Source organism: Bradysia coprophila (assembly GCF_014529535.1).
Source record: "Bradysia coprophila strain Holo2 chromosome X unlocalized genomic scaffold, BU_Bcop_v1 contig_173, whole genome shotgun sequence".
Taxonomy (NCBI): domain Eukaryota; kingdom Metazoa; phylum Arthropoda; class Insecta; order Diptera; family Sciaridae; genus Bradysia; species Bradysia coprophila.
In genome coordinates this window covers 5,129,487-5,201,575 of record NW_023503302.1, presented here as the reverse complement: position 1 = coordinate 5,201,575, position 72,089 = coordinate 5,129,487, and the positions used below count along the sequence as shown (strand labels likewise).

Genomic DNA, 72,089 nt, shown 5'->3' with positions numbered 1-72,089 from the left:
ACTGACAATGGAGTTACCACTTGGTTTTCCCTCTTACACTCCCAATTCTTATTTCTAAGAAAGCTCTGGGTCGCTACTCGGTATGCAGTAGACTTACATACTAGCAACAATCACCGTCGCTTGACCAAGTGATCGGACTAACTACACGGCAGCGGGGAGATAAACCGACCACCTGAGCTGTTTCATTGCTCGGAAAATATTGAGGTATAACACAATGCAATGTGACACAATATAATATCACAAAGAGAAATCAATTATCTGTTCGTTTGAATCTCACCTGTTATAACTTTTGCAATTACCTGTCTTATGAAACTCATATTAATCTCACTACTGTCCATACCGTTTGTTCCGTTCACATTACATCCTTGGATTTCCATAAGATGACCATCAACATCCTCATATTTGTGGACCATCAACATCCTCATATTTGTGGACCTCCAACTGACACTCATTTCCTCGAACGTGCTGCTTAGCTCATGCAGGGGTGATGAAATTGCTTCTTTATGAGTCCTAATTCTACATTCCACAATCATTCTTTTATTCGTCCTACTCGTCGAAATAGAGTTCTCCAGGAAGTCATCAGTTCAATGTGGAGTTAGCATTAAATTAGATGCGTATACACATTCATATCTTTTACTGAGTGAACGAAGATTCAGAAAGCAGGTGACGCAAGTGAAGACTAGAAACCTTAAAAATTCAAAAATGACTATTAAACAGGTCAGGCTAGATTTTTAAAAAAAGTAGTTCAGATCAGAAACAGGTTTCAGGGTCACGTTAAATCAGGTTTTTCGAAATCAATTAAAAGACCCTATGAGCCTACAAGCCTCATAATTTGCATAAGTAAATTGATTTCTCATTTCTCTGGTTGACACCCGAGAGAAATACGAATTTATTACGAATCGCAAATGGATTTTTCAATTAAATTTAAATGATTCAGCTTGCATTCGTCTCTGTGCATTTGGAATGTAATAGCAGAAATATAATGGATGTAAGCTATCTGATTACTGACTTTCAGATTAAGTTTGAAACAGAAAAGGGGTTTCTTAAAAAAAAAACGAAACAAACAAACAACAACAAACTAATAAGCAAATCCAATTAGTCTAAAAACATCTCTTTATATTCATCGTCTAACGTTTTGTAACCTTGTTCAAATAGCACGCAACAAAGTTCTGATTTTTTTTGTCATACAATAGGAAACACCTAAACCTTCAGTCATAAGCTCTCAACGAATAATTACACATTTAGCCATAATAGCGGATAGCATTCAAAATGAAAAAGCGAGAACCATTAAATAAAACACCAAATTAAATTATTTTCAGTTAAAATAGCCTATTTCGGTTAGCTTGTAATTTCATTTTCCGCACCCCTGTGTATAGTATTTTCTATAAAGAGCCGAGGTAAATAACATGAATATATAAACAACAAGAGTAGGAAAAACCTCTGCTTTCCATCCATACACAAAAAGCATTTTTAATGGTTTTCGTTTCCACCATCTTTTAGAGAATTGTTTTACTTTAGCCTTGGCTTTTGTAACTGTGCACCGTTTTATGTGTGTGATGGCGGGGAGGGAGGCAAATTGGGTAAATATAGAGACATTTTCGGAGAGATAAACGGAAAACACAGTAAATGTGGTTTCGAAAATGTTGTGCCAGTCGACGGTGTACTTTATATATACAATATTCAGACCTTCTGGCGTTACATCCTGTTGGCCGGTTACAACCATAATGTACCCTCATTTTTAGCGTTCATTAAGTGATTGTGGATATTGGAGTCGAGCCATTTCACCTTTCCACCAGGCACGAAACCAGAGAACACGCAAAATATTTATGATTTAAACGATCTGAAAATGATTTAAATTTCAGTAGATTTAATTACAAAAGCTCTGCTACGTACATATTATAAATATATATTGACATGCCAATGCAGCTGTGCAACACATATTGCACGTAAATTGTTTCATTTTTCTCCGTAATTTCGTAATTTGTTGAATAATGGGAATGGGAATTTCATTTATTTGACTATTTAGTCTATTAAATCGAATCAAATTTATCAATTAAAAATTTTTCAAATAATTTATGGATGAATCGATTGAAGCAATAAGCTTTCAATCAATTTTAAAATTTGATTTATGGTGAGCTTAACGAGGCCATACAATATTATCAACGATTTAACATAAATTCAATGTAGGAAAAGAGGTGTGTTTATTTCGTTGGGCATTAAATAGGTCTAGACTTCACACACAAAAATGGAACATTTGCGGTGCAATGCACATGAAGGAAGTTCGTTTTAGGAGAGCTTAAACATTTAGAATCGACTATTCATCTGTTATCGTAATCGACGTCAAGAAAAAGCGATGTCAAAGAATTTTCACGATTCATGACGCCATACGCTAAATAAAATAATAAATCTCTTAATTCGGGACCGAATGAGGTATTTTGCAAGAAAAACTAGTCGTGAGCGTATAGGGCACAGCATGTAAAATCCATTACAAAACTCAGCATGAAAATAAAAAGTCACGTTTTCGTATGATTGTTGATCCGAGACAAAGCCGAGCTAAACTAGATTTTTCAACTTTTTATCTACTTCATCAATTGGCACTTGAGGCACAATGAATATAAATGTCACCTTGGAGGAATAAACGATTTTAAAAGCGGATTCTAACGCACCCATTTTCATATTCTTTTGACAAAAAATAATAAATAATAAATTAGTGCGTTCAATATAAATCGACAGATTTTGAAGAATCGGCCACACCTTGTATGTACATTCATTGCTGTACAGAGCGTCACTTTTCCATTAAAAAAATTAATGATGATTTCAACTAAACAAACAAAATTTGTTTTCAAGTTGACACAATATGTAATGAGTGCGTTTAACAAATTTGATGTGACCCGCCCTCGTGAGTGTCTTAGCCTGTTCTTTCAGAACTTTGCATTTTCCCAAAGCACCTTAATGTCATTACAAAATTACCATTAAGGCTATTGGTTATTGGTATCAAAATACTACTTTATTTGACGTGGTAAAAGTTCTATTACCCTGCTAGGTGCTTTGAGTTTCCAAATATTTTTGACGTATCTTTGCTAAATGGTGTTGCGAGCTTGCACTTCAAGTGCCAATTACTTATAACTATTACATCGAACGCAGCACAATCAGACACTTATCAGACAGATTATGTTTCGCATGTTGTAATGATGCCACTGCGGTCTAGTTTTATTGGTTTTCTGTTCTGTTCATCATTTAAAGCATCTATAATGGAACACTGGGCCATTGTAGATGCTTTAAATGATGAAACTTCGATTTTAGAGTTTTCCTCCCATCAACTATTCAATATTATGCACCAACGGTCTAGTCATGACTCGCGTCTTTTCGCTGCTAAAGTCCAAAGGGTCTGCAAATATTACGACCAATCAACAAGAGACGAAACACGTCAATGAGTTGTTCCTCAATCAAAATCAAAAACAGTTCCAAAATTGACGTGGCATCTCTATAAAGTTGCTGGGATTTCGCTTCAAAATTAAAAAGTTTAAATTGACAAAATAATTGGATTTTGAAACATGGGGGAACCAGATTTTGTTTCGTGCTCCATCAAAATTTAAAAAAAATCAGATCGTAGAAGTTTTGCGAACTCATTTGATTTGTCAAAACATGGTGTAGACAAAAAAGTCGGGCGGAAACGTTTAATTTGTTGATTTGTTTTCACTTTTAAATACTGAAAAACATCAAATGTAGAGTTAGCTTTACAATGGCAGAGGTTTTAGCTACCATTTACGAATTTTTCACGCTTTGAAGGGGAGGAAGGGGGCACGAAAGCGTACGTATTTTCTTGCGTTGAGCGTTAGTAATTAGTGAATGGCCTCTCACATTTCCTTAACCTTAAGCATATTAACAGTTTTACTACCTGATCTATTACTTCAGTTGATCGAAGATTTCAAGACATTCATTTCAGAAATCTTTTACTTTATTTGTTTTGAAAATGCCTTTTGTAAGACCTAATAAGACCAAATTACAGTGAACGACATCTCAAATGTCTCACTGTCATTTTTTTCAGAGAATGTCATTGTGAATTTGCAATGACACAATAAAATTCTCAGAAAAATTTGACAGTGAGACATTTGAGATGTCGTTCACTGTAGTCAGATATTGTCGTTTATTCCCTTGACTGAAAGTCAGGGTCTTACACCAGAAAATACCGAAAAATGTGGGTAACAAAAAGGTTCACTGTGATTGAAAATGTATGAAATGGTATGAAAAACGTTAAATGTGGGTAACAAAAAATCGTTGAGGGCACGATAACTTGAGTAATTTTTAACCAATTTGGATGATTCTTTTTGTTAAATACGTGGAATTAAAATCCCGAGGCTAAGTTCGAAGATGGGCTGTGTAGGAATAAGGTTCTGGAAGCTATCCGAGAAAAACGGGATTTTATACTGTTGATCATAGCCTCAATTAAAAAAGATTACTTTGATGAAATTTGATTTTGTTTGGTAGTGTTCGTAAATCATATAAGTCTGTTTTCGACGTGCATGAAACTAGTAGGAAGAATAATTTCATCATTCGATGCCCATCTTCTAACTTGTAAACATCTCTTCCTAACAACTTGACTATCAAATTTGATAGTTGACTAAAAACTTGATAGTTGACTAACAAATTTGATAGTTGACTAACAAATTTGATAGTTGACTAACAAATTTGATAGTTGACTAACAAATTTGATAGTTGACTAACAAATTTGATAGTTGACTAACAAATTTGATAGTTGACTATCTTTGATAGTTGACTAACAAATTTGATAGTTGACTAACAAATTTGATAGTTGACTAACAACTTGATAGTTGACTATCAAATTTGATAGTTGACTAACAAATTTGATAGTTGACTAACAAATTTGATAGTTGACTAACAAATTTGATAGTTGACTAACAACTTGATAGTTGACTATCAAATTTGATAGTTGACTAAAAACTTGATAGTTGACTAACAAATTTGATAGTTGACTAACAAATTTGATAGTTGACTAACAAATTTGATAGTTGACTAACAAATTTGATAGTTGACTAACAAATTTGATAGTTGACTAACAAATTTGATAGTTGACTAACAAATTTGATAGTTGACTAACAAATTTGATAGTTGACTAACAAATTTGATAGTTGACTAACAAATTTGATAGTTGACTAACAAATTTGATAGTTGACTATCTTTGATAGTTGACTAACAAATTTGATAGTTGACTAACAAATTTGATAGTTGACTAACAACTTGATAGTTGACTATCAAATTTGATAGTTGACTAACAACTTGATAGTTGACTATCAAATTTGATAGTTGACTAACAACTTGATAGTTGACTATCAAATTTGATAGTTGACTAACAACTTGATAGTTGACTATCAAATTTGACAGTTGACTAACAAATTTGATAGTTGACTAACAAATTTGATAGTTGACTAACAACTTGATAGTTGACTAACAAATTTGATAGTTGACTAACAACTTGATAGTTGACTATCAAATTTGATAGTTGACTAACAACTTGATAGTTGACTATCAAATTTGATAGTTGACTAACGACTTGATAGTTGACTATCAAGTTGTCTGTCATTTATCAAGTAGGTAGTTTTTTACTCCCTTTACAACCACATCTTACGCCAGCAAAATGCCTGTTATTAAATTAGCACACTTTGATTAAAAAGTGTAAGAAATTTTAATAAAAAAGTTAAATTTTTGCAGGGAATATAAGATGAATTATCTCAACTAATTTTTGAAGATTTTTTTTAAATACATGGCATTAAATGAATATTGTAAAAATTTTACGAGTGTGAAGTTTGCGTAATTCACACGAGTCGTGACATTTTATTCACGATTGAAGGTTTTGTGAATGGGAAATCGAGGGATTATTTTTTCTCGGTCTACCAATAAATTTCTCTTTTTACAAATATTTTTAATCCCTTTACCATTTTAGAGTGGTACCAATTTACCGAAAATATTGGTAAACTGAGTTATTTTTAACGATGAACCAAAATCTAATTAAGTTCATTAATTATCATGTCACCATGTGAAGGTATATTAAGTACCGGGGAACTTCCTTTTTTTACGCAAAATTGTAAGAGAAGAACATCTATCGCACTTTTTTGTTTTGTGAAAAAGTCCTCGTTCCACATTCACAAAACAAACTTCGCATCTACTCTGATGTAAAAAAAAATGCAATCAAACAGAATAATAGACAGCTCATACGAGTGGGAAGTTTACGGCCAGAACGAAGCGAGGGTCGTAATCTACACGAGTCATATTTTATTTATGATTTGAGGTTGATGCTCAAAAAGTGGTCAAAAATAATTCCACCTTACCCTCGATGGTTTCCAAGAAAAGAAAATTTGTCAAAGTTTACTGTCATTTGCCTGGAGTCATTAATATAGTAAATATATTATGTATTAAATGTGACAAGTTTTCATGAATACGTCGAAAATACATTTAGAAAAGTGTCAGTCAAGGGACCTGACCCCCCCAAAAGGTGGGACCTAGTTATTGCTTATTATTTTTATTATTATTATTTATTGTTGTCAATAGCAGATGACAGTCGTCTGTAACAGGTTTAGTTGTCTTGTTCCCTTGACTGAAAGTCAGGGTCCTACACCAGCAAATACCGATGAAAAATGTGGGTAACAAAAAGGTTCACTGTGATTGAAAATGTATGAAATGCTATGAAAAACGTTAAATGTGGGTAACAGTTTTTCGTTGAGGGCACGATAACTTGAGTAATTCTCAACCAATTTGGATGATTCTTTTTTTTAAATACGTGGAATTAAAATCCCGAGGCTAGGTTCGAAGACGGGCTATGTAGGACTAAGGATCTGAAAGCTATCCGAGAAAAAACGGGATTTTATACTGTTGCTCATAGCCTTAATTAAAAAAGATTACTTTGATGAAATTTGATTTTGTTTGATAGTGTGGGTAAATCATATAAGTTTGTTTTCGATGTACATGAAACTAGTAGGAAGAAAAATTTTATCATTCGATGCCCATCTTTTTAGTATGTTAGGTCACTGTTTGTAAATATTTGTTTAGGCAAGTGTGAGGTTTGCGGAACGAGCCGAAGGCGAGTGGAGTAATCACACGTGCCTAAACAAACATTTACAAGCAGTGACGTAACTCATTATACATGTTTGTGGACGGTTAGTGCATTTTCCCTGTCACAAGCAGTGATGTAAAGTGCACTTTACCGTGCATAAGCATGTCAAACGTGTAAACATGTCATGCTAGTGAACTACTAACATCTTGATAGTTGACTATCAAATTTGATAGTTGACTAACAACTTGATAGTTGACTATGAAAATTGATATTTGACCAACAACTTGATAGTTGACTGCGAGGTTGACTATCAAATTTGATAGTTGACTAACCACTTGATAGTTGACTATCAAATTCGATAGTCAACTATCAAATTTAATAGTTGACTATCAAATTTGATAGTTGACTATCAAGTTGTTTGTCATTTATCAAGTAGGTAGTTTTTTACTCCCTTAACAACCACATCTTACGTCAGCAAAATGTCTGTTAGCAAATGAGCACACTTTGATTAAAAAGTGTAAGAAATTTTAATAAGAAAGTTAAATTTTTGCAGGCAATATAAGATGAATTATCTCAACTAATTTCTGAAGATTTTTTTTAAATATATGGAATTAAATGAATCAAAGGGAATATTGTAAAAATCTTACAAGTGTGAAGTTTGCGGCCAGAGCGAAGCGAGGGCTGTAATTTACACGAGTCGTGATATTTTATTCACGATTGAAGGTTTTGTGAATGTGAAATTTTTTCGAGGGATTATTGTTTCTCAGTCTATCAATAAATTTCTCCTTTTACAAATAATTTAAATCCCTTTACCATCATAGAGACGAAATTGGTACCAATTTACCGAAAATATTGGTAAACTGAGTTATTTTTAACGATGAACCAAAAGCTAATAAAGTTCATTTATTACCATGTGAAGGTATATTAAGTACCAGTGGACTTCTTTTTTTATACAAAAGTGTAAGAGACGAACATCTATCGCATTTTTTTAATTTATCAAAAAGTCTTCCGTCCACATTCAAAAAAAACATACTTCGCATCTACTCTGATCTAACAGAAAGGCAATCATACAGAATAATAGACAGACAGGTCATACGAGTGGGAAGTCACAAACGAGCCAAATTTTATTTATGATTTGAGGTTGATTGAAAATCTTGAAAATTGAAAATTTGTAAGAAAATTAAGAACTCAAAAAGTGGTCAAAAATCATTCCTCGATGGTTTCCAAAAAAAAATTGTCAAATTTTACTGTCATTTGCGTGGAGTCATTAATATAGTAAAAATATATATATTAAATGTGACAAGGTTTTATGAATACATCAAAAATGCATTTAGAAAAGTGTCAGTCAAGGGACCTGACCCGCCCAAAAGGTGGGATATAGTTTAATTTTGTAACTGACAATAACGTGTAACGTTTCATTTTAACTATTTATTTAATTTATCTATTTATTTAAGTCATTTCTCAAAATTTTTAAATTCTAATTAATTTATTTGATAGAACTAAATTATTTTTGTTCAACGAAACATAGAAAATTATTTTGCACTGAAGATGACGCAAATATATCGTTGAAACGTCTGCTAAGACTGTATTTTATTTACAACAACTGATCCCGACCATAGCATATTTCAATAATTAATTTATGAACAAGGATTAAAAAAATCACGAAAAATAAAATTAATTGTCTTGATTGTCCTGATCTTGTCCTTACTGTTCTTCAAAATCAAATTAATTTCGTTAAGTTAGTTTCGTCAGTATCACATACCCTTTGTTGTGTGGATACGGTGCTTCAAATACATTGTGTAACAAGCTAGAACAAATGAACCTGATACGGTGGATGAAGGAAGAAAAAAAACTTGCGGTAAGTGTTCGACCGAAGTTTTCGTTTCTTGTGAATTTATGTCAGATATTACATTCTTTTGCTTATTTATGTTGATTTGTCGTTCACATTTCCAAAATCCCATAACTCACATTTGTATACAGTACGTACTCTGTCCTCCAGCATCGTATTTTTCTATTCTATTTTTGTCGGTAACTCTCTGGTGCATTTCAACCAAACTTTTCTTTTGGCTTCGCTCATTTTTTCTTTCAAATGATTTATATCATTTGTTAGTTTCTCTGAAAAAATTTAAAACATCATGATTGATAGAACACACACCTGCTCTGTGGAGGGCCTACATTTTGAGTCCCCAATGCCCCCCTCATGGAAGTTTTTAAGAGGTTGAAATCTTACGTTGTAAGTTTCACAGGAAGAAGTAAACGTACTCGCTTCCAAATTATTATTGTTATGATGTAGGGAAAGTTTGTAAATGCGATCAAAATAATTTAGAAAACAATTGAGCAGCAGTTTAGGAAAGAGAGTCGCAGCATCAGTCAGTCGCAGCATCAGTCTCCGGACAACGCACCAGTAGTCGGGCACACATTGTTCTATCATTCATAAAAAAACTTATCAATGAAAGCACAATAGGTGTCCCATTACTATACATCCAGAGAATGGTGCGCCATCACTAGATCCCTTTAAGATATAATTTGTCGTTTTGTTTCTGCATAGTCTGATACTATGTGCCAATACGCCACCGAGAGAAATTTTCGGTAATTTGCGCCGCTGACCGTAAAATTTGAGTTTCTGAAATTTGTTCTAATGTAGACAAGAAAAAAAACGAAAAGCAGGCTGCATGCTCATCAATTGAATTGGCCTTATTTAGCAAAATTCTACAATTCATCAACTTTTGTATATTAAATTAAATTAAAATATACGATTCCTTGGATACAGTATGTGCCTCTCTTATTGTTAACTTATTTAATTCCATTCGAGTTGCTGTAATTTTATGCCAATAGTAGATTTAACACACTGCAATTGAGTTACAAACAATTTTTTTTTATTTTTTATCGATGGAGAACCTAATTATAAGACACTTTGTCTCGTATCATATGCCAAAAAAAGTTAAAACTTTTTTTATAAATCATTTTGAAAGTCACTAAAAACACGAAAATTCGAATAGAAACACAGTATGTCATCAAAAATTTTTGTATTTCGATTCGAATTTTCGTGTTTTCAGTGACTTTCAAAATGATTTATAAAAAAAGTTTTAACTTTTTTTGGCATATGATACGAGACAAAGTGTCTTATAATTAGGTTCTCCATCGATAAAAAAAAAAAATGTTTGTAACTCAATTAGCTACTTGAAATTTATTATTATTTACCGGCGATATCTATATTGTTATCCATTTCGAGGCCCATTATAGAAAACACAATCACAAATACCAATATTTTATGTACATTGGGTAAAATATCACAGCAACACCACCGTTTCGATCGGTGTTTGTTCGTGGCTGCTGCTGCTTTTTTTGTTGATGTTGATGATGATGGCCCAACCTAACATGTAATTTGGTATAAAACGGCATGTTTCCTTTTATACCTTTTGTATATATCAACTTTATATCTTCAGAGAGATACATTATATCTATAACTGTAGTATTAATTTGTATCCGTAGTCGTATATATATGGATGGCATCAACTATTTATATATTTGTCTACTTACGTACATGTACTAGGGTGGGTCAAATAAAAAGAATTCTCGTGCTCATCCATTTTAAAATGTCTATTTGTATATAAAATGGAATGTCGTAGATATTCAAATTGTGTGATTTGTTTTGGTAACTTTAGCAAAATTTGGTCCAGCATAAAATTCAAACGGCTAAGCCTCTTGTTCTAAATATAATTTTATCTGATAGCCCTAACCTTCTGCTTTAAAACGGGATCCCACACGATATATTTCGTAACGAATTGTGAGCTGCAGAATTGTTTGTGTAATTTTTCTCGCTTTTTGGTGATTCTCACTCATCCACAAACGAAATTAAAACGTAATTTTGATCAAGAACTTCCTAGAATGCCAATCCTAATCTTTTTCTAGATTGTTGACCTTCGACTTTTCAACCATGTTGATCGAGAAACTAACTTATGTGACGACAACCTGGGAACAATTTCCGGCGAAAAACACTTTATTCTGACTCTGAATTTTGTTCTTCACTTCAATGTTTTGTCGATTTATGCTTAGAGAACCTATGAGCAGAGTCCAATTCTTATACAAAACGTTGCATTAAGAGATCTGATTATACTGAGAAAACGTACAGAACTGAAAAAAAAACGATAAAGCGCGTACAGTGTTGACAATCTCATGCAACACGATGACAATAACGAAATTTAGAAAATTCGAGATTTTTTTTTATTTGACCCACCCTAATTGTACACATCGATATAATGTATAGAAAAACAACCTTTTTTTCGGCTGAAAGAAAAATCATTCAGTGAAATTTTCGGCATAATTGAAATTGATATCATAATGGCTGTTTCTCAAAAATTAATACAAGTAGCAGCATTGTAAAGTAGGAGAGCTCTTCACACAGTGAGTGGTTGTGATATTACCTACGAAGAAGAAGCACGAAAAAAAAAACAATAATTGCTTTGCTCTGTTGGTAATGTTTAAGGGTTGGCACATTCGCATTCAAGATACGTTTATATAATGGTGAAACAAATTAAGAGTGCACGTTATGTGATACGCGAGAGCGATGTGTTGTTGAGTTGTTGAAAATATTTGCAACAATTTACTTATAAAAGGGCTGAAAAATTGTCGAATTATCTGCCGAATGAAATAGAATTTTTATCGCTGGCTGTGATCGCTCTGACATTTATATCGACGTGATTTTAAACATGAATGTATTCAAGTGTTAAATAGAACTAACCTGAAAATGAAAGTCAAGGTTAATAAACTGAAGAGCCCGACTTATGGTGCAAGTGAAATTATTCATTGAGTAGACGCAACAGTTGTAGCTTGAAATGTTATTTTATATGGAGTTTTTTTGTGCTTTCGAAATGTCTATATAATTCTTCGACTTTGCGGACGTGTACAATAGTTATTTGTTCACCGAGGGAAAATCAAATTTCCTACTGTTTCCCGTTGGCAACACAAATCTTGTAAAAGGAGTGGTTAAAAGTGAGGAATTTTTTATTTCTATATTTTCAAAGATTTCTTTGTCACGTACAGGAGACGTCAGGCCTGGACTCGCTATATGGGCCAATCGAACATATCCCGATGCGCCGTTCCTTTTTTGATTAAAATTCATTCATTGAGGCGTCAGTGATTCGAGTGGAATTTGTTCACTTTACTAAGATTAAGCGCACTTTAAGCAAAATGCCCAATGAGCGTTTTGATAGCTGGTCCGGGCCTGGAATACTTTCATAAAGTGCGTACTCAAAAATTAATTTATGCTGAATTTTTATCCGCTGTACGCAAGCGTGGGCTTCGGCAAACCTTCTAGTACAATTTTCCGACAACTCTTCTATTCCCCATAAAGCCTGTTCCTACTGAATGGTGAAGTCCTACACTGCAAATTAAATTATTTGACTTAATGTCCTATACACTACACACTGTTGGTAAAACCCCTACTTTCCCTGACGTTCCTGACGCGTAATTTAACCGATTATCTACCAAGAAGTAATAAAAATTGAAGCGATTTTATTTGTATCGTCAGCTTAATATATACCTTAACCCATAAAGATAACATATAACCTGGCAAATTAAATGTAAATATAAATTATCGCTTAATTGACAACACTAAACGAAATGTATAAACATTATGGTTGATGGAATCGACATTTATGGATGGATTGGATACGTATTAATTACTTCATGAAAATCTTTTTTATCTTTTTAGTCCTTGAAGACGCGTTCTGGGAACTATTAGGTTTAATGTGCCGTAGGTAAGAAAATAGGACACATATAGTGTCTTTTATTGAGAATTTATCTCGATAATATCGAGAGTTTCTATTTCAGTCGTAGAAGAAACAAGCCTTTTTGTAGCTTTATTTTATAAGAACTTGACAGACTCAGACTCTAAAATAATCTAAACATTTTTCTCAATGTGCATTTTCAGGTCATCACTTCAACATAATTGGAAAGGATGTAAGAAATTATCGAACAAGTTGAGAGGTTGTAGCAGTAGTGTGACTCTCATCGAAATTCTTGTCCCGCTGAGAGTTCTAATTATTTTTAGTCTATGTAACACTTCAAAGACATAAAACGATCTGGTCATAAAATTTCTTAAGCGTCACGAATTAGGACTCACGACTTAATAACACATCTTCCCTTACTTTGATCAAATAATTTTGTTTGTGATCATTTAACGTTTAACGTTTACTTCCAGAGTAACTACGCTCGTCAATCGTTGTGAAATCACATTTCAGTAATCAAAATCTGAGACAATGTTACAGTCGTACCTATCCATGTTCTTCATTTTGTTACCAACTGTTGTAACTGGACAAACAGAGGTTTGGAAATTTTCAACAAAATTATGCAAATTAATTTTCGTCAACCATTGCAATCAGGAAACATTCATAACTCAAATACGAGATTTGGTTGTTGGAGGCGGAGCGTCCTTTACAGAAGTTGCGTTATACAAGTTTCTAGAATCAGATAGTAAATGGACACTAGTGGCATCGAAGTAGAATAAATTGTTCAGCTGCTAGCTCCAATAATTATAAACCTTGCGATTCAGTGTTACAGATGTGAATGGCCGAATTGCCAATTTGGTCACAGATGCTCAGTTTCCAATTGGAGACTATAAACTCGTATTTCAAACTGGCAAGTACTACGGGAACAAGAATCAGTCAACGTTGTATCCATATCTGGACATTTTGTTTCAAAAATCAACGCCAGACCAAATCCTCATCGTGGTTAGCCTAAGTCCCTATGGATATTCAGCATACAAAGGAGTCAACGGAAAGAAATGAAATTGTTTTTGTAGTTTTGATGTATGTAAAATAAAAATACAAATTTTATTTCCCAAATCACAAAGGAAGTTAAGTTTAAGATCCCCTGTAAGTACTAATTGCATAAGGGCTTACAACCAATGGAACGTGAGATGCACTGCCGTCTTTGTTCTCGTAAGTAATTTGAGTTTGGGGAAAGAATGTCGATAATCCGTAAGAATGCTGATAGTAGTCACCGATTCCGAACCAGATGCGATAAACGCCAGGTGCGTAATCTTCTGCCGATAGAAATTGACTGATTCTTCCATTTGCGTCAGTAACCCTGGCATTATAATCGTAATAATAAATAAATAAATGACAAACTCTCTGAGAATATCTCGTCTCAAACTACACCTTAAACTACTGCTTTCGATACAATCAAAACGAAACTTACGCAGTAGCGAGAAGATTAAATTTCTCTTCGGCATTTGAGGAAATCGTCGGGACTTTCCTATAAAGTTTGCATGTCACATTTGGAGCATTCCCTCCTAAATTGGTGTCTAGTACGTGAACCGAAAGTGGTTTCAAGGGCGGAACCTTCGTGTAATAATTAAAAGTAAAAAAGAAAAATTTGAAAAACGTAGAAAACTGTTTGCAAATTGCAAATTATACCTGCCCTAACGCCATACGTATAAAGAAAATCGCGACGCATAGCACGGTTTTCAATAAAAAGTCACAAATCATTTTCTTTTTAAATGTTGAAACAAGAAGTTGTGTTTTCGTGGCAAATTCTGCTGTCGAATTATTGGAACTCGTAAGAAAAATTAATTCATTTGAAGAATGTGTTGATACAACGAATCACAACTCGTGAGTCGTGGCACTAAAATTTTTATTATCGCTGTGTACGTACGTTCATCGAGTACATTTAAAAGATGAGCGGGTCACTCGAACCTGGTTTAAAACTGATCCGATTTAATTTTACTGGCAGTAAACCTCACAGACAAAAATATGGGATTAGAATTTTTAGGTCCGAGGAGATTACTTTGAAAAAGTAATTTTTTGGGATTAGATTTTTAATCTTTGCCAGAAATTGAAAAAATGTAATTCCATCAGGGATTAAAAGTAGGTCTAAACAATAATATTGGGGATTGAATGATGATACTACTGCTTATTATTTTCCGTTTATAATTTGATTGTCTTGAAATCACACTTTTGAGTTAATTGAGTTGGAACACGATTTACGTGCAAGATACGGTTTTGTGAGAAAAACTAATTTGGTCTTAAAATGTTGCAATGGGACTAACGATGGATTATTCTGCCTTACGATACCAGGCGCAGAATAAAAATTTTAAGTCGGTTTGTAAAGACACTACCAGATTCAATAAATCATTAAATGTAAACATTACAAAGGTAGTATAGATATAGAGAAATTCTAGATCGAAATTGGCAGGAAGGCCAATTTTAGCCGCGAACTATCCCCATTACCACGAGAAACCAGACATTTTTCAATTTAAATGGTTAAATACTTATAAAAAATGATAAGAAAACTTCAGAAGAATATAAAAATGAAAATCATGAAAAAATATTGAGGTTTGAAGTGACGATCTTGTCATCTGGCAATTTGAATTTTAATCCCAATTTTAATCCCACGAGGAATTAGTTTCTTTGAAACAACGGTTCACAATAAGCCACGTTGGGCTTAAGAACGAATTTCAGCAGTGGTAAGATCGTAGACTGAAGTGCAGGAGGTCCCGGGTTCAAATCTCGTCAGGTAAATAAAAAAAAATTCTGTTTAATAAAAACATTTCTCATTCCAGATTCAAAAAAAAGTTTCTTCTCATATCAGACGTTTAGATAAAAACTGTAATATCACAATATCTGTAAAAATCGTTTTTTTTAATTTTTTTTTGTTCTGAAGTAAAAGTAGGAAGGGTTAGAATATTTTTTTTATTGCATTACAAATAACATTTAGATCAAATTAAAATGAGTAAACTAGTAAACAAGCGTCAAACGTCAGGGCCTAAAAGATTAAAATTTAATTCCTCTAGGGAGTACTTATTTGGGGATAAGTTCAAGTAATCCATGACGGGATTAAATTTAAATTCTAAAAAAGATTCGGTCGCGTACTGTTAATCCCAAAAAGATTTAGATCTAGGTCCATATTTTTATCTGTGCTGGTACACAATATACTATTTCAGCACTACAGTCAGAGGCAGTGAAATTTCAGCATGAATTTGCTTCAGATGTTTTTATACGTCTTTATATGCTAGTACCACCCGCGGTCGTGCAGAAGCTTCAATCGTATAAACAGTTTTGGTTGATCAGCTTAAACACAGCTGAAGCAAATTTCACTGCTTCTGACAGTGGTCCTGAAATAGTATCTTGTGCACCAAATTTTCAAATGTTGATATTAGGTGGAAAGTGTAGGCGTGTGCTTAAAAAAATTACATTGGCAAAGTCTAGTGAATCATAAATGAAATGAAAGTAAATGAAAGATAAAATACCGTGTATTCTCAATATTTTTGTTTCGGCTATCCGATTTGTTGATAAGAGCAACAATATTTCAGAAAAACAGAGGCGCAACGTGTCCAACGACCGATCTGTGAGATAGTCCCAAGTAGCATTCAACTGTTAAAATTCGGTTGTACAACCGTTATGTAACCGCGGTTATAAATAATTTGGAGATAACCCAAAATAACTTATTAGTTGTCGCAACGTTACTACAACGTTGTAGCAACGGTTGCACAACGGTTTTTGCCCAGTTGTGAAATTCTTTTAACGAATTGGTTGTGTGACGGTTATACAACGAATTGGTTAAAGTTGTGAAAGGGTTGCAAAACCGCCGTAGGACTTATAAGTCACATTTGAAATTTCAATATTGTCTCACTTTTAAGTTGTAGCACGGTTGTTCCACCGTTTGACAACTTTTTCGTTTATCATTATTTTCAGCTTCTAACTACATTTTCAAGAACACGTTTCTATCTGCGATAGGATATTCGTAGATCAATTATTTATATGCACAGAAAAGACGTTTGTATGCACTGCAATCGATTTTTTTAAATTAATTATTCCTTATTTGGTGTGTAAATAAAGTAAGACCTATTTTCTTCACAGTTTGATTTTGGTCAACAATTAGTCAGTCAGACGTTTTTCCAATTTTCCGGACATTGATAATGAAAGATTTCACTGCTATGACAGTTAAACAAAATTTTATCGATCTATTTCACTTTTATTGTAAGAAACTGTTGTCGATCCTAAATCCTAGCGGGATATTCCTAAAGAGACCTAACAAGACATAAGAATCCTAACTTCGACGACAGCGGCAGACAAGTTGTGAAATTGATCAATAAAATGCTGATTTACAAATTGGCATAAAGATACAAAATGACTATTCACAAAATACGATCAATTTTCATCACAATTTTCAAACTCACATTAATTCATTGTTTCACATTATGGCATCGTATTAAAATTGCATCACTAAAGCATTACTAAAGCACAACAAGTTTCTCACAGATTACATCTCCGACCGATCTTTTTTGCATGACATCTTGATTCCAACTGACGCGTCAGTTAGAATCAAGATGTCATAAATCAACAACTGAAAATGTATTGGTTCCATAATCGTTTTAAGACGAATTAGTTAAGTAGATTACTCCAAATTATTGGTTGCATAACAGTTAATTGACGAATAAGTTTTTGGCAAAAATTGTCGATTCACTTATTCGTTTCATAACGGTAGTACAACTAATTCGTTAAAAATTGAATGATAACGAATTAGTTGTTAAACGGTTATATAACGAATAAGTTATTGTGAACATAACGTTTTCGTTACATAACCGTTGGATAACGAAAAAGTTTGCAACGAATTAGTCAATTTTCCAACCGCGGTTATGAAATGCTACTTGGGGTGTGATAAGCATCTTACGTTCCACGATTAGAATTGAACTACAGTTGATAACAGAAAAATATTTTTCATAAAAAAAAATAAAAAGAACAAAAATTGAAATCGGAACCAAAATCATGTTGCAGACATTGGCAGATATTTTATTATTTGATTGTTTTTCGATCGAAGAAAACAAACTGGCTAAGCCTATAATTTTCGGTAAAACGATTTACTAAAAAATTAATATTTTACAATTTCTTCCATTGTCCAAATTTTCCATTTTAATTCCATTATATCCAAAACCATTAAAATATTTACCTCTTGTTATGTGTGTATTTGATTCTTCCATTATAATACCAATTTTTTTTTTTTTGTGAAAATAAAATTAGTCTAGACTTTTTTACAATTTCTCAAAGATTAGCCGAAATCAATTTTTTTCGGTTGAGTGTGTTACACATTTGCCAACTTGTATTTGTTTACCTATCGGATAAAATGCAGTATAAGATAAAAAAAAGGGCTCCCAAATATATCATACTCACATCGAATGAATAGCAAATGTAATAATTTCTGCTCAAAGAAAAAATATTGCCAACGCTTCAATGGATTTATTATTAGGAAACTTAAAGAGTTTTATTATCTTCATGGTGGTCTATATATAATTTGCAGAGGATACTTGATATGGCATGCACGTTCAATACATCGTAGGATAGTAGCTCTTCATCTATAATATACATTTGGTTGGTTACTCAGTTATATACAGTCAATGTAGAAATCATGCGAAAAAAAATTTACATTGTACGGAAGGAAAGAATAACTGTAACGTATACCCATCAAAAAACAATGGAAAATATAGAGCACAGAAACAAATGAGAATGAGGAGCAACAAAATAGATTTAAGGATATCTTGTGTGTATATATAAGACGGAGTACTGTTACGTCTTCGTACAAGTTGATCAACGAACAATAATATCGTAGCTTTTTGGGTCTGGAATAATTTGTTAAAAGAAGTTGACTGGAGATACTTTTAGCAAAAAAGGCTTCTCTGAACAATTCGATTCCAGATTCCATCACATTTCAGTACTTGTATTCCCGTTAGAGTTTGACGAAACTGATAAATATAACACAAAAAGAAGCATTGACGCTGCGAGTAATATATGGAGATGAATTTATCTCTCAGAGAGGTAAATATGCGCCGATCACTGCCTAGAGCCAATATCATAATTGAAGAAAACAAATGAGACTTTGTCAATCTAACGGATACTACCAATTTTCTGTCAAAACTGGCCGAAAGGTCTATGTTTTGTAAGTGCGTACCACGGCGGTCCAAAAATGAATTCTCAAAATCATTACAGTACCGCACGCACTTAATTTAGATTTTGATGGGGAAGTGATTAAAAACAGTTACACATTTTGGGTACATCAACTTTGAACTAATTTTTTTTTCAAGCTCACCGTGACATGTCTACCTTCGATATTGTACTTATTACTAACGAGACAGTACCTATGGAGACCTATGGAATGGTTATTAAATCTAGCATGCTACACATAAAGGCGTTCGAAGTAAATATCATTTTGTCTGAGCCCGTGACTTTGGTGCTAGAGCTCTCGACTCATAATCAAGAGGTCCCGTGTTGGGCGACATGATTTTTCCCTTATTCGCTTACTATGTGGCACTAACTCATATGATATTCTAATGGTTCGTTTTCAATTCGCAACGTTAAAAATATCGAATGTCCTTTTTTCATACACAAAGACCAATACAACATAATATATAATATATACAGACCATTCACATACGGCTATTCATCTGTTTTCGACGACAACGACAAAAATAATGACAAACTCTGGATAATATAGTAATATAGTAATTGAAGTACAAGATTTGGAATCAACAGATTAATAGTACTATTCTATTGTAGGTTGAAAATATTCATAATATTCAGCATCAATCTAGTTAGCAAATGCAGTCGATTTACAGTGAACGACATCTCAAAAGCCTCATATCTTATGATTTCCACGTTTTCAATGAATTCCACACAGCTCACACTCTGTATCAGTTTGATCCACTGTGGTTGCCAAGGTTGTATATTATGAGGAGGTTGCGCCAACAGCCCTTTTTCGTGGTGACAATAAAAAAATGGTCGCTGGTGTGTTGTGTTGGTGTTAGGGAATCTCGCGCCGCGTCATTCACAATAACTCACAAAGTGACATCTTCCTTATACAAAATGTGTCAAACTGCGAATTATTGTGAATGACGCGGCGCGAGATTCCTAGCAATCAAGTAAGTTGAATTCTTCGTTGTGACATTAACGCAAAAAAGAAGTGACAGCAGCGAAGAATTCACCTAAATACAAATAATACCACAGTTGCGGTCATATCTTTTTCTCGTTTACTGTGTCAGTGAATCGCGCAACCATCTAATTAAAAATCTAAGTCGATGCGGTAATTTATTTGGTTTCATTAGACGTCACACGACAATCCTATAGGTTTATTCCGAGGCCATATGATTGTCGAATTTCATCCATAGAGATACATAGAGGTTCGTTTTTAGCGGATCGTTTTTTGCTATTAGCTGTGTCTGTTGTAAAATAATCTTTGTAATAAAATTCTGCTCAAAGTTCTAGGTCCTCAAACTTTATAGAATTATTCGAAAACGGGAAGCATCAATATTACCAGAAGTTGGAATGACTGTATTACGGCATGACATTGAGGAGAAATATCGTTTTGTGACACCATCAAAAGTTGTAGTTTCCATTCCACGTTTTTCCTATCAATAACCGAAAAAAACGAATAGTTTGATACGAAACCGGTGAAAAAAAAACAATAACCAGAGGTATAACGGAAACGTTCCACGGGGATCCGCCTTTTAATACATTTCCGTCGACAATATTCGATTTAGCAATGTCAATACTGTCAAACTCATCCTTTCTCTTTTTCTGAACTGTTACTTTCATTGGGAATCAGAGGCTCCACACACAGCCCGAAGAGTAAAATCACACTCATTTCAATGTATCGGTAATTTCAATTCCAACAATCCTGTCGAATGAACCGAAAAAAAAAGTAAAATAAATAAACCAAAGGTGATTTTGATTCGGCTGGCAGACCAATAATACCCCGACCATAGATAGATATATATACAACACAAAAGAGCTCCACTTTTTCCACGTATATTTTTCTGTTATTTCAATTTCGATTTCAATTCTATTTTGTCATTTGTTTATTTTACGAGCGCATTATTATGGTTGGTACGTACACTCGTGGTTTTTTTTTGGCAAGATTGGATGTAAAGAAAGGGGATACGTTTTTTATTTGCAAAAGGCTTAAATTAAATCTCTTTTACGGTTATTTATTGAACCTGCTGTTAATAAAAAAGAATATTTTTGGCATTTTATTATTGTTGGGAACGGAGATATATTATGCAGTTGATATCGGTGAGCATTTTGTAATAATAATTTTGCCGCACATTATTGAAATGAAAATTGGACACAAAAATGTTACCGTTATTCGGCATTTATTATGTCATTTACGACGATCACGACAATGAAGATGAATCACATATGAGAAGAGGCTTTCAATTAAATCCTTGCTTTGTTACGAGTTCAACGAGGTACAAATTCACAACTAACTGTTTAAAGTGCCGCATTATTAGTAGCACAGTTTGAAAATTCAGTGAGTCCTCAGATTTTTAAAAAACTATTTTGTACTGCTTTGACCACTTAAAAAATCCCACTTTTGTACCTAAATTGTTTAGAGCTTATTTTAGTGAAATAGTAATTTTTCAATTTCGTGAAGTTTTTATAAATTTACTGAAATTTGACCACGCGTAAACGTTTGTAAAATACCAACAGCCTAACGAACTTTCAAAGGGAAAATTTCCCGATGGGAAATTCGCTCGATAAAGTCAAGATACAAAGTCATTTGGTCAGCTTGACACTCAGCTCAATACAAAGTCAAAAAATCATGGTACTGTGTTTTTTGAAGTAGTTTTCCCCTTGGAAACTCCATGTAAATAGTTCCAATAAGTTTCTATTCTCCAAAGTCTGTCTGATAGTACTCTGATAGCTAAGAGGCTTTTTTTTAGCGAACGAGAGGTTTCCATCACGAGCCGGAGACGAATCGAGTTCGCTGAAAAAACCTCTTAGCATAAGGTTGATTTTGGTGCAAAACGCTTACTAATCGTAAAATAAACACAACATTCTCTAAAACAAATGAAAATTGAATTTAACTATTTCACTTCACTCTTTATCAGAACGTGTTTCCATCACATAAACAAAATGTTGGAAGTAACTCAGCAATCTCATAAATTTGTATATAATCGAGTAACCAAGTTCTATTTTGTTGTGTTAGAACTTTTCATTCGTTGAGAATCAGCAGCTCAATAAAGATCATTATTTTGTAATTGTCTCTTATTTCCTGGAGATATTTGGACGTTCCAACAGGTTATGGGCCCAGACAAGGAATAAGACAGTACAAAGTAGAAGAACTAGAAAAATGGCTACAGAAACGAAGATAACATTGACGAAATTGAATGGCAGCAACTATTTTAACTGGAGGTACAAGATGGAGATGATGTTGATAGGAAAGGGTTTGTGGAAAGTGATCAAAGACGATAAACCGGACCCAGTTACTGCTGATTGGACTGAGAAAGACGAGAAGGCTCATTCACATATTGCATTGACCATAGAAGATGATCAAATTGAACACATAAGAACTTGTACAAGTGCAAAAGAAGCCTGGAAGAAACTCAAGGAGTTTCATGAGAAAGATACACATAACAGTCGGGTCGCGATTTTAAGAAAATTGATGACGAAGAAACTGGAAGAAAATGGCGATGTCGTAGCACATGAGAACGAGATGAACGAACTCTTCCAGAAATTATTAGCACTTGGGGACGAGTTCAAACCCGAATTCATCCTTAGTGCAACACTGATTGGTTCGTTGTCAGAGAGCTACACTTCCTTGGCGGCAATTCTGGAGTCTCGTAATGAAGAACTCACTTCGAGCTTGGTTGGTTCAAAAATAATCGATGAGTATGAACGACGAAAGGAGCGGAACGTGATAAAGAAAGCTTCAGCATACAAATTAAGTTCTTCAAGACATTCGAAAGATAATGTTGCCTGTTTCTTTTGTGACAAGAAGGGACACTACAAACAAAATTGCGAGGAATATAAAGAGTGGATCGATAAGAAGCAGTCTCGAAGCGACAGAGTGAAACTAGTCTACGAAGATGATTCCGATTCGGATTACGCTTTTTGAGAATAGTATAATTGAAGGACATACGGTAACAACAATGGCTATGATTTATGGACCCCGAGTGATATTTGTGTAAATGAGGAAGGAATGATGAAAAAGAAGAAGAATAATATGTGAAGATTTAAGGCAACAGAATTTGAGCGCGAAGCAACAGAATTTGAGCAAGTTAATATGAAGAATTCGAGACGCAAGAAAGTTTGAACCGAACAGTGGTAACAGAATTTGAGCGACATAAGAGTGATTTCGTGATGAATTTTATGTAGTGAGATCTGGACTTTAGTTAAGGTCATTAAGTAAGAGATCATTTCTCAAATTTATGAACTTGTGGAGGAGTGTTGGAAGAACTCAGCAATCTCATAAATTTGTATATAATCGAGTAACCAAGTTCTATTTTGTTGTGTTAGAACTTTTCATTCGCTGAGAATCAGCAGCTCAATAAAGATCATTATTTTGTAATTGTCTCTTATTTCCTGGAGATATTTTGTTTTGCTAATGATCTCAAAATGAATATTTCAAGAGCTTTTCGTACGCCTCAGCTTTAACATATCACAACAACGAATAATATTCAACGGATTTAACATCACCAATTTATTCATGTTCTTTCATTATTTCAACCAATTGATCATAGAGCAAAGCTTTGACATCGATAGCCCAGAGGAAATCAAAGTGATTGAAACGTGGATCAGTAATTTGAATCAATTTGCGGCGACTTGACATACCAGCAAAGAGTTCTCGAACGTCTCGGGGATCGGCCAACCAATCATTCAAAGAATAGTACAATGTCAATGGAGCACGAATATTTGCCAAATTATATCTGGGTGCATTGATGTTACCATATCGAAGCAAATTCGTAATTGCACCAAAACTGAATTGACGGAAGTTGCCTGATCGAATACCTTGCGCGTAGTGAATTAATTGGTCTGTTGATGCTCCCGCAGGTGTATGGCCCATGATAACTGGTAGCATAGTCTGAAAATCAGTTCAAATAATATTTCTTTGCCATCAAGCCACTGATCTGATTCTTACTCCATTCATTTGTGCGGAATTAAAGCCACCAATTAAGAACAACACATTGCTGCACATCGATTGGAAGAAGGCATCATCTCGGCAAGCGGCCTGTCCTAAGCGAGCCATTGTTTCACTGTTGGGAAGGAATTCGTAAATGCCAAGAAGACTTGCTCCGAACTGAAATGCAAACTGATTAGACTAAACGAAATGAAGAAAAAGTCAAAAGCCACCTACATCGATGCTGTTTTGGAACAAGGCGGCAGCTCGTACAAAAGGACTGAACAGTCGGCCCATGAATGCGATTGGAGCCAACATATGTCCGGAAAGGATGCGGTTGTTGTATTCCGGACGCATTGAACACATTACGAAGAATGAAGTAGTGCCTTGTGAATGTCCAACATAGTGCATACGTTGATGTCCCGTAACCTCAGTTATGTAGTCAATTGTTGCAGGTAAATCAATTGTTCCCATCTAAAAATCGTGAGTTTTAAGACACTTGTCTCCAGTAACGGTTGAATTAAAAACGTTTTCTTACATGATGCCACGAAAAGTCCCAGAAACGTCTGCGGTCACCACGACGACCGTCAGGATCGTGATCGAGATGCATTCGAGAGTATCGGTTGCCTCGCACATTACCCAACCAGACGTCATATCCCAAATCAGCCAGAATGAAACCTAATTAAAAGATTGTTACCGAGAATGTTCGATGGAAGCGGCAGTTTTCAATATTACCAAGACTGTGGTTGACACCCATAATTACCCAACCAGCCGAGGAGTCGAGTAGACCATGCTGCAAATAAACTGGTATCTTTCCTGGTCGTGGAGGATTTGATGGAGAGCCTGGAATACGATGCAGTTCTAAACAGAATCTATCGCTGGTCTGGATACGATGAATTTCAGCTGGGTATCCTCGTCGTCTAGCAAATTCATACTGAGGGAACGGGTAATTTTAGTAAACGAAAAAAATCATTTTTTTATAGAAAAATCTCTCTTACTGTTGTGGCCATTGCATCAGCAATAAGGTCCGGATCAAGGTTATTTATATCGATCCCCATTGCTGCGGTGGCATTAGCGTCGGCTAAAAACTCGAGACCTTCATGTTTAGAAGCAATTTGAATCAATTCATCGATCGATAGATTTGAATAGTCGACAGATTCAGGAAATTGCGTTATGACTTCTCGACATTGCCTCTGGGGAATCTGGAACTCTGATTCAGATGGTGTGTGGAACTCATGCTCTTCATTGAATTGTTCAGCTTTATCGACAGACGGTCTGTGGAACTCACGTTCTGTCTTGAACTGTTCAATCTTACTAACAGCTGGATTGTAGAAGTCTGAATGAGGTCGATCTATCTTATCCCTGGGACTATGGAACTCATCTTCAATGAGTTCTTCAATCTTGCCGCCAGTTCGACTGGCTAGTACACAGGTGATTCCAAGCAAAAAGAGAAAAGTCTTCATTTTAGAACGGATTCTATAAATGAACTACTACTGACTGTGGAACTGTTATGCCGGGCTTTATATACAAAGCGTACAGAAGCGTCTTATCAGTGCGTTTTACAGTTAATTATATTTTGTTTGCTCGACCAGTTAACAAAGATAAACATCGATGGTAATGAAAAAATTAAACGAAATTTGCGTGCGTGGTTCGTTGGAGTTCAAACAATTTTTTCGTTGTTGTCCGATAACAAAAGTTTGTTTTTTGTAGATGGAAGTGATAACCACGGCGAAGTTAAATCAAAAGTTGTCGATTTCTGTAATATTGATTCGATACGTGTCTTCAGTATTATCGGTATAGTAAACTAGTCGCAATTCGAAAACACATTAGTGCGAAGTAGAGAATAGTTCGAGTAATGTAAAAACCAATAAAAATATCAAAGTTTTTGTAGGAAGACTTAGCTAAACTTTGGAAAGTTGAAACCCTTTGCAAGTAAAATCCGTTCCAAAGTTTAACTTCAATAATGAATCTTTCTACAATTCCTTAAAATTGACCTTCTGAATAGACCGTGCAGAATTTATCTATCGACTGATCGATTGACTTTGAAAATATGTTTTTAAAACACTTGAGTGTGGCTGTTCGAATTCCCAGGAATTCATTTTGCTAATCCGGCGTTCGAGGTACTACGTTTTTGATGCATTGCATTAAACTTAAAAGTACGATCCAGAATCTCGTTGATAATTTTCCAGATCAAACGAAACACTGCCTTAAAAGTCAATGCCGAGCTCATTCTGTTTTTAAAAACAAAGGAGCACAATCCAGATACACTGAACAGTTCCAGGATGGAAAAACGTTAAATTCAGGTCAAGTGAGAATAAACTTTGAGAAATGAAGAGTGTATCGCGTTAAGTCTACTGCTTCATTCATTGTGGTCTAATGTTTGACCAAAATCTTTTACCACTTAACCAGAGTTGGTTTCTCATTTTTCTTCCCGTTGTCGATAACAGATGAACCGCTACAATTCACTGATTCGTTTGGTTCACTGTTTGGATAAATTAGAATGTTTTACAGCGATTGTTTGGACATTTTTGTTTTGAATTGCCGCAAGTTTGTATTCGTAGAAAAAAGTGCTAGAAGGCGTGTTTTTATTCTGTGCGTTAAACAATTTTTAGGTTTCGATTAATCGCTTAGTTTGTGTTTATTACATAGGTGGAAGCACAGAGTTGGGAGTTTCAGGTGGTATAATGTAGCAATACATGTGTCCCAACTTGTAAAAATTAAAAATCAAAGCCTATGACCGGTGGTGACTCGCTTGACGAACGAACAATGCGAGAAAAAATTCCTTACTCTATTACAGATCTTGTGTGTTTATTTTGCGTTACAAGTATACAGTACATTACATCAGAATAGTGCATTAACTAGAGCCTTACAATTTACGTCTCGTTAGTAAGTTGAACTGTCCACTCATTACAAAAAAAGCACAAACATTTATTAACAGGTCATGTTCGAATCCGGCACGCTGCTCAAGCAACGATTCATTGTCGTAAATGCTATACTTTCTGCCTGCAAATTTACTTTACTTCTAAAAAGATTTGAAACACTGCAAAAAATGCAATAACTAAATTTGAGCTATATTTACTTGATGTACGTCCATTGAGAAGTTTTTTTTTTGGAATTTGGATAATGTGAGCAGTGCGTTTAAAATACTTGGGGTTTCTTTACAATACTCTCGATTTGTATTCAGCAGTTAGCATAAGTATTTGGAACGTGCTGCTAGTATTATCTAAATGACATTTTTCTCAGAGCAACACATCAATGATATCAAAAAACGGCACAATGATGAATGTCCCGGGACTCCCGACATTCCCCAAATAAAGCGAATACTTAAAAGTAAATTATGCAAATTAAATCGTTGAAGAGATGTGTGCCTGCCATCAAAAAAATAAATTTATTTTCTCGCACTCCCGTTCCGTCTTTCAACTGTAAATGATATAATTAAGTCAAATTTAATGCTTTGCCTACATAAAATTTAACAAAACACACGAAGTACATTTGCTTGTCATAATTGGTTCCCTTTATAATGATAATTCAAAGATAATTTCTTGATAATATTGAAGCCCATAAAAAAGTTCTCCACTCCCACACGGCCCCCTGAAAAAACATCATCAAAATCTCATCATAAACCCAAATAAGTTATGCCATTTTTAGAAACAACAATAAAATATTCCATTTTCTTTTCTTTTCATAATAATGACACCTAAAATTCACCCTCTCCACGAACTCCGTCTTTTATATATCCTCCGTTCTATAACCGAAATTGTCTAAATATAAACAAAATATGACTCAAAGTATAATCAAAATAACAAAATAAGTTACAAACACAACAGAAAAAAAAGAACGAACGAACCAACGAATTCCCCATTTTTCATAATATATTATTATTTTGGTTTATATATTTTATGTTTCTTGTTGTGTTTTCTCTCTCGTATTATGATTCTAAATGGGTGGTTGGTTAAGGAAAATATAATCTACTTTACGAATATATCTGTCTATCTGTGTATATTAAGTTTTGGAGTGAGTGATCCAATCATTTAAACGAGCTTTTATCACCCAAACAAATACGATTGTCAGATTCCTTTGTCTTTGAAAAGCTGTTTATTTTATATGCCATATCTTGCGCGAAAACTTTTTCATAGAAATGGAAAATTGATGTGGAACAACTTTTCTGCACATTTCTCTCCGTTCGGATGGTAAAGGGAGATGTGTCACAGAGTATGTATTGTAATACCGATATGGTACAGCACATCGCAAGAATATTATATGGAGAACGAATGAACGGATTTACATAAAAAAATTCGATTTGTTTGGAATATATCTGTCGGTGCGCCAAGACGAAAATATAATCAGTGGTAGAAGGGTTACCAGTCAAAGATCTGCCAGTGATCATATTTTGTTAGTAATTTAGGGAAGTTCTCGAATACACTTAATATTGACAACATGTTCTCCATACAATTGTGTGTTTTTATACCGGGGGAGGAGAACAACAACATGAAGAGTTTTCTTTTAATATATTTCGATTCGATCGGTCAACTGGACCAGTAATTCAGTTTTTGAATTTGACAGCGTGGTCTTTTCTTAATAGCAAGCAATATTATGATTAAATCATTGCTTAATTGCTTAATGTTTGTTAAAAGAATCTTTTACTTCATTCGTTTTGACCGAAAGTTTGCTATTTTAGATGATACCAGTCAGAGATCATTACATATCTTCGTCGTCGATTCTATTCGGTAAGTATGTCAAATTTAAGTCAAATGAATTAATTGATTGTGACTTGTCACCATTGTCCAACAATGTCAAATACTGTTACCCTATAATATAATGTTAATTGAAATTATGCCACTGTGAGAGTCGTTCCAACTCCAATGTCAAAAACCATAATTTATACGAAACTGTAGCACACATAAAATCCACTTTACCGCAACCATTCATTGACTCTTTTATGCCAGCAAACAGACTTAACATTTTGTTGCTTCTGTTGAGAAGTAATCTAATATAAAACACAAAAGGCAAACTAGGAGAGATGAAACTTTTTGAAACAATACACACTAAACATCGAATGATATACATACGTATATGCACACGCCATTTTCGCTAGTTTATGTTTATAGATTTGCACTCATGCCACTTAAGAAAGTTTGTTGCTTTGTCGGGCTAAAGATTTAAAATTGATATGTGCTACCGTTGCGTCGTTTTTGAGTTAGTTTTACTCGATAATGATTGTTTTTATCGTAATTTGGTGGAGCTTTTAAAGGAGCTGTTGTTTATGAGGTGATTAATTTACGTATGATACGATTATGATCTTTGACATCTATTATATCAGTTGAATCCGCTGAGTCAGACAAGAACGTATACACCCAATAATTGCCGACTTTTTACACTGGTGACAACGATTAATAAGGTTACACTGTAAAGCTAAGACGCTAAGAGAACCATCAACATTCAGGGTAGCTTACAATTTAAAAGCAATTTAATTCGGTTTCATTAATGTGTTAATGTCACCCGATGTGTTCAATACGCGAGGTAGACCAATAGCAGAATTTGTGATACAGTTCAGTCACAATTCCATACAAAGCAATTCCAAAAAATTTTGTGCAATCCAACTGGATCCAACTAGATCTGCAAAATCTAATAATTATACTAAGCAATATTTGAAGGTTTTGGAATGTGGTGCACAAACAGTTGGTACAATATTGAAGGAAGCCAAAAATTTCTCATAAATGCCACATTCGATTATGTGCTAACGACAGGTACTGAAGAACTATAAAGTGATTATTTATAATCTTGCATCTCCTTCGAACTAGACTTCATTGAGACTAACAGATGCGTGTTTGTACAATTTGTGTATAAAGCATGTGTTGGCTAGAAACATAGTTACTAATATTATTATTTATGCAACTCACCATCATATTGTGCAAAATTTACAAACTATAGATGGCTCTGTTGTTGTATGAATATCAGTGCAAAGTACTTAGTACTCGTGAGCCTAATAAAATACTTTGACATCGACTGCAAGGTAAGCAGCACCTAAGTAAGTAAAGTAAGTATTTTATTATTAAGGGTAGTGTTGTTCTGCTCATTTATGTGCAGAACGCTCACGGAGGCCTCCGTTGGGCCTATTGTGCTCACTATTGTTTGGTTAGACATTTGCAGTATTTTAGTAAGTAAGTAAGTAGGCTCTTCTAGATGTATAATTATGACACTAGGCCGCATAATGATAACACCGAGTGCAAAGTACTTTATTAGGCTCTAGGACGCAGGCTGTGTGTCATAATACACATAGTGAGCCCATACAACTATTTATGTGACAGAGACATGAAATTCGCAAATTATGATGCTGAGTTGCATAAAAAAACTTTATGGCACCAAATGCGAAGTTGGGCTGTTTTTTCCAACTTGATAGATTAATCTTAAGCTTTGTGAATCCATTAATAGCAACTTTTTTCATCTGAAACTGTGATGAAAATGAAATCTGTCAGGACAGCTTCGTCTATTGCGATTAACTAATCTCATTTTGAATTTACTTTAAAAATATTTAAATCAGCTCAATTGCAAATTTCGGAATATTCTACTTAAAGCGCCACCATTGCAACATAGTTCCAAAGACAATCCGTAGCTTCCATTCAACTAGGGAATCATATAGAATTGTATTAGTCGGTCATTCTGAAGTGTCATTAAATTCAGATCATCATGCAGATTTGCCGGCTCTTTTGTCCATTATCTTTCGAATATTCACACTTTGTAACGAAAACAAAATAATTCCAAGCTTTTCCCATATATACTCGATATTCTTTTGAGTTCCACAAATTTTTCCATTTTTATTTTCTATTGTTAAAAATGTTTTTATTTAAATGTAATAAACAGCGGACAATCAGAAGTTAAGCAAAATCATTTTACCGAACGTAACAGAGAATGCGACCATATGCGCACATTTATAGATATAGATATTCATGTTCGTCACGGCACATCAATCATTCCGACGACGTAAACGATACAGTTGAATTTAAACTAATCCATTGTTGCTAGCAGGTCCTGAGCTACCGAACGTAAACAAACTGAGAATAATAATGGGAAAAAATGAGAATAAGAAGAAGATGCAAGTATGAAGATTGAAGTACCAGGACAATAAAAATAATGCAACAACCATTCAACGAGAGTTCATCCAACAAAACAAAAATATATAACCAAATGAGTGGTGATCTCCAGTGTTAAAAGGACACAAAAAAGGTGTCTTTGAGATAAGGATTAACGTGTTGTGTATACATACATACAACACCCAGCCAAACAACAAACGTATCGGCATGTTTGTGTGAAATATCGAACACAAGAATGTGTTTATTGTTTACGATTGTGTATTATCGCTTTCGCAATAAAAAAAGCATGCAAAAAATCACATTGAAGATCTTCAGTACATTTTGTTTAACAGATTTGTTTAAGAATGAGGAGATACGGGAACAGAAATTTTGTTTTCTTTAATTTTTTGGTGCGATGTTACATGTACACACACATTAGGCCACTTTATTGTTAAAATATTATTAGAAAGATTAAGGGGATTTTCTTTTGGCATGCAATAATCATCGTTATATATAACGTGCAATGTGCATTCACATTTATATTTACAATCGCATATACTTGAGTGGTTTTGATGAAATATTTAGATTATACACATTTTACTTATCGTCCCTTTGAGTTTATTATTTAAGTTTTTTTTCTTTCTTTTCTTTCTTTTTTCGTCTTTCATTTATTGTTGCAATTGTTGAAATCGCATTGTACGGTGAAGCATACGCCCTTTATTAGGCGCATTATACAGATTTTGCTCTTTGGAAATGTGTATACGGTATGTGGAGCTCAACTAAAGCTCGGCTCAGTTATTAAAATCATAATCGAATAATTTTGATTATTATTCGTTGGGTTTATTACAAGGGATGCCATTTGTCCGGTATTTACAATACCGTTATCATCTGATCAATATCGGTGGCCCTTGAATTTATATTGAAAAAAAGACTGATTGTTATTGCATAATAAATGCATCAAAGGAATCAATTAGGCAACACTTTGAAACTTTTGGAACACAAATGGTGGCATATTGCCGTACAACGCATAAAATCCTTTGGGAAATTCGGTGCACTGAGTACAAAACATTTCGACATAAGTTAATTTTTCATGGCGCAGAAATGGTCATTTCGACTAAAGTTACTTTTCCGTTGGTCCTTATGACGTGTGTGGTTCCACTGCTCCCCCTTCACAAAAAAAAATATAACAATTGGAGTTATTGGTGGAGTTCAAATAACCACTCCATAGGTCTTCACTGTCTTTCGTTAATATAATATCGAAGGTAGACAAGTATTGGACGGCACATTGGGACCAACGCACTATTTTTTTAATTTCACTTTATTATTGTCCCTTTTTCTAAGTGTGGAACACAATCCTATCACTATGCAATCATTTGTGTACACAACCTGTATAATTAATTATCTAGAGAACACAACTTTTTTCATTGATTCTATGACATAGTGGGTCAAACTGAGTTTGAAGGACTATTCACTTTCGTTAGTCCGTATAACTTTCGAGATGTGAGTACATACGTTTTTCGAACTTTTGAGAGATGTTTATTTTTATACGGTTCTGGTTTCAACAGGAACACTAAACGAAAATTATTCAAAGATGTGTGCGGAAATTGTTTAACGATAGGTGATGGGTGATGGATACCAATGCTGTTGAGAATTTTACAGCTTCTCTTTGAATACCGTTTATCTGTGCTGCTACTGACTACTAAGCATTGTAGACTGGAAGGAATATTATCCCCGCACTAGTAGTGCCAGAAACCTCTGCCTATCTACTTTGAGAAATAAACACATTGCTTAGGGCTGTTGCCCGTTTAACGTACCAGTTTATTCTGACTTCATTTCGTACAAATGTCTCGTATTTATACCCCAAATCGCGGGTAGTTTGATACTTTTCATTTCAATTGAGTGCTTCGATGTTTTGATTTTCTACAGTGAAGTCACTCGCCATAATATTTTTGTTTTAAAGTTCCGATCGGATCATTTATTGGATGCAGCGGAAGTTTGAGTTGATTTGTACCAACGCAACGGAGTACTCACTTAACTGTTATAATGCACTCATGTACTGATCACATAAATTTTTTTCACAATTTTTTGTTGGTAACAGTTACCTTGTTAACCAGGAAAGATCGGAACCAGCAAAATTGTGATCCAAACTCTGTGTGTATGTTATCATATTTGTTCGAAATATATGTAACTGGTAGTCATCTGTTATCGACAGCAATGGCTAAAAAGGGCCTGTGAAAGCGGTTTTATATATTGAAAAGTATGTTAAAATTATAGAAGTACAACACTTTGTTTCTTAACACTAAGCGATTAATGAACAAAAGAAGTGGTAAATCCAAAAATTATACAGCAATGTATGTGCCTGGCGTTTCTAAAATGTTAAAATGTCTGACCAAAGGAAATATCTTCATGGTAATTATTGTCGTCCAAAAGACCTGGAGAATCAATTCGAGCGATGTTGTTAGAATATTTAGTCAATAAAAAAGTCTAGATCCTAAAGAATGCAGCTCACACAGTCCCTGGTCTAAATTTAACATACTTCAAATAGCAAAGCCTTACTTAATATACTAATCAATCAGTTACTTTTCTTGTTTTAAGTATTTTCAAGTGTTAGACACAAAATCTTTTACTTCATTAGTTCTGCTATATTACAGAGCCCCGGACGGAGTATATAGCTTTTCTGTCGCCTATGGCATTTTTTACAATTCGTAATGTTTGTGCAATTTAAACTTTACGTCCCTTGTCTTCGAGTATAAAACTACCAAATTCATTGGTATGTCTGAATGCCAGTCACTTAATGCTTAATGTCGTGATATTGTTTCGTCTGTCGACATTTAGATCTCATTATATTGTCGCTCTGTGCATTCTGCTGCAAAAATAGTTTTTGCTGTGCTTTATTCAACGCAAACACATACACACAACATAGATGGTATGCTGTGTGCAACACCCAATATACAAATGGAAATTCTTGTAACCATCCCGAAGAGCAGAGATAGAAAATAGCATTAAGTCAAATGAAAATCAAAAATCGTTTTACAAAATTTACACAACACGGTCTCAAATTTCCGTCAATTTCACAAACGAACAATCTACGAACATGTACATCTTCCAGTAGCAAACAATGCAAACCGAGTAGCTTTTATGTATACGCAGTTAAAAAAAAAAACAGAAGCGAACAGATCTTTTTAACCACCCCATCTTCACATCGAAAATGTTATTTTTTCTCCTCTCAAACCATTAACTCAAACGGCATACACCCCGAAAAAATCTAACAGAAGAATAGACAATGTTGTTTTGCTATCAAAAGAACTAAATGTGTTTATATCTATTCTCCATCGTTGACTATACCCACTTAACACAAAATACAAGTTCCATATATGCATATCAATATAAATAGAAAACGTTCCGTAAACATTGAGAGCAATTCACCCTACGTATAATATTTTGCAACCCCTCAACAACAATTTTCCGAAAAGCACAACCCATTCTGCGCAACCATTGGCTACAGATGTGCAATATTGGCCACGCCCCACAGCACACAAGTGAGTTATTTTAATTTACAAGAAGAGTAAAAATAAAATAATACAAAACACAATACACAAGGGTGGATTTCATCCCTAAAAATTACATTTAAGTGTATGAATATAGAGACACGAAAGTTGGGTATAACATTTGAAAAGACGAAGAATAAACACGCATAACAGGGGTTAATAATATTGTGGCATTCAGCATTCATTTCTAAGTCGAACGTTGATGAGGACAAGCCAGAAAAACCGATTAACGAACTGTTTTGTGTGCTTTTCCAAACTAGAGATAATAGTATAGTGCAAATGAAAAGTGGAATTCTCTTTGGAAGAAAAATTCTTTTAGTGTGCTTCCACTTATCGTATCGAAACGAATCTGTTCTGTTGAATTAATAAAATCGGTCAAATCGGTAAAGTTACCGTCGAAGGAAAAGAATTAAAAAAAAAAACAAATATTTACGTGATGAAAATGAAAATTGTTGCGAAATGAAACGGTGAATAAGTGTCAACCCGCGAAGAGAAAAATATTTTTTTGTTGCATAAATGAAACTAGATTGTGGCCAAATAAATCGAAATAATTTCAAAATGTCGTCTGTCGATGTTGATGTGGATATAAATGTTGTGTCGAGTCCGGAACCGTCGCCGCGTAGTGGTGACGAATCGATTATACGTAAGGACTTTTCCTATTCAAACCATCATACAACATTCAATCACAGCACAGAGTCACGGTTGAGTCCGCCAAAATCGCCGCCGGAACACAGTAAAACGTCGGCCGGATCAGCGTACACCAGTTTCTCAATTAGTAGTATTTTGAGTCGTAGTGATACAAAGAAAGGGCCGCTGATGCCGTTACCGCAATTACCGCTATCCGATTCGAATGGAAGTCACGATGCTGCCATGTTATCCAGGTAAATAAATTTTCTACAATCTTCCGCCGGATACTACAAAAAAAAACCAATATTTTTCGTTTGTTGTGAGGAAGAATTTTAAATATTTCAATGACTATGACTATAGCTTAGCGTAATTCGGAAAGTTAATTCGAAGAACTTGGATTTTGAGGATTTGTGTCCAAAAAAAATATGTGCAATATTGGAATTGGGCTGATAAACACTTCGCTGGTTTTGCAGTGAATGGAAACTCAAGCAACCGTTTTGTTACTGAGAATATTTAAAGCTCTGTGCTTAACATAACTTAGTTGAAACTACTTTACCGCGGATCGAAACACTAATTCTGTTCCCAGTGGTTTAAATTGTAGAAGTCAATTCACTTTTCTGACTCGTTTATCATAGATTATCGGGATGAACGGAAGTAAAAGAAAATATCTTCATCCATTCATTAACACTTGTTGTTACATGCTTATGCACTACTTGTGACAGGGAAAATGCACTTACCGTCCACAAACATGTAAAATGTGTTACGTCACTGCTTGTAAATGCTTGTTTAGGCACATGTGATTACTTCACTCGTCTTCGGCTCGTTCCGCAAACCTCACACTTGCCTTAACAAATATTTACAAACAGTGACATATCATTTTATTACATTTAGAACTGAGATTATTATATATTTTACAAACTGAGCTTGTCTCTTCTGTTACTTCTGTTGTTTAAACTATTTAGCTTCAAACACAGTCTTGTACTTCATTAAATGGAACATCCATTTTGCTATTAAAAGCAACTTTAGCTAGAAAACGACTCTTATTTCTGTAGTCATTGCTGTTCGTTAACAGATGAAACCCTGTTTTTAAACGTTACAGTCTCGGACTCTGCCGTATTATCTCATTTTTATTAGTCAACATTGTTACACACGCGATCACACGTGTTTCACATATGCATGAGTCACAAAAATGAGTGTGTGGAATAAAGTGGACCAAGTAAATCAGAGATTATTAACACGACGGCACTTTTAGGTGTTCATGACCGTAATTCTGTTATTTTTTAAAAAGAGCGCGAAAATATAACGAATCTCGGTTTGAGTATTATTTGGAAAACTGTATCCAAGTAAAGGTTATTAATGCTTCATCATGTCCATGGATATCTTCGCCGTGGTGTGGTGTTGGGTAAAAATTCAAGTAGTGGGTTTAGTTCAAAGCAAAATGTCAAAATGCTAGAAAGTGGTCTGAAAGTATAGTTTCTTCACAGAAGATTACGTTGAGACTAAATATATAATTTCCAATTAATAGATCGACTGATAAGCTACAATTGGACAAAAATTTTATTGTGATGATAATTAGAGGTGTGCACCGCCGATTTTACGCCGGCGCGCCGCCGATATTTTGCTAAATTTTCGGCGCGCCGCCGCCGAAAAATAATAGCTCACGCCGCCGCCGCCGCCGATTGTATTTTCGTCGCGCCGAAATTTTGTACGTTTACTGCTTTCAACCATTTTAATGGGCGGTAATATAAAGTTAAATTGAAATATCTATACAAAAGTGTGTGCTTGAGTACAAGGTTTGAGCAAATGTTTATCTCTCTTAATTTATAAGTCAGGTTTCTTTATGCTGCTCAGCTAATACACTTATTACTTATAAATTTAAGTTTATCTAAATCTCTTATTTGCGAAAACCTTCTACCACGAACTCACTCCTACATAGAAGATGGACTAAAGACAACGGGAACGGTTATTGTATAAATCGAAAGATAATAGTAGTGAGTTTGCGTAAATGACATATAAATTATAAGTTGGAAATAACAAACCTGCAGAACATCTAGTATGATGATGTGACTTAAAATTTCCAACTTGTAAGTTGACTTATAGCTTATAGGTTATGAAGGATGGCTTACACGGTTTATCTTGCAAAAAAGCGGACGATGGATTCCAGGACATGATGAAGTTAATAAAATCTTTTCTCATGCTCAATCTGTTACAACCTCCGGGCATTTCTAGAGATGACGGTAAAAGACCGGACGTTGGGATTTTGTGCGATGTAACCATTAGATAAATTAGATAAATCAATCATCCAAAAAATCTGGATCAATTGCAGATAATGCTGAAAGATTCAAGCATAATCATTACATACGTTTAAAAGAAAAATTTTTATTTACACCTATTGCTTTTGAATCATTAGGTTGCATGGGTCCCGAAACAAGTACATTAATTAAGAAATTTTGTTCATTAATGAGAAAAGCTTCTGGCGAACAACGCTCCATGGATTACCAAATACAAAAGATTTCTATTGCAATTCAACGGAGAAACGCTAGTTGCATTTTGGGGACTTTGGGGCGTAACAGAGTTGATGATTTTTATTTATTGTAAATACTTGTTTTTGAAAAGATCGTTTTTTACTGGTTGCGCTTTGCAGCCTTCTCGCTTATATGGCATTTACGCAAACTCACTAATCATTCGTGGATTCATTAAATCAGATGTTTTTAAAATAAAAGGTCAGTGATTGTACATTCAAAATATAAAAGGTGAGATATGTCTCGGTTGATTCCCCTTGTATAAGTTGTTGATACTTCAGATCGCAAGATAGTAAGAATTCAGTGTTCGTAAAAAGGATTGCGCACGCTTTTTCAAATGTTTTTGCATTATTTTCGAAAATTTAGATTTTTTGTAAATTTATCGGCGCGCCGATCGGCGCACCGCCGCCGACTATAAATTTCTCTCGGCGCGCCACCGCCGATCCCTTACCAGTCGGCGCACCGCCGCCGATTATTTTAAGATCGGCGCACACCTCTAATGATAATTATCGAGGAAACACTTTTAAACTACAGTGTGAGGGGTAGAAAGCGATAAAAATTCCACACTTTGCTAATGTGAATTGAGACTGAGTTTTTAATTGTTTTCTTCTTCTTTCTAATGGAATTGATTTATCAAGAAAAATAAATTGTTGCAGAAATCGGCTCGGCATGCATCACAACATGCCATTATACTTATGGAGTAGAGTTCCTCCTCATTGAGTTTCAGCTGCATAACATGTTTCATGTTTCACTGTTTGTACTGTAGTGCCTGGGAATTTAAAAAGCAACAGGTTATTACTAGCAGCATTTCCTATCATCGGATCATACTGAAGGAAGTTTTTCCGCAAGAGATTTCAGATGTCTTTTAAGTACGGTTTTCTATGTTTAGTTGTTCCGTCGCTTTCCATTCCATGACATTTTTTCAAACATGATTTTAGCTGTATATAAGACCAGACCATCTGCCCGAGCTTCACGTTCTTTATCGATAACAGACGAAAACGGTTAAAGAGAGTCAAATCAATTGTCAGAATTTGATGAAATAATTACCGGCAAGAGTTTCCATGCAAACAATCGATTAATTTCAGATGTCGACGCCGACCTTTTAACCTTTTAATTTCTTCATTTTCATTTTAAAATTTGTTCAGACAGAAATGTTTTTATAGCTCGTAATCGAGGTCGTAAATGAAAACGAAACAAAATATCTACGTAGATAAAATCCTATTACGAACGTTAATTTGCTAATTAATAGCAATTGCCAAATTGTGCTATCTAGGCTGCTGGAATACTCTGGTTTGGTTTATCGTTTAAGGTTTTCATTTATTTTATTGAATTTAAAAGATCAGCTTTACGAGTTGAAACAATGCGAAAATAACAAAATTACAAATAAAAAACTTGATCCAAACCCGTGGAGGACGGAATGATACACAAACCGGAAGTTACGTTAGCTTTTTTTTGGATAGCTAATGAGATTCGTTGCATCGACGTCAACGACGATCACTACTTATCTCATTGAACTTGTGTCCAACCTTATTAATGAGGTCCTTTACATCGGCCAACCAAGGCCCAAGAGTTTCAACCGCCACGGCGTTGAAGATGTAGTTGTTTGCTTTCAGTTCTCAATATTTGTTGTGTTATCGTTTTATGTTATTTGTGGTTGTAAAGTCATTGTTGTTGAGGATTGAGGATCTTCCGAAATGCATTCGACTTAAAATCTTTATTTAAATAAAATTGTATCGGAGAAATCAATTAAATGAGTTCCAATTTGTTTTCCATTAACTCATTGTTAATTTTTAGCAATTATTGCATGTCGTTGAGCGTATGTATTGTCTTCGTTCAATCTTCGACAATAATTATATGCAAATATTAGAATCTATCGATGTACTATCGATGGGTAAATAAGATAAAGTACAGATCAATACGCTTGCGTCTCCTGCGTCGTCTTTATTCCGAAAATAGCTCGGTGTGACCAGATTTCTTCATGTAAATCGATCAATAGTGATTCATTTAACTATGTAAACAATTTGTGATAAAAGTAAATTCACAAGCCTCGGTAACTACCGAAAATTTTCTTCATGTAAATGGATCATTTTCACAGGGGGTAAACTGTAATGGTCATCGTCAACTTTCGCCTGACACAGGCAATGACATTTTTTACTTTCGATTTGTTTTTTTTTGCGAAGAACTTTAAATAGTAACTAACTCAGTTAGGAGAAAAGTTCGTCACGAAAACACTCAATTTTTTAACGTATTTACGTATCCTCTGACATTAACGCTATATTTGAAGCATCGAAGCATACGTAAAAGCGAATGAAGTGAAAGATTTGGTGTGACTCTGATGAAAATATTTAGGTCAAAAGATTCGATTATTGGCAACGCACTTCAAGCAAAAGTGATCATAGACGACAGCTGCCAAATAGAGTACTATTTTGTATGATATAGTTTTTTTACAGTGTTTTACAGTTGTATGACACACTGTCAAGTTTCAGTACTCTATTTAGAGTAGCACTCATGCTTGAAGTGCGTTGTAATTGGTGATTTTCTTGGCGTTTGTGAAAGGTGTTGTTTTTTTTATTCCCATATTTGATAAGATTTGTGCAATAGATGTGATGTGAGGTTGCCGATCCGAGCCGAAGGCGAGGTCGGCAACACTTCGTTTGCGCAAAACCCCATTTACTAACATGTTAGCAACAAGGTTGTACAGCAGTTGGATCCTCATTTTTTACAAACGTCGATTTACGAAATAGTGCGCAAATATATTTAAGAAAATCCACTTACGCACTACTTTCATTGCACTGTTCTACATAAAACAAATGTCGATGATTTGTTGGTTTTGAAGGATCAGTTAGAGAATTTTACAGAATTCTTCTTTCAATGAATTTATAAGCGGCTATTCATGTGTTATTTTTTGAGCAAATCGATTCTTTGCGCTCTATTTTCTAGTGAAATAACTTCAACCTGGTGAATATCCATGAAATAACTAGCAGTGAAGTTGAATTTATGACAAAATGTACTAGAATGTAATACGAGCTATACAAAAATCATTTACATTTAAGCTTTAGCTTCGAAACAACATTTCCGTATAGCAAACAGAAAGTTAAAACTAACCAAATAGAAGATCTTGCGTGAAACATAACAACAACAACATGAAAATAGAAGAACAGATTTCACGCGATACATTGTTTGTAAATGAATTGATCGTCTAAAAAACAATTTTATAGAATCAAATATTTCTTGTGTCCCTTCGAAAGCTGTTGCAGTTATAAAAGAGGATCAACAATTTCAAGCTGGTGAAGTTTGTTTCAGGAAGAATTTTGTTAGATTTTTCAGTGCGATTTCCGTTAGGAGATTTCTCTGTCTGCAACTATATTAACATAGATTCTAAACGGAAACATTTCTTCTGCATTCAATACCATATCATCTATTTAGGGGATTACCTACCTAAAAGCCTAACCAATTAGTCATTTATGACTTCATAATTCCACAATTGTTGATATGTAAGATCACTGAAACTAGACCACTAAATTTTTAACATTTAATTTGAAAATTATAGGGCCATCCAGTCCATTATTTTGTGTGCATACATGAAAAAAAACCCGAAATTTTTTTTTATCTTATCACAACATCTGATCTAGGTCGTGTGTGCCTGCATACGCACCACAATAAAAAAAGCATCAAATGCAAGAAGCCATATCTAAATAATGTATTATTGAAAGAACGTAACAACAAAAACGATGGTTGGCGGATAAAATACTTATATGTTTATGGGTATGGTATGCGGTACATTAACGCATAGAACATAAATATGCTTTTGCGGTTTTACGTATAGTGTATGTATAAATGCGCATCGGGTTTTTGTTGAAAGAATATTATATGAGAGAAGTTCCTGCGTTTATAACAAAAAAAAAAAAACAAAAATTTAATAACGAATAATTAACCAAACATACAAGAGGGATTTGATGAGATGATTTTCATCGATAACAAACAAATTGAAAAGTTAATGAGAAACCTGCGTTCCGTTTATATTTATTAGGTTCTGGACTTGAAAAATATTAGATCGTTTTCGGTGTGTCGGGCGCACTGTGTATAATCCGAATATGAGGATAGAAGGAAGGAACGAGAAATGTTTTTGTGTTGTTCCGGTAAATCGACATAGGTTTTTATTTTAATTAATTTTTGTTTTTGTTTTCTCCTGTTTTGTTTATTATTATGATAATCATTTTATGAAATTTCAATAAATAATTTAACATGCAATCCAATTTTCGTGTGGATGTGCACTCCGTTTTGTCTGATGATGTATTCGAATTTCACATTTATATATGAAAATTACAAGCATATGGCCACCCTTTTTCTATTCCGTTCCGAACGAAAGAAGGAAAAACTTTCTGCCTGTTGTAATATTATACAAATTGACTGTTAATGTTGTGCTTCCACTTAAAAGATTTCCTCCAATCATTTATACAAATCGGTGTGTGCAGACAAAATCATTTATATTTTCGTTTGAAATTCAATACACGTTTGGATGTAGTACCAGATTTACGACGGGAATATATCACAGTAAAGAGATGAGAGACTGTATAAAAGGAGAACAATCTAATCTTCTTTTGTGTTAAATACATTATTGGGATATACACACAGTCGATTCACATTTCTATCGAGTTTCGTTTGATTTATTTATTTATTTCATTTTTTTCCCTGGCTTGTTGTTGGTGCTGGTGCTTTCATTGAGGGAGTGAAACATATAGAAAAATATTGTTCACATTTCGAATCAAAGGCCGGTCGTGTAATTGTTCAATATGCGATCAATAGATACACATTTAATGTATATATTACGCAGAAGATTAAAGAACCAAACCGGGCACAAATGTAATTACATTTTGTGTTTTTGTGCTTAGTGTGTGCGCGTATCATCGCTTTTAATCTTTTGCATGTTTACAGTACTAATAATCAAAAGAATAACAGCGACCACTTTATAAATGGGTAAGAGAAGATTAACCATTCATATTGGTCTTGTTAAATAATATCAACCGAACAGAGAGAAAATAAAACAACAAAAACCAACAACAAATAAAAAGCAACACCAAAATAAACAGAAATACCATCGCACCATCATTCATACCACTTCTCCGTTTATTTTTATTTTTTTCCTCCAAACAACTTATACTCGTTAACAGCATCTCCGACAAAGTAGATGAGCCACGCTGATGCGAAAAGTCCTTTAGGCGGATTTCTGTCAACGGTGTCAGCCTCAAGCACCTCTTAAGTAAAATTAAAATGAAAAAAAAAATGAGAAAAATTCTTTTTCTTTAATGCTATTTAGTATGTGAGGTTTCTCGGTTCTTATTTTCCGTAACACAAAATAAAATATCCGAAAAAAAGAGAAAAATAGAACAGATAAAGGACTGGAGAAGAATGAACGTATAAATACACGACAATCAAAAGACGAATGAAATTATATCTACTTATGGGGATTAGAATCTTAAAAAAGGAAGGTACAAAAAAATTGTGAAAAGATATTGCGGTGACTAAGAGAGTGTTTTAAAAAGATGATTCTTCATAAATGAGTAATGTTGAGTCGAGTGACGAAGGCGCATTGTGGAACGTTGAGCGTGTTAAAAAATGTGTGTTTACTGTAAACAAGATGAGAGACGGTTAAAAGTGGGGAAATTTTTTGAAATTTATCTTCAATATTTAATGGGAAGTTGATATATTAAATGGAATTAGGTAAATTAGGTAATTAAAAGAAAATCATCTGAGCATTTTCAATGATTTTCTGTGGATTTTATTTGCCGTTTTCGGTGGACATTTTAAGATGTTAATCGATTTTTAAGGATTTTCATGAATTTTCAAGAATTTTTTTCCTAGGATTTTGTTTTATGGATTTTCCTGATTTTAATCAGGATTTTCTGATGGAAATCTAGTTTTTAAAATTTTTCAAAGAATTTTTTGGTTCCATTTAATCTGCCCCTCGCTTCTGAACATACAAAACAAAAACCAATCATTTGTATAACAACCAGAGTAGGGCTCATCACTTATTTTTGTTGGCGCTGTGGATAACAGACGAATAGTCGTTTCTCTCAACGAATGTCTTTTGAATGAAGATCGCATAATAATGGAAGATAATATTTTGAAATGAACGTAGAACACAGCAGCTGTTAGTGAGCTACGGTAAATAGGAATTCGTTTTATTAGGATCTTATTCCGTAAAATTTTCGTTTGTGTTTGTTGTAGAAGAAATAATTTGGAGAACTTCAATGAGTTGACTATCTATTTTACGAATTTTACTTCAATGAATGTCATTCTCGGAAATTTGAGTGATGATGATACTTGCCTAGTTTTTCTTATGGAAAATCATTTTCCATCATGACCTACTTTTCGCTAAAAAATGCATTAAATTTGATGTAATTTTTATTTTTCAAACGTTTCCGTTTTTAATTATAAAATCTGTCAGCTGTGGATACATTTTCAATGCGAAAGAGAGGTGCTTGTCCCACTTACATACCCACGTTATACCGAACTATATTGAAATCTACTACTTTCATCATTTTTGACAGTAATGATTGTCAAAGTCACAATCCTTGTTTGATCTAATGGATAAAAGAAAATGTCAAACTTACCGTATTCGAGTACATTTCCAGTATTATGTCACCATTTCTTGAAAATATAAAATCATTCGACATGAGCGTTGTATAGAAAGGTCAACTTTAATCGGTTAAATTCATGCGACTAATTTTGAATCGTCAATGACTGGAAAATACCACAGCTTACAAATCAAATCGATCAGCACTTTTTCTTCAACCACAATATCACATAATAAGAACAAACATTTTCAATTTCTAACTAAAAAGCTAATGCTATTGTTGGGTGGTGGTGGCTTGTAGTGTAATATACTGCTAAATAGTCCTGCACTATGCAAAACTATAAAATGCATCGACTAAAAACACTTTTGCGGCTTTCGAGAGATTAATAAAATCGTTTTTCTATTGTATTACATTCATTGGTAACAGAGGCCAACACAAAATTGTATTCAATTCAATAAAGATTAAAAATAACATTTTGATTTCTCCCGGTTTTTTTTATTATTGATAAAATGTGTACACTCGGTCACAAGTGTAGTAAATTACAGAATAGAAACGAAAATTAAATAAAATTTGATCCAATTCAAAAGCATGCCATATTGTGTATTATATACGTATCATGAATGGATGGTATACTAGCCATAATATGCATAACGTTTTAGTTTTTTATGGTTTCTTTTGATTTTATGCGTTTTTTTATTCCGTCAGACTAACTAGCTACATAAAAGGTTATAGAGAGTATTTTGTGGCTTTAGGAATTACGTTGGATTTACTACAAATATCGCTTACTCTTTTATGTCAAGCACTGTGCAGTAGATTCTATAATTTGAATGTGGGACATAAATAAAATTTACATTTTTTAGTTAACCTTTCATCTGTTATTAAGACGAATCGACACACGCCAAATTGTAGCCAATATTTGTGCACACAAATTATGATAACTTCCCATGCGCAACCTTTCTGGAAAAAGTGGGACCATCGTTTTATGTTAAAATGTGTTGGCTTTGAGTAAAAATAATAAATATTTGTGGTAATGTAACCTCTATGAAGAGAAAACGCAATAGTTCTTGACAGAAAACGATAGTCTTACTTTTTGCAGAAAGGACTTGGATAAGAAGTTTTCATCAAAAATATATCATTTTTTCGCAGAAATTTAGTCTACAATTTAGCGTTGTGTCGAGTCGTCTTAAGCGATATTGCACTGCAAATTCGACGACATAAGTAGCGGCAAGTTTCTGAAGAAATAACGAGTAATTGACGTTTTTCAGGAATAAGTAACAGCGAGAAGTATCGATGAGGTCCTCAAGAAAGTCGCTGATATTCATTTCGTCGAATTTTTCTCGCAATGTAAGCGACGAGCTCTAGTTAGTTATTGTTTTATATGGTTAAAAGTATGGTTAAACAAATGAAGTAAAAGATGTAAAGATTATGCCTCGACACGACTGTCAGTTTGGAAAGGTTAAAACGATGTAATTGTTCGTTTATTTCTTACCGCAATTATTTTACGTGCATGCGCAGTCAAATTTATGAATAATTTCGACAGATAAAATTAACATGTCTGACATTTATACCATTTACCATTTCGAATTTATGGTTTCATTGGCTGGTATATTTCTTTAAATACATAACATTGCAAAGCCCTCCACACACCGAAATAAAAACCAACAACAACCAACTAACTAAATATAAAGTATAAAACAAACAAGGGTCGTTGTTTATTTTATGTGTTATGCATTCTCTTGTACATAAATATACCCCTTTTTTTCCTCTCGTCTGACTTCATAATATAAACCATTCCCGAACAGCTTGGGTTATTTAAACACCAATTATCAATACATTAAGTACTCCCCATTTGATCCTTACATTTTTCTGCAAATGAAATAAAAATTAATTTGAGTAGTTAATTGGAGATTCACGCGACGATAGACTTTTGTTGATAATTTGGTTTTTCCGTTTTTTCGTTCGCTGTGTGTAATTGGATGTGTTGTGTAGTTGGATAAAATGTTACAGAAAAGAGAGCAAATAAAACACAAAAATGTTACAACAAGAATTTTTATGGTTGTTGGAAATGGGTTTGGTCATTCAAAAATTAATTTATTACATTTTGGTTGGCTCGGTGATAGCGCGGAGGTTTTTTTTTATATGTATTGATTTCTGCTAATGTGCCCGTTCAAATCATAATGTTAACGAATTTAGATCAATGTTTCAGATCCGAGTAAAAATGTTTCGGCTATATAAGTAGCTGTACACGTTTATATTCCACTCTATTATAATCGCGTGTAATTTCGTTGCGATAGAAGTCACTTTGGTGGAAACAATTAAAATGCTCAGCGATTTATAGCGAAAACATTTGCAGAGTTAGATAAGTCCATTGACATTACGAACTAAACTAAGGAGCGTCACAGTTCGTTATATAATAGTTTGGAGTTCTATTGATAGGCTAACCGCAAAACGAGACATTTCATTTTTTAGCCCGAGTTATGTAATGGATTTTACAAGCAAAGGGTGTCGAAAGAAGTGCTTGAAACATGAAAAGTACGGTTTTTGACGCATGTAGCATGTAAAATACTATTTTCCCAATGAATGCATAAATGGCTGATTTGGCACAAAAATGCGAAAATTTCGAATTCAAACTCAAGACGACTTTTACAACCTATCGTGACGTGGTAATCATATGCGAAAAATTTCACGTTTTTCACGTTGATCTACAAAAAAAGTCCTTCAAGCATCGCTCACCGGCGTACTGAAACTTGCTTCCATTACAAGAAGCTTCATTAATAATAAGTGCTCAAAGTGTTTGGTTTGCGTTCACGTCGAGTTGTCGAACTGATCTGTGACTTAATTATTCTTGTATGTTGTCCTGCTGTGATAATGTTTACCGTACCAGATTTTCGTGATAAGCAAACATTTTCATTAATTTCCACCTCTATTTTCGTAACAACAACAACATCAAATTTTATTGACTATCCAAGCCACACAGACACAAACACACATCACTGATAATATCAATTTTCAAATCGATTTATGTTATATACCGTCCGATTTAATCACCTTTTGTAATTGATGATTTTTACTTTGATTCGTAATGTTCGCAAATGCGGCTGGAAAACGAGAAACATTACTTCAACATCAATAAACTCAAATTAGCCAACCAATTCCATAAGAATGGTTTCGGTTCAAAGCTTCTTTTTTCCAAAACACAATTCACCGCAAGAGCAGTACACACATTTATGTACATATAATACCGAATCGATATATCCCATCCTATCCCATTCGGTACACACAATCAGCAACATTGGAGGTTAGATACATTTATTTTATAGTTTGAAGAGAGAGTGAAATTAAACCATTGTTGTACTTATTACCAGCCTTTTATGTTGTATGTACACACTGGATTGAGTATTTAAGTAGACATTAAATTGTGAAAAAAAATCTTTTTTTTGCTGTTGTTGTTGGGATATATATATATACTTAAACTAACTGGGAAAAGGGATTAACAGCAGCGAATATTATTATGTTTCAAAATTTATTAGAGTTTGATGATTGTGTATAACGTATTACCAAGGGGAATCGAATCTCAGTTGGTGTTCGATGATTACGGAAAATGAAATTTATTCGTGTGGTGATTAAAACCAATTTGAAATTGAATTATTTTGAACGATTAGTAGTAAACTGTGTGTGTATACGAAATATCGTATTGTATGTCGCATCACTACAACTTTTATCACGAACTACTAATTTGTGGGGTACTGTCAGTACTACTAAGCGTTTTCCTATATACGAATTCTAAAAATTTATTCATCCAAGTTGGATGATCCAACTCGTTTCGTTTTTGCGACTTTAAATGTCCGCTAAATGTCCGTTAAAAATAAAATTTAGTTCGACGGCAATTATTGCACAACATAATTCGTGGAGAAGCAGATGAACGGCAGGGGTCCGACCAATATGGAGAAAATGTAATCCATCAGCCATTTTGTCGTTTTGATACTAATTTCTATGTCAATCGGATCACTCAGGCACTCAGTGGTTACGTACTGGTTTCCACCAAAATTAACCAGGTTCGATTACAGTGTCAGACAATTCCATATGGAATTTTGCTAGACTTTATATCGCATTGGCAATGTTCTAAAGTTCACTAAAGCTTCATAATTTAAGTAGTTGCAGTGTGCTTGGTGGCTGATGCAACGGTGTTTAACATACACTGAATGACTCATATGACATACCCCAAATACTATAAATTTGTGTGCATTGTATCAAGCCTGTATCTAGGCGAGATATCAATTAAGCGCCAACTTGCCGCAGAGAACATTTTCAAAGCTTGTAAAAAAGGCTGTGAGTGGGGTCTCTAAACATCTAAACAAAGAAAACAAAAGGATGAAATACGTAATCAATCTACTACAAAATAAGTTTTTCTTCCCGTCAGTTTGGCATCAGAAGCATCAGAAGCATCCTAAACCATCAAACGAAACTGCCCTTCCATCGCAAAATATGAAAATTTGATTTTGGCAAAGTAACTAAAAACTTAGCATCAAGGAAGTTGTAAAAATTGATCGACAAATTGCCAACAAAATTCAACTTATATAAAGTGATACCATATTGTATGCAAAGCAAATCGTCGACCCCTCCTTAAAAGACGTCTTATACGAAGAAGAAAAAAGTAACGAGAAACTCATTCGGAAGGGTTATACTTCCTCTATAACAAAATCAACAACAATATTTATTGGACCGGAAGTCTAAAATCTCTTCAATATTTCGCTCAAGATTTGTATCTTACCATTTTGTAGGTAGTATCCCGCTTTTGTTTAAATGTTTCACAAAGTTCTGATATTTACATTATATACGAACACACACACCCACCCCATACCCGAAATTAAGGAAGAGTGAGGCTAAACAACATTATTTTAACTTTTACTCAAAAGTTAATGTTAAGTGGCAACCACTCACTTATAAATCTCTGAGCTTATTTAATATTATATATATTTTGGCATCAAGGCATTAAAAGCACTCCCTCCCGAAAAAACCCCTATTCACAGCTAATAAATATCTGCTTAAAGAAAAGTAGGTAAATTTATCCTGTAGCGTTAAGTAGAGATTTAATGTAAGTTATGGATGGGGTGGAGAGAAATTACGTTCATAATGTTTTTGTTGCAAAGTACATAAGGAATTATAAGGAACAATTTCACGTTTATGTTTTATTTATGGTGAAAAATGAGTAACATTAACGTCGGGATTACCTTAACACAACTCAAACGTTAAAAAGTATAAACTTGAAGAAAAAGAGAGTAATAACAACAGTAGCAGCATCAGTAGCAACAAAAAACAACAACAAAAACGAAACAAACCGGAACAAGAAGAAAGAAAGAAAACAACAGCTCGCAAACTCACAAACAAAAATCCTTTTTTATTGCAGATTGGGTTTGATATCACATTGGGGTGCGTTAGCTGGAAGATATGCCGCATTATGTCCTCCCGGTTGGCCGTGGGCCCATCATAGAATGTCATTTCATAGTCCAACCCACGGTGAGTAATTATTTATTTTGTAATTTTTGTATGAAAAAATTATGCTGTGATGAAACGAGCAAAAATATGAGTGTTCTTTGATGTTTGGATAGATTTTTTATATATTTTTTTTTGTGAAATGGGAACGGTCCTTTGATGTAATGCTGGTTCCCCCCTTTCACTTTTATCGTTGTTTCGGATAAAAGGGGAGATTTTTATGTATGTTTCACAAACATTGTTGGATGTATTACATACATTTAATGAGTTCTTTTTGTGTGTACAATTTAAATGTGGCTACATGTAAGAGTAGAGCACCGTATATATATATATATATATATATATTTAGGTATATATATAATGTATGTAATATGGAACATAAATGTACGGATCTCTATAGGCAAAGGTAGAATGTTTAAAATTAATTTTTTTTTGATGCCAACATTTACGTGGTTATTCCTATGAATAAAATTTTTTCGTACGTTAATGGAAATGTTGGCTTGTTACACTGATTTTCATTTTTTTTTTGTAATTTATCTTATTCGAGGGAAAATGCAGAGGAAAAAAACCATGTCCAACCTCCATTATGTCAAATGGAATTATGGAATTCACTAATGGAAATTTCAAATTTTGAGCACTTTTAAACATTTGCATCACGTTTCCTTGATACACAAGACATTCTTTTGAATTAAAAAAAATATTTTAAATTTAGTTAATGGTTCAATTGTTTCGAACGGATTACGAAGTTCCTTTTTTGATGTATTGACTAAACAGTTAGGACGATTACTGGAAAATTCAGAAACAAATTATCAACCCATCTGTTATCGATAACGACTTCAGGAAGAAATGACAAGCTCTGATTATAACGCTGTCTTATATACCAAAAAACATGTTCAAAGAAAATGAATCTTTGTGAAATACTTAAATTAAATGAAGTAATAGATCCGATATTGAAAGTGCGTAGCAATACATATTTTCCACTGCAATTCCAATTTAGAAATTTGTTTTTTTGTTTGCTTGTTTATTGAGATTGCTGAACAGGCCCAATTATAAAATTATATTATAATACTCGAAAAAATACTATAAATAAGTCGATAAATCTATGTCTAAGCCAAATGCAGTCTCAAATGCAGTATATGGGTATTTACCTAAAAACAACGATCGGTATTTACCGGTTGAAAATGATCTTTCATTGTCCATATAAGCTTGTCTGCTTTAAACTGCTCGAATGCGTTGTCAGTGTGACATTTTAAAGATCAACTCATTGGACTCCTCTGCTGGATTCGCTGATAGTATATCATAGATGACTCTAGGTTTGTCACTATCCACAGTGAAATATTTCAATAAAGGGTAGCAGGCAAACTAGCAATGAGCACCGAACCCTTCGTGGTTTGTTAAGGCAGATTATTATTATTGTTATCTTGTTTATAATATTTCAATCTATTACTTCGTTTGTTTGCTCACATATTGACGCAGAATGTTTTATTTCATTTATTTAAACAAAAAATTTCCTCTAGAAAAGATAGTCATTGCACTTGTCGCACTTGTCGATGACAGATATTTAACCGTGTGTGTACAAGATATTTAACCGTTTCTGAATTGAATTTTCATTAAGGGAACGTAGTTCTTCTGGTGGCTGTAGTAGATTGATATTGTGTGTAAAGTTGAGTATGTGAGAATTTTCTCCAAATGCAAAAACATTGTTCTGCATTTGTATTTGTCTTTGAGTAATCGTTCCAATAAAATTTCTTGCGAATCGTCTTGGTCATCGCTGTCGATAAGAAATGACAAGCCATCCGTAAAAGGTCTGAGATCTGTAGTGTTGTTACAAATTTATTCAATGACTATTGCAAAAAGTTCAGGTTGATGTACCACACAATTTCCGAATAAAAATCCGTTTAATTTTGCTCAATTTAACGTTTCACTTTTTTCTACATTCGAAAACATTAAAAATGTAATTTGGTGTGTGTCGTTCAAGAGACCGATTATTCACAAAATGATATTCGTATGGCTTCCTATTGAACAGGCACAAAGAGAGATACTTACGAAACTCCTTCATTGCTAAAATGTTTGTCGTCGCTTGTTCGGCTTCCTATTCCGTACAACGATACAAAGCCGTTTTTGAAGTAAGAATTTATTTATTACACTAAACGACTATAAAAACGATTAAAGTGAGACAAGCATTTAGCAATAATATTCTAGGGTTTTGGGGAGTTTATTTTCTTTTATTTTCTTCGCTTTTTTTACTGCCTTGTAAATGCGATGAAATCAATATGGTGTGTGCTGGACGTAATTTGTTACCCATATTATACATTTGTATAAACTTCATACAAAACTGGTATTTAAATGGTTGGCAATTCAAAGCCATGTTATAGTTTGAAATAATATTAAAAGAATTACGTACGGTTGATTTAACTTACGAACGACCTCAGAGCAACATAATAGCCTCAACTCAACACACCGTAAATGTATTCTGCTACAACGTACAAAGGGCATTGTCTATAACACCTTTCCATTCGATAAGTTGTACACATATGCCATATAATTCTCCAACGAATTAATTGGATTAAGTTACCCCCAAAATCAATTAGATGACCAGCTATAATTGGTTTTCCGTTTAATATCTATTTTGCAGACAGCTCATCGACCAATACAACTGAAAATCCATCACCATCGCTGAGTCCACCGCCTCCTGCATCGAAATCATCTCCTCTTCATTCATCATCATATTTAAACAACTCGAATGAATCTGATGATGATGGACAGGAAATCATCGAAGAAGACGGACCCGACAGTCCCGAACGACCGTCGGATAGTGGTTCCCCTAGTTTAAATGGTTCAATACAGACGAAACGCAAGAAAAAAACACGAACAGTTTTTTCGCGAGCACAAGTTTTCCAACTGGAATCGACATTTGATTTAAAAAGGTAGGTCAGACCTCATCATTATTTATTTGTCATTGTTAAGTTCAACCTTTCAACATTTATTTTATCCAAATTCCTTTACCCGTAATAAGGCAGTGTATTTTAGGTTTAAGATCTTCTGGTAGCTTTGATCAGCTTTTGAATGACAATGCAATTTTGTTGTATCAGTAATCTACAACTTAGTAGAAAAATTGAATATTTTTCGCTTTGAACGAACTTGTCTTGAAATTTCGGTCAAATTCGGAAGAAGAAAACTGTCTCAAGTATCAGGTCGTCCACGATCTACAATGAGGGTTGCAGCTTTAATTTGATTTTTTTTTGAAGTTTTTCACCTTCTATTTAAAGCTGCTAACACACTGTCAATTTCGAATTGAGAATATTGACAATTATGCTGTATTTACACAACTGTTTAGTCTGTCAAGCTGGAGCCGAAATACCTCCTTTTTCCTCCTTGTAAACAATAATTCATTCGTTTACATGGCAACTAAACTAAAGCTGGCAAATCAAAATGAATTTTTGGTAGGAAAGTGTCAGTTTTCCTTTGTTTACTTGACAGCTGTCACGCTAACGGAGTATAATAATTCGAAATTGATAGCCTAAAGGTGCTTTCACTGAAAGCCTTTCAGTCTAAAAAAGGAAAGTGTCAGTTTTCCTTTGTTTACTTGACAGCTGTCACGCTAACGGAGTGTAATAATTCGAAATTGATAGCCTAAAGGTGCTTTCACTGAAAGCCTTTCAGTCTAAAAAAATTCATCCGTTTAGAAGAAAAATTCATCCGTTTACAACAATTGTTCATCCGTTTACGTAAACTCCGCCTACATTCTATTGTTTGAACACATCTGTCAAGTACACGGATGAACTAAACGGACGACTCTGAATTGGGCTTAAATTACGTAGCCTCTCGTCTTAGCTTTATTTAAAATTGTCCTATACATTAAATATGAGTTGCGGGATTTTCACGATATTCACGCCGTAAGTGTACCTAAAATTTGAATTTCAAGTGAACGATTCAATGAAAAGGTGAACCGAAAAGTACATTTTAACGCTTTCTTGTATGAAAATGACGCTGCGTTAGAAAGTATTATGCACTTTCCATTTTGAATTTCGACCGCACTTACGGCGTCAATTTCCACTCAACCAGCTAACCAGCAATGTATACTACTAGAATATTGTTTGAACTGATTCGTAAACGAAGCTTAAAGCGATACAATTCATGAAAATGATATCAACAATGTCGGGACACGTATGGTGCTAAAGTACGGCGTATAAAACATGTTCAGAGTGACTATACAATGACTTTTTTATAATATGTCGTAAGTCATTTGTGTATATTTAACGAGCCGTGTGTATAAAAAAGTTACAAGTCGCACGTCAGCAGTTATACGTGTCCGAAGTACATAAATCCAAAGCCGCTATCATTCGAGCACAGTATTTTCTCTGCGACTTACGAAAATAGTGTGTTTCGTGTACCATTCGAAGTTCTATAATAATGAGGTACTTTTTAACACTAGTGTTGAAATGAAATACATATCGTCGATCAGTTTCATTACGTAATCAAGCTACAAAAAAAATTTTTTGGATATGAAGTGGACATAATTACCTGGACAACACTTTCTTTCTCTTCGTATTAACAATCTCTCCCGAAAAAAAGATTAATGTGGCTAGTAATGGTATGGTTTTGCGCTCAACTTTTCGAGTTTTTCAAGCTTCGCAAACTCAGTGTTTGTATCCGTTAACCCTTATTGGACCACTACATTGAATATCTCAATAAAATTGTTATGCAAAAAAGACGTAAATTGCTAGACATTCGGCATATCAATTTATTGATTGGTCAGACCGTTATTTTTCCACACATTTATGATTCTACAACAACAGGCAACATCATTCATAAACTGTATCGTATGTACCGCATCCAATAAATAACATTCATTCGCATTATATCCGACCGACCATGTATAACCGCATTCCGTTGTACAAAATACATAAATTGAAGTTATTTATCCGAAAAATATCCCCCGGTCTTTATATACTTATTATAAAAAGGAATGAAGCAACTACTGTTCCATGTTCCCCACATACAATTTTTTTTTTCCTCCAAATATCGAATCAATAAATTTTTTTTCTCGTTTTCATTTTGCCACACATAAAAAAAAACAATTTTTTCCCTATCCCCATCAGGTACCTGAGTTCATCGGAAAGAGCTGGTTTGGCTGCATCGCTCCGTCTCACCGAAACACAAGTGAAAATCTGGTTTCAAAATCGACGAAACAAATGGAAACGACAACTCGCTGCTGAATTGGAAGCAGCGAACATGGCAAATATGGCGCATGCGGCTCAACGTTTGGTTCGTGTGCCTGTATTATATCATGAAGGTGGAAGTAGTGGATTCGTACAACCTCCACCCCATCCGAATTCAACATCTTTTTACTATCCGCGCGGTAGTTCACCGCGACCGCCATTATCGTCGCTGGTATAGAACAAAGAATTGTACATAAATTCACACAATTATTTTAACACTTGATACTAACAACTATATTAATGGTGACGGTTGTTGGCTATGACGATGATGATGATGATGATAATGATGATGGCAAGGATGATGGAAGTTCGTAATGGTGAGATAGTGTAACAAAGAGTCATTTAGTTGATATGGATGGGGAGGTAAAACGATTTCTTTTTTGCAAATAACAAAACAAAAAAGTAAAAAAAGAAAATTGAAAAATAATGTAAATAATGAACACTAAAAGAAATTACAATTTAAGTAAATATAATTGAATGAAATGAAAAAAACAAATTAAAATTTAAACAAAAAAAATAATTTAAAATTAATTGAAAGTATAAATTCAAAGTAAATGAAAAAAAATTGAAAAAAAAATTAAAATTAAAAAATTTATTCAGGTATATATTAATCAAGAGAGATTTAATTAAATTAGATTTTTGTATAAATCCTAAAACAACAACAACAACAACAAAATGTAAATGTTTTACCAGTATGAGTATACAGTGCACCAAGTAATTTATATGCATAAATGTAACAATTTTTCAGTTTCAAATTTTGGATGTTTCAACTGTAGTTTTCGTTTTGATTTGCCGTTGTTTTTCTTTGTTTTACCGCTCAGTATGGATGAAACTAATGCATCAATGTTTCCAAGACCACTTTCCTAAATGTCAATTAGCAATAGTTATTTACATGCTACATGCGACTAAAATCGTACTTTTCATGTTTCAAGCACTACTTTCGATGTCCTTATCATGCAAAATCCATTACATATCTCGGGATAATAATGTGAAACTCTCGTTTCATATGCTTATTGACCATGCGTACAAAGCTCAATCGACTATGCAGGTTTTGAAAAGAGTAAGTCACAGGCAAAATGTTTACATTAGTCATTTGTGTACCTGTTTTGGACGATTGATTTTAGGCAATTTCGCGGATTGTAGGCCGAACGAAGTGAGAAGGGCAGAAAACCCGAAAGAATTTGAAAAATTGCCATCATTTTCGGCCCTGAAACATGAAAAAAAAATATATGAGACAAATGTCAAATTTTTATCGTGAATAACATTTGATGTAGACTGATTTTTTCAAGTATTTTTTACGACCTGTGAAAAATGTCTGAAAATCGCCTGAAAAATAGACGTAATTGTGACAGAAAATGTATGAAAATGTGTACTCGCCCTAACACAGTCTCTTCGTTTAAAATTTTGTGTCAAAGTTTCAAGTTGATTTACATCTGTCATGCATAATGGTGACCTAATGTAAACGTTTAATCTTCGGACATTCTTCATGTCTTTTACAAAGTCTCAGGAACTGAGTAGTAGCCAAAACCATCAGCTTGAAACTTTGACAAAATATTTTAAACGAAGGGACTGTGTTAGGGCGAGTACACAGTTCGTGAGACCATGCAAATGAGCGTCTACACATCACGTTTACATTATACATGAACGATTTCAGACTTTTTTCACGAAATGTGAACCAACCTTAAAGACGACTGAGTAATAGTACATTACGTCCGAGGTTCCAAATTTTTCCCCTTCGGGTCGGGCCATAACGTCCCCACTCCTCAAAATAAAAATTTGGAACCTCGTACGTACAGTTCTTTACGTGAATAGGCAATGTAAATGCACATTTATTCGTATGAGCGAAGCGCCATTTACATTGCCGTATCACGTACAGATCCTTTCTATTGAATAACAAATGTATATGATCTATCAACCCACGGGAAAATTTTGCGGAGGAGGTGTTTCGTTATACATCAAAGCATATTAAAACTGTGTTGTCGAATTCTTCGTTTTACCACAGAGATAAGATAATTCTATTGATTAAGACGACAAATCGACGTTGTAATAGTTGGAGTGTACACATAGCTTCATAGATAGCAGCATTGACAAACTTGGAAGTTATTTCGATTTCAATTTGGTTTACTTACACTAAAACTCAATGGTTGAGCTTCGGTTCGACTCGTAACATCGAATTTTGTGGACTTTCGAAATAACGAATTTTGTTTATTTTCGAATCGGATTTTTTGGCCGTCGTGTCTCATCTCTGTGCGAATAAAAACTTTTATCTCTTTATTCTTGAGAATGACATCGTATTAAACTATTTCTATGCCCGATATGTCTTCTACATACTGTGGGCTGTGTTTACCTGACCCAATATGCTTTTTATGTTAGTTTTTCGTGTGTGGAACATCAATTTTATCTCTTCATGTTACAATAATTATAAAATTATCCCGTCAAACTAACAACGCACGATATGCTTGAGGCTTGAATATTTCGCAGAGTAAGCCCTAATAACTCGACGATTAATAAAATAATTTTCTATGTTACATGCTGAGTTGAACACCGAAAGAGCGAATATATACACAACAAGGTTCGAATTGCTAAAGTTGTTAATTTATGGAAGTTCGAACTTTACGTCGTTACCGATGAAGTTTATGGATCGATTGCGTTGATTTTGATTGTTGAATGGTTGGTAATGAGCGTTTAATTGTCAAAATTCGAATATATTTCCCTTTGCATCGGAAATTTGGAGATTATCATTTTTCAGTTTATGTGTATTGGACGGGGGCCTAGCTCTTTTTTCTTCTTTCAATTACAGTTTTTAACATTCAAAAGTATCGACATATTATAAATTTCTTATTTCTCCAACTTCTCTCATTTCTCCGTAACGAGTATATGAAGAAATGAGAGAAGTAAGCAAAATAAGAAATGTATAATATGTCGATACTTTTGAATGTTAAAAACTGTAAAGTTTTCTTTTACACCGAAACACCGAAGTAAACTCTCAGTTGCCGAAAAAAACTTCCGACGGCAGGCGCATATAATTGATAGCTGTTACAGACGGCTGTCATCTGTTGTCGACAACTACAGCTCTAACTGATGAGGTCTTATATAGAAAATGCATGTTCAAAACAAATTAAGTAAAAGATTTCTGAAATCGATCTCTTAAAATCTTCGATCAAATGAAGTAGTAGTTTGAATAGTAAAACTGATAATATGCTTGCCGTCTATGACAGGTTAATACTCAAAACCATACGGCCATATTTCTGATCAATCACACTGTCACATCTACCTAACATGATGGATTTTTAAACTTAACGTATCGTTTTCCACTCATAAAAATACAAATTTACCGCTATTTTACAAAGCTTTTACTACTAGTCATACAATAATCTCAACAAAATGGTAAATAGATCGATAGGACGATTTGTTGTGATTATTGTGCGACAAGCAATTTGTCTAATTTGTAAAATAATTTTCGGAAGTTTTGGCGTCCAACTAACTTTTAAACTTCAGTAATAGAAAATGCACGAAAATCAAATCAATCACTTTCTAAAGTAGCTCCTTAGAATTGTTTACAAACTGGAGCTACGCAGGTCACTTGTTATGTTTTATTATTATGAAAAATAAATGAAATGAAATGAAATGAAATCATCGTCGACAAGCACAATAAAAGTGATGTCAAAGTAAATACCTGCGATATCCAGAACTACTTTCACCTACAGATGTTTTCGGAGACTTTTATTATCTTCGATTCAATAGCTCTCAAAAAGTGCAGGAGGTGCTTGATAATATTGAATTCTTGAATTTACGAAAGTTTAAGATTTTCCAAAAAAATTGTATTATTTCTACTACACATCTTATACTACTACTAAAGATCCGACCACCGACACACTCCCATTATAAGTGCAATGGAAAAATTTGGAGATTATGCACATGAAAATGAAGTTTGAAGCTCGATTGCATGTACATAATTTCAAAATTTATTCCCATAAACCACTTGTAAATAGTAGTGTATTGGCAAACCAGTGGAAGCTTATGCAAATCCTCAAAAACACACGGATCTCTAGTGTCTGGTAAATTAGAGGGCGCATGTTCACTTAATTGTAGCACTTACTGGCCATTTATTGAGCGCCGTATGGGCGAAGTATAGTGTCAAAATTGACATTAGAACAAAAGAATTCTGTCAATTTTGACACTATACGTCGCCCATACGTCACTCTCTGAATGGCTAGTTACGATTTCAATGGAATTTTTGCAGTGCTGAAATTCTTTTCCAACATTCATGCTATCATATCCACCACATTTCATCAATTACATAGAAATCGTAAGCGTTACACCAAACGAGATATGACGCAGCACTTAAATTCACCCGATAGTTGGGTTCCGTATTTTTTGTGATAAGCTGAAGATTTGCTTGAAGTACCTTCAGTGTTTATAAGCTTTGGTGTCTTTTGGTGGTCAACTTAAGAAGGCTCGTCACTATTTATCTATGGTCTCTCATCCATATTTTTGTAATTTATTTTCTTATGATTGGCTATTTATTGGTTCCAAGCTTTTAACTGCCATTAATTTTAGTTGGAGGAGTACATGAAGTACCATAAATAAAACAAAGGAAAAAAAATAGTTTTACGTAGGTAGTTTAAATTTTCTTAACAAAACACAAAAACTAAAAATAAAATTAAATTGGAATTGTGAGCGTGATGTATAACTGTCTATTATGGAAACATTGTATTATAATCATATTATATGGTCGCCTTGTTACATTGAACATTTTGAGTTTTAATTTTACTGTAACACTGGAACTTATTGAACGAGCCATCAAACAGATAAGAATTTAACGAATGGCAAATTTTGTCAACATGGTAAGTATATCCAATAATTTTCATTAGCCCGATTCCCGTCAGCATTTAACGGAGCTGATAAATTTAACTGTATTATGAAATTCGGTCAAATTTTTCGATCGTTAAATCTATTTGATCAGGTAAATTTAACTGACAGTTGTTAAATTTAGTAGCGCCGACAGGACAGGAATTGAGCTATTATACTTGATACAAGCAATTTACATGAAATAGCCTCAATCCCAACAAGTCCTAAATTGGCAAAGCGTGATACAATTTTCACCGTCAGGCGGAGGATGACAACACATCGTGTAGTCTACGTAGAATATCCATTTTGGCATAAGTTAGGACCGATATTATATGCAATTCAGTGATGATATTTTTAACTTACGCCGTCTGTGATCAATGTCGCGGTCGTATGAACGTATTTCATCGCACTAGTCTCACTAAAATTACCTTTGGTATTTATTCGATTTTCTTCATTGCATAAAACGTTGTATGCCACGCAAATCGTATGCTGGTATATTATCGGCTTCGCCTCGGATTATCAATCTGACATCGATCCCATACGATTCTTGTTATATAAATAACTATTATGTTCAGAATCAACTCTCAATAGTGCACTGAAAATACCTAGGCTTACATACGAAATGCCGCCGGTTACAGGTAAAAGACGATTTTCAAAAAATTTATCGTTGAGAAATCGGTGAATTTTCATTCTCATTTTATGGAATGTAAAACTTCACAAATTTAATTTCATTCCGTCTATGATTCGCTAAATTTCAACATACACAAAAGAATGACTTACAGGCTCATACTCATATTGAGATTTTAAACTTAAATATCAAACTGAATATAAACCAAGGCTCTGAAAGAACAGGTTACGACACTTACGAAGGCGGGTGAAACACAAATCTTGACAATTCAGACATGTATATTGTTTGAAAAGTCAACTTGCAAACATTTTTTTTTTTGTTAAGTTGAAATCGTCATATAAAATTTTCCAAACCTAGTTGGCGCTACAGGAAAATTTTGATCACACCGCCTTCGTGATCAACTCGAAAGTGTCTTAACCTGTTCTTTCAGAACCTTGATATAAACGTCGAGGCCGGTAGAAGCGCAATTTTATTCGAAGCTGTTTTGGAACTTCAGACAGGGATTTAGGTAATATTTCCACAGCACATGGAAACCTTGACCCTTGAAAAGAAATGGGTATCATTTTCATCATATTTACTGAGTCTATTGTACAATAGGGATATGTTGTTTGGAAATTACAGCCCAGATGTCATAGATTTCTTTAGAAGTCTATTACATTTCTAGCACATCTCGTCATAAAATGATCAATGTCCGCGCTCTATTTTTTGTGAACCAACTTCACTACTCTGACAATTCATCATTTCCAGAGTAAGGTTTTTTCCCCAAGCGTAAAGAAAGAACTACTGAAAATTATTGTTCCATCTCCACAGGCCAACGGAGGTTTTCTGTGTGGGTATGTAGAAAACGTCAAAATAATCGACAAAAAAATAACCGCGGCAAGACTCACCGTACGTGGAAACGGGACAGGATAGGTTAGTGAAAGTCTACATGACGATTTCAACACAACAAAAGAAAATTTGGATGTGTGAACATGTTCTTTTAGAACCTTGGGTGATGGTTCCCATCAGAGAGATGAAATGGAGGCAGTTTTGTCGCGAATCTATCGAGTCTGTTTCCGAAGAAATTTGTGAACAGCTACATTCGGAGTCATTCAACTAATGCGCGCGCTAAAAAGCCGATCTTTAGACCACCTCCCACACGCACCCTAAAATACATAGGAGAAAAATTGAAAATGTAAGTGTGCCCACTAATTGAACAACCCCTTATGTGAAGCAGAGGATGATACGGCGGCAAACAGACTCAAATTGACTCGATAGATTCTGAGAAAAAGTGGTTTTCTGGCTTGCGTGCGGTCTGTAGCATTTTTGAAATTCTAAGCACGCGAAGCGATCGTGATCTCGTGGCAAATGAATTAAATAAAAAAAAAAACAATTTTGTTAAAAATTTCTGGAATGTGTTGTTGTATGGTAAATACTTGAACGCTTAATTAATTTAATTAAATTCGTCATTTTATAATGTGTATTTAGCACGTTAACAGCATTGAATGTAAATATTTTATCAAAAATTGGTGGAATGAATATTATATTCAACATCCATCGAGTTGGGGGGGTCGTAGCGATTATACATATAATTTGGTAGAAATGTAAAATAAAAAAATACTTAACTACGTCATTTAATTATTCAACATTTTTAATTTGATAGCTTAAATTAACAATAAAATTTCTAGTATTTTTCCGCATTAATACGATTCATTTATTATGGAAATACATCAGACACATCTGCTGAATAATAAATTATATAGATGTTCTTCCATGCGGTTGTAATGGCATGAAAACATAGTAGATGGTACACGACATAGATAGACAAAAAAAAAGTTTTTTCTTCATCTTTTTAACTTTTTGGATGGTTTGTTTGTTGACTCGATATAAGTTCAATGTTCGATTACGGACGTTTTGCGAAAATCAGGAGCGTAAATTTGAGTATTAGTTGTAGCCTTGTTCAACAAGAACTGACCAGGTCGGCGATTCGTATGAGGTAATAGCTCGTAAATTTGACAGTTGTTACTTTAAAAGCAGGAAATAGGACATATTTATGCTACCAACTTGAATATAACTCACGTGAATAATGGCACTCGCTTCGCTCTGACCGCAAAGTTCAAACTCGTTGAAATTTTCTACATTTAAGTATAAGACTTTTTTTTAGCAAATAATAAAAAAATCTGCTGCAAATTTGTCCCAATTGCTCATGAATAAGGTACGAAACTCGTGTGAACTTCACACTCATTAAAACTTTACTTTTCAGTATTTTCCATTAACGAACTTAGCCAGTCAAGACATTTCAGTCCTCATCGACGAAAAAAGTTTGTGGAAATCCGTTGAAAATTTTACTCAAGTTGTCATATGATAAAGAGACCAGACTGAAATATGTTGGAAATATCTTTCAGATCGCAAGGTCCATTTTAGCACATCGTTGAACTTAACCTTTTTTGGAAATGCGTTGAGAATGCTCACGTTATTGTGTTATCAAGGAATGAACAAAGTGTGACAAACATTTTCATGGATTTAAGGTTTTTGGTCACATTAATGCAATTTTCAATCATAGTGAAAATTTGTGAAAAACATTTTAGAGACTTTCAGTCAAGGGAACAAAAAAAATCTAACTTAACGAAAATTGTGTGTTTTCGTAAAGTAAGATTTTTCTTAGAAAAATATGAAAACGAGCCATCAGAACAGTCGGAGCGTTTGCTGCGACTGAGCCCCGTACAAACCCGTATATCTATTGCGTACGTGACCCTAGTGCGTCTGTCACCCTACTTTGACCGTAAGCCTATGCGCCGGTTAAAGTAGTTAAAGTAAAATTATTATGTAATGTGTACATCTTAGAAATTGCTCATAGCGCAATTACGAAGCCCCGTACGACGTTCCTTTCAAATAAAACAAAAATTTCAAATAGCCCTAAAATTTTAATTTATTGAGTATAAATACACATAGGGCCTAGTATCGGCCTCAGTCCGAGGATCCAAATTTAATTTTTTTTTGAACTACATTCTATTCGGCCTTTGATTACCTTCCAAATGAAACAAAAATTACAAAAAACGAATGAAATTTACTCGAGTTCAATGTAAAATACACATAGGGCCCTAGTAGTGGCCTTAGTCCAAGGACCCAAATTTAATTTTTTTTGAACAACATTCTATTCGGCCTTTGATTACCTTCCGAATGACACAAAAATTACGAAAAACGAATGAAATTTACTTGAGTTCTATGTAAAATACACATAGGGCCCTAGTAGATTTTCACTTCTAAGGCCCTAACTCACGGTCCACACACCCGATTTAAAAAAACTTTTTTTTCCTGGATTGATATTGACAATACCTATCATTTGCCGTGTCATTTACATTTCCATCGTTTATTTTGCCATAAATATCACCAAAAGACCTTAAATCACTTAGGTGGCCCTAACTCACGAAGGGCCGACCCGAATATGAAATTTGCTCGAGTTATATGTAAAATACACATAGGGCCCTAGTAGCGGCCTTAGTCCAAGGACCCAAATTTAATTTTTTTTTCAACAACATTCTATTCGGTGTTCGATTATCTTTCAAATGGAAGAAAAATTACGAAAAACGGATGAAATTTACTCGAGTTGTATGTAAAATACGCATAGGGCCCTAGTAGCGGCCTTAGTCCGAGGACCCAAATTTTTTTTTTTTCAACAACATTCTATTCGGCCTTTGATTACCTTCCAAATGACACAAAAATTACGAAAAACGAATGAAATTTACTTGAGTTCTATGTAAAATACACATAGGGCCCTAGTAGATTTTCACTTCTAGGGCCCTAACTCACGGTCCACACACCCGATTTAAAAAAACTTTTTTTTCCTGGATTGATATTGACAATACCTATCATTTGCCGTGTCATTTACATTTCCATCGTTTATTTTGCCATAAATATCACCAAAAGACCTTAAATCACTTAGGTGGCCCTAACTCACGAAGGGCCGACCCGAATATGCCCATCTTCGAACTTAGCCTCACTATTTTGACTATCTTTCAGGGAAAAAAAAAATTTTGAAATCGGATTTGATTTACTCAAGATATCGACGTGACGGACAGACGGACAGACGGACAGACGGCCCAAATTTTTATTGCGGATTCGTCATCTATGAACATAGGCAAACACTTTGCCCTTACCGTCTGCTTCGAATTCCATCAATTACACACGGCATCGTAATCCTATAAGCCCCTTTGTACTTCGTACGGGGCTAAAAATATATAGAAGATGACAGTTCGCGATGGGAAAGGGATTTATAGTAAAAACTAACAAAACAATAGATTTTGTAACAAACATTAGACTGAAACATCGAATGTTTGAAACAAACAGATTTAAACAACGCACTTCAAGCATGAGTGATACTCTAAATAGAGTACTAAAACGGGACAGTGTAGCATACAAATTTTGTTTCTGTTTTAATCTTCATACAAAATAGTATTCTGTTTGGCAGCTGTCACTACGATCACTTATAGAATAGTGCGTCGATTTGAAGCTTAAAACGTGTTATGCTTGCCGATTTAAAAACTGTTTTTCGGAATGGAGAAACTCATATCGTTAACTTATCGAATTCGAGCCTTGACCCAAACGTGTACGCGCTATAATAAATTCTACATATAACAGGAGTCAGAAAAAAACCTTTTCTTCTTTTTCGCCTTCACTAACTTTTCGATGTTGACATTTTATTATATTGGGATTGTGTGGGCTATATAAGTATACAACAAGATGTAGATAAATGTGATATAAACCATTTAAGATTTATATTATAAGAAAATCTCTCAAGATAGCATTAAATTTCAATTTTGCATTGAATTATGGGACTTTTTTTCCGTTTGTACAAATCGATAATGTGTTTTATGAGATTTAGGAACAGGAAAACTTTATGCCGTATTTTCCAAATGATGTTGTTGTTGGGATACCACATTTACAATTCATGATGGTATGATGGCTTTGTTGAAAATTGACTTATTATGCATAAATAACTACACAGCGTTGAAGAATATGAAAAATAGGGCTCTGCTAATAGCTAATAAGGCTTCTCTGTTCCCCATTTTCATAGAGTTTTCGACAGAGTTGTCTCAAAATTTTTGACTTGCAAATCCGACGTCATGATCAAAAAATCATAAGAAAAGTTGAGTAAAAAATGGAAAATTTAATTTCCTAAAAAAACGCGACTTTCGTTTTTGTGTTTTTTTAATTTCATCGTTCAGGAAACGGACCCCTGTAGCCTTAAAATTACAGTTTTTTTTCGTAGACCCCTAACCTTTATCGATGGCTCATTTTATTTTGTGCACAAAAAATGACTTCTGTAAAAAACAGTTTTCTACCGAAACGTGATATTGTACAAAAAATACGGTTTTGTACACCGAAAAAGTATTTTTTGTACACAAAAAAGATGCCACTATTCCGAGGTCCTGGTTATGGAAAATACCTATTCTATCGCCCCGTATCATGGATAAGACTAATAATGATTCTATCACGCCGTATCTTGCATACAAAATTTTTATTTTAATCATAGAAAAATTAGCAAGATCATCATTGTAATATAAGAATAATCGTTGGTGCAATTGAACCATTCAGCTTCACTATCGTTTTTTTTATTAAATTGCATCACCGTCGTCGCCTTCTTCTAATGAGCGTTGATAAAATTTCCTCAACTGTAGAGCAACCCAATGGCACTACTACAATCTAAAAATATGAATATTTCCAAATCCCATAAGTATATTTTAAAATAAAGTGCATTGCATTTTATTCGGACCATTTCACAGCTATACCATAGAACGGGGAAAAAATGGTTATCATTTTGCAAAAGATGTCCTTTGGGAAGTGTTTATATCTATTGCTTTCGATGTGAGTTTATTATGACTTTTTATGGTTTCATCAAAACGTGAATCTGTTTTTTTTTGTTCGTTTTGCATGCTCTTCACTCCTGCTGTAAGTACACTCATATGAGTACACTCATATATATGGATGGATACATACACATTCTGCTTTTTTTTCTTTACGTTCTTTTCCAGTTTATTGGCATTGTTTGCGGTAAAGAATATGTATACCAAACGAGGATTATTTAAAATATTGCTTAGCATAAGCGATGTAATCGAAAAAAGGTTGTGTGTTTGCTGGTAGAATGGAAAAATCTTCACATATGGAATGAAATGATCATTCATTTCAATCAATAAAGAATGTTATGTCTGAATTGAAAGCTTTTTTAGTTTATGGTGTTTTTTTTGTTGCTGTTGTAGGAAGGGAGAATAGATTTATGTTGAACGTCATTTTTAGTGGGTATATTGTGTTGATGAAACAATAGCTGCTACATGTCTGTGTGTTTATGGTCTGTAGAAAAACATTAAAAAGGAAAATGTGAAAGAAGTCATTCGATTATACCCATAATTTACCTTTTAGAAACGGCTAGTCATCCTCTATTGACGACAAAGATATAAAAAACGAAGAGCTCAGTTTAGCTCAGTTAGAACAAGAGGCTGTAATCAAAATTCAAACACTATTAGCCACTTGCCGAATGTCGTTAGCGAGGGGAAACCTCTACTTTGTGATTAACATGATTAATCAGTTAATCTGTTAATCAGAAACATAAGTTTTGTGAATCCAAACGGTTAATCGGTGATTAACAATGATTAACCGCTATATTTCACGTTTATTTGTAGTTTTGCGACGATTCCACCGGTCAAATGCTGGTTAATCACCAATCCGTCATAATGTTAATCACTGGTTAATCATGTTAAACATGTTAATCATGTTAAACATGTTAATCACATCAATAAAAAAGAGTGGTTTCCCCCTCGGTCGTTCGTTCGAATGGCCGTTTGCAAAAGATTAGGAAAAATATTATTCAATTACACCGAGACAGCTCCGACATGTTTTATTAAAAACTGTTACGAATCAAGTTGTGAATCACAAGAGTTTAAAACTTAAAATAGTTATTTATGCAACGCGAGAATCTCGAGTCGAGATCTTATTGTTCGAAAACTGCGAACTTTAGATCCCTCTGTCTCCTGATTAGGCTCACGATGTGTATTATGACACACGGCCTGCGGCTTCGTGTCCTAATTACACATCTAGAGCCTTATAAATAACCACAGGACCGCAGGCCGCAGGACCTCGCGTAGGACACGTGTGCCAAAAGTAGTTATTTATGCAACTGTGTTCTGACTGGATGTAAAGATAATCACATTGCGTGCCAAAAACACATACAAAGTTTTATGCAATCGCGTCTCAAAATTCACTTTTTCACACAACATTTAATGGTATGTTTTTGTACTTTTTATCACTAGTGACAAAAAGTTAGAGGGAAATCCTTATTGTGACTAGTGATTGATTAAACGTTCATCATGGCGGCGAATCTATAACTTAATTTTTTCAAAGTATTTTCGACAAAATCTTTTACTTCAATTGTTTTGATATTGTATTTGGCTATATAAGAAGACATTGCAATTTATTTTTGTATTCGTTGTCGATAACAGATGATAAATCCATGATATCTGCGTCTCTTTCGAGATTACTTAAGCGATCTCTGTCCCTAGGTCGATTTTTTGTTGTCTTTTTCGACCCATGGGAAGCTTCGGCGGCTCTGTCGACCCTATTAAGGGACTCATTTTATAACAGATATATTTTTGCTATTTAGCCTGAGATCTAAGCTTGACATTGATGTTAATAATGATGTCCACGAGTATCAACAAATATCTTTTATAATATACGTTTTTTGAAGTAAGGTCACTCTACTTTGTCGCCATGAACTTGAAAGCTATTATATAAGCTATAGCATAAAAGAATGATTTCCATTTTCTCTCAAAAAGTATTTTTTGCATAATTACAATTTACAAAAGTGTTACAGTAAGGTCAAAAAATCAGTTTGGATATCAGACCCAGACTGGAAAAAAATATGTAAAATGCCCGTCGTCACATCACTGTTACTAGCACGAACATAGAAAATATTCGGAGGCTGATGAAATCACAGAAGGCACTGCGTTTCTGTTATACAGATAGATGACTTGTTTTCGTTGTATGAGCTAAAACATACAATACAAGCAATCCTAAGCGGCAGCTCGTATCACTAAAGCCTCCAAATTTGACGTCAATTCAGTGTTCATGCTAGTAGCAGTACTGTGCAGTCGTTCATACAAAAAATCAAAAAGCCTTGCCAGCATCGCCTGAATGCCCATAGGGCCTGTCCGAGCCTGTGACCATCAAATTTTATTCGTGTAATGTTTCATTTTCATGTGCAGCTTGACTAGAAATCGCAACTGAACGATGTTTTTCCCATTTCATATCGTTTTATCATATACATATGCGCATTTAACACCAGCACAAACACCACACAATCTGCACATTTTATCGAACACAATTGGATTTTAGGCTTGATTTCCACTTACCCAAAAAATACTCCATGTGAGAGACAAAATTGAATTTTTTTCAATTTTTGTTTCGTCTACTTCACAGCTTGCTCTTATCTGTCAAGGCTCTCACACGGAGTACTTCTTCTTGACTGTAAACCATACTTTACGCGTTAAGATCGATGAGTCGTACGCTGATATACAAATCCTTAATTTGAGCGTTCAAATAATCTAACTTGAAACAAACATCATGGAACGACGTTTCATCACATCTTAAATTTCAGTGTAATTCTGAAATAGGGATGGGCAATAATGATAATGATTATCGATAAATATCGACTTTTTTTTATCGAAAATTATCAAAAAATATCGATAATCGATAATTATTGATATTTTGATAATTATCAAGATATCGATAATTCGATATATCGATATTTAGGTCCGAAAATCCGATATTTATCGATATATTCCGATGTATTGGTGTATTATCATGAATTTTCAGATAAATATCAAAATATCGATGTTTTGATAATCATCGAATTTCGATATTTTGATAATTATCGATAATTATCAAATTATCGATAACGATATGATTAATATTATCGATAATTTTGAACGTCTCCCATCCCTATTCTGAAAATCGTTAAAACTATATCATCAAACAACACTCCTACTATACACCATAAACCACGCGCTTAATTAATGTGAATCACAACAGCATCGGTGAACCGCTTCTGAAAACAATTTCAAGTCGAAAATATAATTATCATCATGCAGTCAAATTGATTTAATCCATCAATTCGAACCATTTAAAAATGAATTTTACAATAATTACAGAGGAATCAAAACACCAAACGAGGATAATAAAAAAACAACATAAATTTAACTTCCTCACTTCCCAATCACCAAATAAATATATATCGGAAAATGTAGTAAAGCGTACACACACATATATTATATTGTATAATACACACACTCAGTGAGCGATAACAACCCGAAGCGAAACGAATCTTAAATTACATACCAATTATTTTAATCTAACAAAATAATATTCATACAAAAGGGTCCAAGTTTGGGTTTATTGTTACTCTCATATATATGTACGTACGTATCTATGCACAGATGAATGCGAAACTAGACATTTATACGAATACGAAAATAAATGGTTATCCCCATTAGCAACAATAGTGCCTGTATTTACACATTACAGAATGTGTACGTATATATCTCTACGAACGGGACCTACATATATGTGGATATATGGTGAGTGTGCAGTATACAGGCCCCCCACGCCTTAAAAATCCTCCTATTTCAGGAGTCTTGGGAGGTTTTTCGACCTAGGTTTCAGGAAATTTTTAGGAGCTTTCGTTCGCTGGGAATACGATTTTTAACAATATTTTATGCTTCCTTGTACATTTACAGGGGAATTGAAATTTCAGCATGAATTTGCTTCAGCTGTTTTTTAGCTGATCCACACATAGAATCGAAACTGTGTATAAGTCTTTATATGGTTTTACCGCTACCACGCGCGCGAGTGTAGCAGCTTCAACCGTACAAACAGTTTTGATTCTATGTGTGGATCAGCTAAAAAACAGCTGAAGCAAATTCATGCTGCAATTTCACTGACTCCGACTGTATCTCGATGTGGAAGATCCCTATTTTTGTGATAAATTCATTATTGTACGAATGCTGGTTATCCCCTATTTCTTCTATAAAACTCGTATTTTGCCTTTTACAATGGCTATTGCTGAGAATGAAAACATTTTCAATTCAAAAATGAGTGAGACTGTTCGAATTAGTTTTCTAAAGAAAATTACTTCACAAAATCATGTGGATTGATAGGGTCTGTATCCAGAATGAACCAACACCGATTTATAAGAGTTTAATGAGATTTTCGAAGTCTCATATTAGGAGCATTCTTTTGAAATTTTCGAAGACTCCTATAGAAAACTTTAGAGGGTGTGGGAGGCCTGTGTATACCACCAGTTGTTATAAATTTTCCATGAAACTGTTTTATATCAAATTAATATGAGGAGCTGAATGAAGTTGTTATAAACTGAGTGTGGGTATTACTATAACACATATAAAACGGCAGCCAGAGATATTCTATATTGCTCGCTAACATATGGGCTTTTATACGATAATGCGAAAATTGTGTGTGTAAAAGTACACAAAAAGGGTGAAAATAATAATTCATTATTTGTGAAACGGTAATTTGCATAAATATGCCTTGAGGTTAGACGTCTTCATTCAAAGAGGGGTTAATGTCATTATTTCAAAAATTAAACGTTTAAGAGACTAAATATATTGTCTACCTGTAAATTATGTTATTTATTTTAATTGAGATACATTACCGAATATCGGAGCAGGTTTTACCAGTTATTTGGCTGGCGATAAGCATTCAGTGTATTTGCCAGTGTGTTATTTATGTGTTCTATAATATTGTGGCTCGCGTCGATTGGAAAAAGTAGAGGCACTACAAAAAAACTAAATAACTTGGAAGACAATCGCTACACTCACACAGAAACCAACTGGATTCTGATGCACATGCACTGCAAAAAACAATAAATTTTTCATTGCTTCTGCACAATGAAATTTTAACTGATCGTTTCTGTGTGTGACACACTGTGTACGCCAAACGGATCGATAATGTAAACCTCAACACTATGAAGGTGGTCGAAATATTATGATGAAAATGAGAGTTTTAAATTAATTAAATTGATTAAAATGCGCCTATAGCAGACTGTTTAATGGCCGTTCATTTACGAGAAGAGTTCGTTTTTTGTATGCACCATGGTGAACGCTAACAGGCATAGGAGACTTTGAAAAGTATCGATGTTATTAAAATTGAAAGAAATTGTTGATAATACGAATTAGCATTGCCAATGCATATGCGCTACGCAAATTCTTATCATATTCTCTCAATTTTATATATAGTTTTGACGTATATAGTCGTTCAAAGCGCACAGCAGGTACATAAATCATCGGAATGTGCATTAGTCCAACCGCGAGGCGTCGTTCATCATTGCACTGATGTTACAATTTTGATACAGTGGACATAACGTAAAAAAAAATAACTGCAGGCACGTAATCAGTTTTACTATCGGCTCTATTACTTCATTGTTGATCTAAGTATTTTCAAGAGATTGATTCACAATCTTTTACTTCATTTCTTTTGAACTTACTTTTTGCTATAAAAGACCGTCTGTTAGAGCTTATCGTTTAATTCTGGAGTTTTTATCAATAATA

The 72,089-nt window shown here is 34.1% G+C and overlaps 3 protein-coding genes and 1 long non-coding RNA gene across 4 annotated transcripts; 2 read left to right on the top strand and 2 right to left on the bottom strand.

Annotated features, from left to right (window-relative positions):
- Nucleotides 1-13,264: 13,264 nt before the first annotated feature.
- Nucleotides 13,265-13,914, top strand: LOC119068304 (probable 5-hydroxyisourate hydrolase R09H10.3). Its single transcript, XM_037171845.1, has 3 exons — nt 13,265-13,395; nt 13,453-13,568; nt 13,623-13,914. The coding sequence occupies exons 1-3, from the start codon at nt 13,330-13,332 to the stop codon at nt 13,855-13,857; spliced, it is 417 nt and encodes a 138-aa protein (XP_037027740.1). The 5' UTR covers nt 13,265-13,329; the 3' UTR covers nt 13,858-13,914.
- LOC119068305 lies at nt 13,885-14,620 on the bottom strand. The gene is made up of 3 exons (XR_005086130.1): nt 14,488-14,620; nt 14,270-14,412; nt 13,885-14,158 (listed from the first exon to the last, which is right to left on the bottom strand). It is a non-coding gene; the product is annotated as an uncharacterized LOC119068305 (long non-coding RNA).
- An 8,906-nt stretch (nt 14,621-23,526) lies between these two features.
- LOC119068303 (lipase 3-like) lies at nt 23,527-25,460 on the bottom strand. The gene is made up of 6 exons (XM_037171844.1): nt 24,958-25,460; nt 24,695-24,893; nt 24,498-24,637; nt 24,197-24,433; nt 23,981-24,139; nt 23,527-23,923 (listed from the first exon to the last, which is right to left on the bottom strand). Exons 1-6 carry the CDS (start codon nt 25,420-25,422, stop codon nt 23,543-23,545), a joined length of 1,581 nt encoding a protein of 526 aa, XP_037027739.1. The 5' UTR covers nt 25,423-25,460; the 3' UTR covers nt 23,527-23,542.
- A 9,251-nt stretch (nt 25,461-34,711) lies between these two features.
- Nucleotides 34,712-55,497, top strand: LOC119068302 (homeobox protein Hmx). The gene is made up of 4 exons (XM_037171843.1): nt 34,712-35,458; nt 49,712-49,821; nt 52,433-52,724; nt 54,900-55,497. The coding sequence occupies exons 1-4, from the start codon at nt 35,094-35,096 to the stop codon at nt 55,195-55,197; spliced, it is 1,065 nt and encodes a 354-aa protein (XP_037027738.1). The 5' UTR covers nt 34,712-35,093; the 3' UTR covers nt 55,198-55,497.
- The last annotated feature ends 16,592 nt before the right edge of the window (nt 55,498-72,089 follow it).

What these genes read in the sequence shown, in the direction of transcription:
- LOC119068304 (XM_037171845.1), top strand. Translation starts at nt 13,330, where the DNA reads ATGTTACAGTCGTACCTATCCATGTTCTTCATTTTGTTACCAACTGTT. An exon ending in TTGTAACTGGACAAACAGAG is followed by an intron (nt 13,396 to 13,452) that starts GTTTGGAAATTT and finishes CATTGCAATCAG; the next exon opens with GAAACATTCATAACTCAAAT. An exon ending in TGGACACTAGTGGCATCGAA is followed by an intron (nt 13,569 to 13,622) that starts GTAGAATAAATT and finishes CTTGCGATTCAG; the next exon opens with TGTTACAGATGTGAATGGCC.
- LOC119068303 (XM_037171844.1), bottom strand. Translation starts at nt 25,422, where the DNA reads ATGAAGACTTTTCTCTTTTTGCTTGGAATCACCTGTGTACTAGCCAGT. An exon ending in GGGTGTCAACCACAGTCTTG is followed by an intron (nt 24,638 to 24,694) that starts GTAATATTGAAA and finishes TCTTTTAATTAG; the next exon opens with GTTTCATTCTGGCTGATTTG. An exon ending in TGTTCCAAAACAGCATCGAT is followed by an intron (nt 24,140 to 24,196) that starts GTAGGTGGCTTT and finishes TTTGCATTTCAG; the next exon opens with TTCGGAGCAAGTCTTCTTGG.
- LOC119068302 (XM_037171843.1), top strand. Translation starts at nt 35,094, where the DNA reads ATGAAACTAGATTGTGGCCAAATAAATCGAAATAATTTCAAAATGTCG. An exon ending in GATGCTGCCATGTTATCCAG is followed by an intron (nt 35,459 to 49,711) that starts GTAAATAAATTT and finishes TTTTTATTGCAG; the next exon opens with ATTGGGTTTGATATCACATT. An exon ending in TCGACATTTGATTTAAAAAG is followed by an intron (nt 52,725 to 54,899) that starts GTAGGTCAGACC and finishes TATCCCCATCAG; the next exon opens with GTACCTGAGTTCATCGGAAA.